This window comes from Juglans regia, chromosome 1 (genome assembly GCF_001411555.2).
Source record: "Juglans regia cultivar Chandler chromosome 1, Walnut 2.0, whole genome shotgun sequence".
Lineage (NCBI taxonomy): Eukaryota > Viridiplantae > Streptophyta > Magnoliopsida > Fagales > Juglandaceae > Juglans > Juglans regia.
This window is the reverse complement of record NC_049901.1, coordinates 33,545,075-33,617,163: the sequence shown is the minus strand read 5'-3', so window position 1 is coordinate 33,617,163 and position 72,089 is coordinate 33,545,075. Positions and strand designations below refer to the sequence as shown.

At 37.1% G+C, this 72,089-nt stretch overlaps 3 protein-coding genes and 1 non-coding gene across 4 annotated transcripts; 3 read left to right on the top strand and 1 right to left on the bottom strand.

Moving 5' to 3' along the window:
• Nucleotides 1-13,939: 13,939 nt before the first annotated feature.
• Nucleotides 13,940-14,078, top strand: LOC118344306. Its single transcript, XR_004798082.1, has one exon. It is a non-coding gene; the product is annotated as a small nucleolar RNA Z247 (small nucleolar RNA).
• A 30,073-nt stretch (nucleotides 14,079-44,151) lies between these two features.
• LOC108986546 (14.7 kDa ribonuclease H-like protein) lies at nucleotides 44,152-44,529 on the top strand. Its single transcript, XM_018959189.1, has 2 exons — nucleotides 44,152-44,355; nucleotides 44,461-44,529. Exons 1-2 carry the CDS (start codon nucleotides 44,152-44,154, stop codon nucleotides 44,527-44,529), a joined length of 273 nt encoding a protein of 90 aa, XP_018814734.1.
• Nucleotides 44,530-45,289: 760 nt separating this feature from the next.
• Nucleotides 45,290-45,911, top strand: LOC108986548. Its single transcript, XM_035683528.1, has one exon. The coding sequence runs from the start codon at nucleotides 45,383-45,385 to the stop codon at nucleotides 45,806-45,808; it is 426 nt and encodes a 141-aa protein (XP_035539421.1). The 5' UTR covers nucleotides 45,290-45,382; the 3' UTR covers nucleotides 45,809-45,911.
• Nucleotides 45,912-60,436: 14,525 nt separating this feature from the next.
• LOC109020467 (ethylene-responsive transcription factor ERF017-like) lies at nucleotides 60,437-61,569 on the bottom strand. The gene has a single exon (XM_019002927.2). It carries the CDS (start codon nucleotides 61,373-61,375, stop codon nucleotides 60,761-60,763), a length of 615 nt encoding a protein of 204 aa, XP_018858472.2. The 5' UTR covers nucleotides 61,376-61,569; the 3' UTR covers nucleotides 60,437-60,760.
• Nucleotides 61,570-72,089: the final 10,520 nt, after the last annotated feature.

Sequence of the window (72,089 nt, the reverse complement as noted above, 5' to 3'; positions counted from 1 at the left end):
TGAATAAAGGAGGTTCATTTTGAAGGATATGAACGTGAAGTAGAAGGCCTTGTGTTTGAAAGATGATCTCAAGTGGGTCCTAGCTATGGGTTGAGAATTTAAGAAACGTGATAAATGAAAGCATAGAAGATGGACTTGGATGATAGTGTGTCTAAGTGAAGGAAGTTCTAGTGAAGATAAGTTTAAGTATTTCTAAGTTTAGTTGCTTATGCACTTGAATAGGAAATGACGTTAAGGTTATGTATGCATGTAGGTTGCCATTTGACACGCACATGAATAGACTGCATGAAATGAGTATAGTATGGAGTCCAGGTAAGTATTATGTTCATACTCTTTTAGAGTTTTCCAAATGATATGAAATGAAAATGAAAAGTTTCTCTTTATAATGCTTTATGAAATGAAATGAAATGATGTTTATGAAAGTATGCTAAGTATAAGTGTTTAAAGGTATATGTATGTAAAGGCCTTCTTTGGCAACCCCTATTTATGCACCCAAAGTAATAGTTGTATGCATGTGAATGGATAGTATATGTAGTAACTACTGTCTTTATTTTAAATGATGAAATGAAATGTTAAGGTTTTTGCTCAATGCTTTTAAATGATATGAAAAGTGACGTGATGGAAGTGTATTTTTAACTGAGGCTATGAAAGGGATTTTAAACGAGGCTATGAAACGATTTTAAATGATGCCACGAACTTATGCTTACGATGATGATCATGTTTATGATTTTAAAGGATGTTTTAAATGTTGAGGTTCAAGCTTATGCTTTTAAACGATCTTTATGAAATGAATGGACTGATCAAAGGAATGAAAAGGAAAGGACTGAATGAATGAAATGAAAGGAAAGGAAATAAATGAATGTTTTAATGTATAAAAATACGTAACGGCCATGATTGAATGAATGAGTACCAAATGATTGGGCATATTGCAATGACGAGTAAGTAGTACTGGCCGTGCACCTAGTGCTACCCCCTGACTGAAAGAGATTCCCAACTTGTGGCCATAGGCAGAATCCAGGTCCAAAAGACCTCTAACCCCAACACATGTGGTATAATAGTGTGTATCGGCGAGAGGAAAAGTGAAAAGAATGAATGAATGAATGTATGCTTTATTTTGTTTATGAATGAAAATACGAGGTGTGAGAAATGTTTTATAAAATGAAAATATTTTTAAAGAAAAGCCTCACCTTGTAATGTTTTAAATAAAATGAATGCTTATGTAAAGTATGTAGATAAATGTGAATGCATGATTGAAAACCTATGTTAGCATATTTTGACTATATGAAGTAATACTTATTGAGTATTCGACTCACTTTAGTTTTTATTTATGTCCCTCCCCCTCCTAGGGACAAAGTAAGGAAAAAGCATCAGGACAGCCATGGCCCAAGGGAATAGTGACTGAAGCCTATGCGGGTTTTATGTAACTTATGAAACGGTAATTTTGTAAAAGAACTTTTATTTTAATTTAAAGATTTCCGCTGCAAACTCTCATTTAACTTATAGAGTAGGTTTTTATCTTACACTTATAACCTTTCATATCTTGGGAAGGAAATGGAAATTTTTTAAAAAAAAAAATCAGTAATTCCCATCTCATTTTCTAAAGTCCCACTACAAGGACGAGTGTTACATTGTGGGCTACACACTCTTTCCTCCGCATCCCTCTTAACACTAGATGATCGACTTTTTCCAACTCCTTTAACTCTAAAATAGGAAGTTTCACATGCATTCTGGAGGTGGTGTATTATAGATGAAGTGTCATTCCTGTAATAGTAATTGTATAGCTTAGTGCAATAATTGCACTGAATTTTTGGGTTATCGTGGTCAATATGTTGCATTTTAGTAAAGTATTCCCAAACTACCGGTTGGTGACTAGGTATTTTTTTGGATTTTTTGGGTAAATGTGAGATGGAATGGGTAGGGTGTTGTGCATATATGGATGAAGGGTTTGGAAAACTCTCATGCTCCTCCACATCCACTGGAATAGAAGAGGAATCACCACCAACCTCTTGGATTGTACTGACATTAAAACTCAAAAAATCTTATTCCATATGTTATTGAGTAATAAAGACGACCAAACACAATATAGTAAATAATCAAACACAACAAATACATAACCAAACACACATACTGCCTAAATTAAAGCAGCGGTGAGAAGTAACTGGAGGCAATGTGTTTAGTTTTAATGCAATCTTGGTTAGGGGAACTAAATAACAACTTAATTCCTCGTTAATTAACAAAGTACGAACAAGACATAATACATGGTAGACCAAGTACTCATATATATATATATATATATATATATCACATTTAAAACATTTTATGCATTTTACTTCCCCTTTCCCGTGATCAATTCTTTTTTTTATATTCATCAATAAAAAAACCTCCGTCAGATTTGGACTAAATAATTTAACAGAGGTCTAACATCCATGTGACACTGTGGCATGCCACTTTTTTCTCATTTTTCTTGGGTTTTAATTTTTAGTTATTTATTTTCAGGTTTTGATTGTTTTTTTGTTTTTCCTCATTTCATATGATTTCATCTTTTTTAGGTCATTCTTATTTTCTGCACCTAACCCAAAATGATAAGAAGTAGTAACAGGGGAAATTCTCACCCATGAAATAAACGTTTTCAGCTCTAAGTGCAAACCGGTCAAGTTTAGAATCCATGCAGGAAAATGGACCCTCTCTCTCTCTCTCTCTCTCTCTCTCTACACATATATATATATATATATCTTTGTGGTGGTGGAGTCTTTTAATAAAATTAATGAATAATATTAAAAATTCATGAATTGATGAATCACTAAAATATTAAAAATGATACCAAAGGGTTCAACGTAATTAGGTTATAAAGATATTATTTTAACTATATATTAAATATAAAAGAAGAAGAAGAAGGGGCCTTTATGTTTTTTCATTGAACTAAAATGCTGCTAGTATTACTTCTATCAACTGCAATTAATTCTTATACCGACTGTCCGTTAGATATATATAGAAAGTCAAATCCCTCGAAGAAGCTAAGTTGTTTTCACCCTCATAAGCAATGCCATGCCACCACAGGTGATGGGAAAAAAAAATATTTATCGACGGAAGGAGAGGTTTAGGACTCAAAAAGAAGTCTCTGTTATTATTACTGGATGGCAATATTGTTGGGTAGACAGGTTGGGATTCAATTTTCAGGGACAAAACTTGCTATAGAGCACCTAGTAATGCCATATAATAGAAAAGAGAAGGGTTTGTAATTACACCAAACAAAACATGGTACAACCCCCCCAATCCAAAGGCAGGGCTCTTAACACCCCCATCCCCCAAAATCCATGATTTTTCAATGAATCCCTTGCAACTTATTTTTCCAAATACAAAATGACTCCTATAATCCACCACCAAAAGAACAAAAGCTTTAGAGCATCGTTCACTTTCCTGCAAAGCAAGACACTTATTACCTCTAAACCAAACCCAAAAAAACCCTATTCTTCCTGTTCTTCATCATCACCATTTCTTGCCCTTTCTTCTTTCTGGAACTGTATCTTAATGTGACTATCCCTATAGCAAAAAAATACTAAAAGGCTTCCACTTTCTTAATGTAATTATATTCCTTTGCTATAATCACCATTCATGACATTTGGGCCGAATTTTTGAGTATAGATTTACCATGCATTATATAAACAATCAAACAAATAAATAATCATTTTCATTCATCACTACAGTAGAATCAGATTCCCAAACACATTCAGTTATACATAGCACATCACCATAGCAGCACAATAAAGAAGAGAACCCATTTCAAACACAATGTTTTCTCACAACCCAAATCGAGATAATAGCACCAATACAAAGAGAGAGTGTGTGTGAAATGGAGAAAAACTAACTTTGGGTTGTAGAAGTCGACGATAGAGTGAAAAAGTGGAAGACGAAGGCCACAAGGAACTGAGCTTCGATCAGCAGAGGTATAGTGTTTCTAAGGATGACAGGGATGACGGCGTCACAGAGGGAGGGAGGCTAGGGTTTCTGCAATCTGCGTAACGATAGAGAAAGAGAGAGAGAGAGAGAGAGAGAGTGTGTGTGTGTGTGTGTTTTTCTACAATTTGCGTAATGGGGAATGGCAATGCCAAAACGACTTCGTTTTGGAAACCAAAATGGTGTCATTTTGGCACTAGGGTGGTTATCCGAATTTCGAACTGGGCTGGAAAAAAATTTGGCCTGGATGAACAATCCTGCTCTCATCCAATTTTTATTTGAAGTGGACCCAAGTTAAATCGAGTATCTGTAGTGAGTTCAAGTACGACATTTTTAAGGTACTGGCTTTCACTAGACATATCTTTTGGTGACGGATTATTAGTGACACAAAAGTATTTCATTTTTTGGTCTTTTGAGTTCGTTTTGATAAGTTGATATCTTTTCAGATTATTGACTTTTGTATATTTGCATCTTTAGCATTTTTTGAATTAAAAAGAGTTTTGTCAGGCTTTGTACCAATGCATGAATATTTAAGTTTGCTTTTACGTAAATATCCTATATATTAGAGCTAAGGGTTGACTTCCTTATCCAAAGAAACCTAATGTTAGGACTTTCAAGACATAGGATCTTGCAAACTGTGAAATATGGTAGACAATCAAAGTGGATTGGTTCATTGTGAAGATTTGATGCTACTATGCGAAGTATATTTGTATTATAGTTCATGAACCTAGAGCTATGACAAAACTCCTAATAAGATGACAATGTATGTGATGATGTATTTTCATGTAAAAGATCTATGAACACATATTTGTGCGTGACGAGAAATCACCCTCTGAGCAAAACACGTGCATTTATAGTTATGAAAATCACCATCTGACTAAAACACAAGTATATAAGCATGGCGTGGAATCATCCTTTGTGCAAAACTCGAGTGTACACACACACACACACACACACACACACACATATCACAGAGGCAAGGAATCACCATCTTCTCAAGTTTGTAAAACTCATTGTATCACATGATATAGAGTCTCATCACATAAAAATCTCATCATATAAATCTCATCACATAAAACGACAAGTAGAGGAAATCACTTCACCTTTCGGCTTGGGAAATCACTCTCACCCTACCAACATCCAAGTTGATTTGCCTGTTTCAAATCATTCATTCACATACTGAAGGATATACATGTTGCACCAGGGAATACATTAATACGACCAACCAACTCGAAGACACCACATATGATATGCCTGGGGTATTCTCCTTCCCGTATGACATTAGTGGCAATAAGTCGCAGGAATGGCCCAGAGAATCCTTAATGAATAACACATGATAAGACACACACTCGGAATCACCATATCACCAACCCAAATCATTCACATATCTAATCAAGATCTCAAAGTCTCGAAGTAAAGATATTTATAAACATAATGAAGGAAAATATTTATTATGTCATGAATAAAAAGGGAAAGTTTATAGAATATGCAATGCAAATTTCACGACATACCCATAACATTTACTCCACATTTCTCAACACTGTCTTAGAAGCTAACCTACTTGGAAATACTACGGAAGTGCTGGCGTTGCTCTGCCTCTTCTCTCCGTCGCTCTCTTGAAGTAACTTTCTTTCTTTAAAGGTTCCAACTTTGAAAAAGATCCAACATTTTACGATCTCAAAAGTAAGATTTTGACTTTTACCTTAAGTCATTTATAGGGTGGTATCGTTAGGTCTCCTTTTGACGCCATTCTGACTTCTTATGTGCTTGAATAGGAGCCCTTTAGCCTCATCCATCCCTCTACACGATGACAGAGATAGGCTGACGGGACAAGGCACACATGTTTCTGCGGCTTGCTTTACGTCCAATCTACAATCCTTTCCCAAGTATGAGCCTTCCACGTAGAGCTAGACCATACCTTTAGGTTCAGAAGGTATAACTTGCAGAGTCGTAGCCTTTTCCATACAGACCCACTCCAGACATGACATTTCAAATGGAGTGTGAGCTTCGATGTAGGGCAATTCTACCCTTTGAGTGTTTTCGTGTTATCCTGAAAAGCTGATACATCTGCATGGCTCTTGTCCTTTACCGTTGCTCTCCTTAGGCTCGTACCTGGCCGTTCATCTGAGCTATCAACCTTTCTTGCCCACATCTTTGCTCGCCCGACACAGGATGAAAAGTCATTTGTTACACCTTATGCTAAGATGTATTTGCCAGGCTTTTTATATGGTGCCGCTCTTCTTCCGTTTGGGCTAGTTGCACTCTGCAGACCTCTCCCCCTCATTTTTCACACAACCAATGATGGAAGATCATCTTTGCCTTTCACTTGCTAAGGAAAGCCTCTATTCTTTGCCTTCCCTTTGCCCGCAGAAGGTGGTTTGTCCTCAATCGCCGACAAAATCCTCACATTAACTATGATGATACATCTTGATTATCGAAGTAGAGACTTTGAGTTAATATGTTGATAGATATGATGTATTGAACTGAACTGCAATGATTATAAGTTTTTTTTACTGTCAAATGAATTTGTCACTGATATTCACTTATAGAAATGACTTTTGTTCTTATTGATTCAATGACGTCAAATATCAAGTATAGGTTCTATAACGACCTGAAAGAAATTTGATAGATGAATTTTTTTAGACCTTTGAAATATAGTGAGATCCCGAAAGGATTTAAAAAATTGAGTAATTGATTAGGTTTTAGTCCGTTTGCGTAGTCAGATCTCGATCCAATATGGTGTCCTTTCTATTTAACTAAGGCACTTAGGAGTATAAGTTTACGAAATGAATTACACCATTAGAGTCATGAATATTTAGGATTTTATGGTGCAATAAAAAATCTCTAGTTTTTTGGGTGAATAGTAACCCTTTGGAAGAGCGCCGCATGGCAACTGGTTCAAACAGTTGTCAAATTGCCATGTAGGATGTCTAAATACGCTTAGGATCACTAGAAAAATTTTTAGTTGGACACATGACACAATCCTTGCCATTTACTTGAAACCCTAGGACTCTTGTCAAAGGGAGGACAAATTGTGCAAGAGATAGACTGTTAAACAAGCTTATCATCATGCTCTCTTACACCAATCACTATTCCATCTAACCAAACCGTATTTGGTCAACCAAAAGAGGGTCTCAAACCTAATGAAACTCCAAACCATTGGAAGAAAGCCTAAACCCTAAACCCTTTGAGGAAGCCAAAACCCTAAATGGTCTCTAAACCCTAAACAGGGCCGATTGTGACTAAGTGTTTTCTCACTTGGTTAAATCACTTCGACATGCAACCAACAACTCAATTACACAATTTTACACCCTCACCCACTCCCTTACATCTTGGTACTTATATTTGACAAAGAAAAGATGCATTTGAACAAAATTATGACTAAAACCCTAACTAAACCCTAAACTAGATGCATTTCAGTTAGCCCATTTTAGTCCCACCAAAACCATCTCTTTACCCAAGCTTCTTGAACAAGTTTCTCCATCCTTATAAGACCATACCATGGCTGCCATTCCACCTCACAATCAGCCCCAAATAGTGCTCTTGATGGCAATCAAACTCGACAACACAAGCCTCACCCACTCGGCTAGCTGCAGCAGCAGAAAAGTTAGCCTTTCTTTCCCTTCAGCCTTCTCCTTTCTTTTCAGACGTCAAATTTACCTCAAATGTCACTCACTCACCCACCAATGGTAGCCCCTTCCTATTACCCCATGCGTTCCTCCATTTGCCTGGCACACTTGCACATTTTTCATCCTTCTTCCAAGAGAAAACCAAGAGAGCTTGAGAGGAACTTTTCTAGGCAATTTTGCTTCTTCATTCTAGCCCCTCATGAGTATTTTCTTTGGCTCTAATCTCTTCTTATCTAATTTTGAGTCTAGTTTACTTGGGTGTGTGTTGAAATTTTTTCTTGAAGGTTTGATGGATGAAAGCTATTGTTTTTGGTTGAAAGGTTTGGTGTTGAGAGTTTTGGTAGGTAGTTTTATGAAGTTTTTTGCTGAAATGTTGGGTATAACGCGATAGGATGAAGTGTTAACATGTTTTTATGCACGTTTATAGTATGCTTCAAGCATGTTAGGATTTTATAAAAGAGTTTTGCATGATTTCAAAGTGTTAGAAACCAATTGGTTCAAAATAGTTTTGGTTTGATTTTGGTTGTGATTTTAACTTTAGGTTTTTTACTCAATGGCTATGATATTTGAAAATCTTATTTTTAAAGCTTAGATATATATATATATATATTTAGAATAAGTTTTTGAAGATTTATAATTTAGATCTTTGCTGGAATGATGATGAGCATGCAAGAATTTATTTTAAACTCAATCTAAAGGCTCTCTCGAGTTTGATAAATTGTTTGGATGAAACTTTTGCTATGACATGCTACATTTAATGCATAGATATAGTTAGTGCTTGAATGTTTGGTATACGGTTGTAATCTTTCAAGAGTTATTATATGAAAATCAAGGATCTAGTTACTTTGTTTTAAGTCCAAAAGCATGCATATCGATTTCTAAGTTTTCATGCAAACTGATTATTTTATGTAGTATTTTGTGATTTTTAGTGGTTTAGTCAAGCATAGTAGCACTTTGGACTCTCTCTACCCATATGAAGCTCTTAGCGATGTCTCATAAGAATGATTTTTGGGAATAGATATAGATACTCATATAGCGATTCCACGAAAACAATCATTCAAACCTAAGGAAACACGAAGTGAAAATATTTGTAAACATAATGGCAAAACATTTATTATTTCATGATTAGAAAATGAAAGATTATAGAGTATGCATGAACCAAAATTCCACAATATCCTCACACAACATTTGCCCCCATTCCTTGGTACTATCTTAGAAGCTAAACTACCTCACAAATTTAGAGTTACAACGGCATTTAGCTGCTCCTTTCTTTTTCTCTTTGGAAGTCGCTGGCTCTCTCTAAAGAGTCTGACTCCAAGGGCTTTTAGGTATTTATGATCTCAAAAGTGAGTTTAGCTTTTTCCTTAACCCTTTTATAGCACAGTTGTGTTGAGCGTCCTTTTAAGTCCAAATGTGACTAAATATGAGCCATTTAGCCTTAATCGTCTCACTGTAGAATGACAAAGACAAACTAGCAGGACGTTGTCCATATGTCCTCATGGTCGGCCTTATTTCTAGTTGTTAGTCTCTCTCCGGCTGAAGGTCTCCCATGTGGCATTAGACCATACCTCTGGCTTCATACAGAGTGATTTGCAGAGTCTAAATCCTTTCTGCAGATCCACTTTAGATATGACTCTTCATATAGAGTGTGGGCTTTTGTGTACAACTTTGTCAGCTCCAGATCATTTTCATGCAGTCTTGAAAAGCTTGTGCATGTCAGCAAGGGTCTTGTCCTCAACCGTTGCTCACCTTTAGCTCATTCTTCACCTTTGCAAGCTAGGCGACTTTTCCACTACTAGGAGCCTCTTTAGCTCCTCATTCTTGCCCAAGTGCTCGCCCTCCCAATCGACTAGTTGTATCTACAGACCATCGCTGCCTCGTTTTCCACCCGAAATGAGGAAGGATAATCTTTGCCTTCCACTCAGCAAGGATAGGCTCTCTCCTTTGCCTTCCTTCTGCTCCTGGATGGTGGTTTGCCATCTTTCACTGATGCGGTCCACACACCTTCATCCAGTTGTAAACGATGTCCAAGTAGGACAGCTCCTCCCTGGTCGGGATCAATATGAAAAGGTATCATTCAGGGATTGGACTCCGTGGGGCCTGAACCGGTTAAGGGCAACAAAGTCCCAGCTTTCACCTAAAACAGAAAAGAACTTACCATCCCAATTTTGGACATGAGAAAATCGAGATTTCAAGTTCACAACATGGTTTCTGAAGGGAGACCGAAAGTTGCATTGCTTACCATTTCGTCTCTGCACGCTATGTACATGAAGGAACTTGCCTGCACTCAAACTAGAATTCATGACCCCAGCGGCCTCAAGGGCTTTCCGCCATACAAGATTGCAAGCTAGTGATACCCTCCACATGTTTGGTTGTAACTACGCTGGAGCCAAACACAAGTAGTCTAAGACGTCTCGAATCGGATGGCAAAAGGGAAGCCTCAATCCCAGTGGAAACATCCCAATGTAAAGGTCGGCGTGACTTGAGATTTGATCCAATTTAATTATTGTGTGGACTGCGACGAAGCAAGGAAAGAGACCCATTCCCACAGGCAAGAAAGTGAGAGCAAAGCGACACTTTGAAGAAAGCCTGGCTGATACGGTCCTGCACTGGGTGATAAAAGACTTTTCACCTGTATCGATTGAGTAAGACTGGTGTTGACGGTACTAGGGTGAGAACGAAGAGCTGAAAAGCCCTGTAGTCTTAAAAAAGGACGACCCATAACAAAGGGTGAACTATGGGCAAGGGAGAGTTATGTGTAAGGGCAAGCTACTAGCAAAGGGCGAGCAATGATCAAGGACACGACCGATATGGCTGTAAGAGCTATCTGGGGTAATATGAGTGCTCAGAAGGTGGTAGTGTCATACACAGAGACCCATAGTCCCCAAGAGATGTCACATCTGAAATGAGTATGCGACAAAAGAATTATAGATATGCAGGCCATATTGGCTAATATTAGAGGTATGGTCTAGCGCCATGTGGGAGACCCTTATTAGGGGCAGGACTGTGAGATTGGACCCAAGGCAAGCTGCAAGAACGTGCGTGCTTTGTCTGATTAGTCACTCGGTCTCTGTAACTCTTCACGTCTAGAGGACAAATGGACGGCCAAGATCGAAGGTCTCTTATTCAAGCATGTCAGAAGTTTGAAGGACATCAGAAGGAAGCCTGACGGTCTTGCCCTATAAAAGGCATTGGACAAAATCTCACTTTTGAAACCTAAAGTATTTGATCTTCATTTGAGTCGTAGTTTTAGTAAGCAAGTGACTTCAAAGTGTGTGACGGAGGGATTGATGCCAACGTAACCGTAACGGTAGAAATACTGTTGAGGTATGTTAGCTCGTATAACCATATTGAGAATGTGGGGTAAATGTTTGTGAGTATGTTTTAAGATTAGGCTTTGCATATTCTCTAACTCACCCTTTTTCTACATGAAAAATATTATAAGTTCTTCATTATGTTCATGAATTATCTTTATACTGTGATTTTGAGATGATGAGTATGAATGATGTGATATGGTGAAAATCATGAGTTTTGAGTTGAGTGATTCTCCGTGTCGGATAATTTGAAATTGGTGAATCAACTTGCACATTGTCTGGGTAGAGTAATTCCCCATATCGAATGGTGGAGTGATCTCCCGATTGTTACTTATATGATGAGATATGCTGGCTTTTATGTACTTTGATAAGAGGGTGGTTCCTCGCCTGCATATATACTTGTGTTTTATTCAGAGGGTGGTTCATTGCCATAACTTTGATTGCATATGTGTCTGCCGAATGGTGATTCCTCACCATGCATGAATATATATTTTCACAAATTAATTTACATGAAACAATTCATACATATTTATCACCATTGTCTCTCATTAGTAGTATTGTTATAGATGTTTAACCTATTGAGATTTCTTAGAAGTCTCATTGTGGTGGTCGCACCTGCGGTTTTGTTTAGAGATACTGTAGACCATGATGCATATATAGCCCAAGAGGAGTTTTCATAGGAAGAAAGATCAAGTTCGATTGAATCATAGAAATGGAGACCTATCTCCGTTATTAGTTAATTGTATTTTGTTAAGATGTACTTTTTAGTTAGGAAACCTTGTTTGGTTCGTCATACCTTAATGTAAGTGATGAAGAGTTGGTGATATATAATATTATTTGGAAAATAATAATGACATATGTCATAGATATTTAACCTACTGGGATTTCTTAGAAGTCTCACTGTGGTGGTCGCACTTGCAGTTTCGTTTATAGGAATCGTAGACCATAATGCAGATGTAGCTCAAGAGAAGTTTCCATAGGAAAAAGGATCGAGTCTGCTTGAATCATAAAAATGGAGGCCTGTCTCCACTATTAGTTACTTGTATTTTGTTAAGATGTACTTTTTAGTCAAGTGACAAACCTTGTTTGGTTCGTCATACCTTGATGTAAGTGATGAAGAGTTGGTGATATATAACACTATTTGGAAAATAACAATGACATGGTTATTATTATTGTTATTAATGGTTGAACCTCATACTGGTTTAGACCTTTGGTACAATTAGCATTTAGTCTTTGACTAAGCCTTTACTTATTCTGCTACAACTTATCTTACTTACTGCTTAATCCATGATGACGTGCCTAGGCCGATAGTAACAACTAGGTGTTGTTGACTGTTGGCATCCCTGACACTATGGATTCTTGCTAGGATCTTTACTAAAGAACAAGGCAGTTATTCCGCCGTGAAGGCCGGGGAGTATAGCTGAACATAGCCTGGAATGCCATATGACTCCCTCAAGATATATATCAAGGAAATCAAGATATATCAAGAAGCGCAACAAGAAACAAGTATTGGAAAGAGTAATGAAGGAGGAAATGAAAGAAAAAGAAAAAGGAACAGAACGGTTATGGGGAAGGAAAATCGATACTCTGAACAAAGGGAAACTTAAGCATGAAAGGACCCCATCCACTGAATGGGTGCCATCCATAAAATTGCCAACAAAATGTTGATTAATGGGATCCCAGAATATGCATTATACGGATGGAAAAATCTATCAGAATATGAAGCGACGTACGCTCTAAGGACACGTGCCCTAGAAAGTGTAGGGTAGTGGCACTTTTAAAAAAGTGAAATTCCTGGTGAGGTGATGAAAGGAGACTGCCTGGAAACTCATGTGTAAACGAGGACCTTTAGATAAAGGGGTGGAGAGATACTATCTAGAAGTGAGGGTTACACTTTGGGCAATGAACAAACATGTCATTTAGTGGGCTAGATATGTGCTTGGTAAGGAGGCATTCCTGGCCAGGAAGTGTGATTTGGCATGACACCTACTGCCCATGAGAAACATACTTCGAAGAGATAATTTCTCCAAGATATGTTATTCATCCTATATAAATACTCCTCCCGTGAAACTCAAAAGGATTTAGATTACGGATTCTTTATTTTTTTATAAACCTTAAAATCATTTCTAACTTAGACATCTTTCATTGAATTCCCTCAGTGTCTTATCTCGATTTTGCAAGTGGTGTGCGGTAGACTCTGTGGTAGCACCAAATTGGTAAAAAGTTGTCTCAACAATTTATATCAATTTGTGATAGTCTTGAGCGGTGTTAGCAAGAAATCTGATGATCGAATCAAGCTTGACAATCAAACAGAGCAAATCAAGAATGACCGACAATCAAGCTGATCCTCTTCACAAGTGAAGGATACTTGCCTTACATGTAGCAAGTTGTATCTATCATAGTTATTGCATTTGTCCATAATTTAAGGCTTACACGTGTATATAAGACAATCCATGTACATGTAATTTGTGTGTTGAGAAATACAAATCAATTTTGAATCTTTTATGGTGTCAGAGCTTTTTTGACTCACGTTTATTTCTTTTTCGTTATTTTTTTCCAGTACCCATGGCATCTTCATCCTTGAACACCACTGTTATTTCGACTACCATCACACCTTATTACTATTAAACTCAACCGTGAGAATTATCTGCTTTGGAGAGCACAATTGATACCCTATCTCAAAGGCCACCATCTCTTCGATTGTGCTGATGGTTCTTTACAACCACCACCTTCCATGCTAATAGATAGTAGCACCTTTGTACCCATTTCCAATCCAGACTATTTGCGCTGGCAACAGGAAAACCAACTCTTGCTTTTGGCCATCATCTCATCTTTGACTGATGATGTCCTTGCCCAGATCGTTGGGCTGCATACCTCTAGAGAGGTTTGGCAAGCTTTGGAGAGCATGTTCTCTCTCACATCTCAAGCATGCATTACAAATCGGCGTCTAAGTCTTGCCTCCTTGAAGAAAGGAACTCAAACCAGTTTTGAATATTTCAAAAAATGAAAACCTTTGCCGATACACTTGCTACCATTCGTAAACCTCTCTTGGATTGTGAGTTCATCAGCTACATCATGGCTGGTCTTGGGTTAGAATATGATCCTCTAACAACCTCTCTCACTACACAACTTGATCCACTGTCTATCCAAGAGGTTTATGGTCATCTCTTTCAATATGAGATTCCACTTCAACAGCTTCAAATTTCTTATGTTATCACAAATCCAACGATAAATACAGTCTCTCGAGACTCAACTCATTGAGGCCATTCTCAGTAGCCCAACAATTTTCTCTCCAACAATCCCAGCAATTACCGTTCACGAGGAAGGGGGCGTGGAGGTGGTCAAACATATAATCAAAGATCCAACTCAAATGGCTCGACTGGTATGTCAGGCTTGCAATAAGCCTGGTCACATTGCCATAAAGTGTTATCACAAATTTGATTTTGCCTATCAAGCGACTCAACCAACAATCATCAAGCCCATGTATCCACGGCTAATAATCAAGCATATCCTAGTTGGTGTCCAAATATGCTGTGGCCCACCATCTCACTTCAGATGTGAATAATTTGACTTTACATGCATATGAATACACTGGTATTGATCAGATTAGTGTTAGTACTGGTGCAGGTTTTCCAATTCATCATATTGGTGCTTCAAAATTTCATTCTCCTTCTAAATCCCTACTCTTGAATTAACTCTTGCAAGTTCCCTTCATTGAGAAAAATTTAGTCTCTGTTCATAAATTTACTCAAGAAAACAATGCCTTTTTTGAATTTCACCCCACTTTTTTCTGTGTGAAGGATCTCAGTACGGGAAAATTCTAAGCCAAGGACCTAGGGTCAGAGACCCGACCCAACCTGACCCAAAGGAAAGACGGTTTCAGCTCGACTTGACCCGACCCGTAAATGTCGGATCGGGTCGAACCCGTTCGTCTTGCTTTTTATCATTTTCGATCTTTCACCCGTTCACCTTCATTTGCAGACCCACGCCCCTTTCTTCCTCCTCTGCAAGCGTCTCCCACATCGTCCCTTTCTTCCTCCTCTGCAAACTCAGCCTCTCCCACATCGTCTGTTCCTCCTCTTCCTCTTCCTGTCCTCTGTAGCTCAGCCTTTCCCCTCCAAAACCCACCCTCCCTCTGCAGGTACACCTTGAGGGCTCCGCGTAGTCCTCGAAGCCGAGGGTGATTAGGGCCCACCGCAGATCATCGCCGTTGATCATCGGTTCTACCTCTGGAACTTGTCGGATGCCTCACCGGTGATGAAGCTTATGATATATTTCATTTTCTTTGAGATCTATTTCAAGATCTATTTAATTTTCTTTGAAATCATCGACAACCTTCACCTCGGGAGGAAGTAGAGGCTTTGGGTGGAACCTCATACCAGTCTTTGAGACCTTAAAGGATATATTCAATAGAGTAAGAAAATTAAATATAAAACAATAGCTTGCTTGATTTATTCTTAGAGAAAAATGTAAAAGTTTGTTGATTTCTTGGTGGGTCTGATTAGCAGTGGGGAATCCATTGAAGATCGACTGGTTTTTGCCAGTAGCTTGTTCAAAATCTGCTGAAGATCGACGCAAGATCGAATCCGTCGGTGATCGGTTTCAACCAACATGAGAATTATCGAACCCGTTAGATGATCTGGACCTGATAAACCCGACAATTTTCGGGTGAATCCAATCGGGTCATGAGGGTTGATCGGCCCATCGGGCTTCTTGCACAGGCCTAAAAATGGTCTTTATGCTTGCCCTTCATCTTCAACAATAGCTTTTCCTCCAACTGCCTTTGTGGGTGAACATGCCTCCATTGATACTTGGCACAATCGATTTGGTCATCCATCCATGTGTCTAGTTAAAAGCAATATCTTTCCCAATAAACTTCCATCTACAAAAAATAAGACCTTCAGTGTTTGCAACTCATTTATCTTCGTCTCGATCTTGTACTCCTTTAGATTTAATATTTTTTGATGTATGGGGACCCTCACCTGTCTCCTCTATTGAAGGACTTCGTTACTACCTAACCTTTTTGGATGATTTTAGTAAATTTACTTGGTTTTATCCTTTATCCAAGAAATCTGATGTTGATTTTATTTATTTTTAACAATTCCAATTTCTTGTTGAATGACAATTTGGTCGCAAGATCAAAGCTGTCCAGACTGATTAGGGAGGAGAATTTAGGCGTCTAAACACCTATTTTCGCTCCTAAGGCTTTATTCATAGTTTGACTTGCCCCCACACCCATGAACAAAAGGACTCTATTGAAAGAAGACATCGGCATATTGTTGAAACCAGTCTCTCTCTCTTGGCTCATGCTCATGTACCAAACAAATATTGGAGCCATGCTTTCCAAAGTGCATGCTATCTTATTAATCTTCTCCCTTCTCCAGTGATTCAACACCAATCCCCTTTAGAGTACCTTTTCCATCAAAGACCTAACTATCAATTTTTTAAGACATTCGAATCTGCTTGTTGGCCTATTTAAGACCACACAACACTCACTAAATTGATTTTCGGTCTACTCTGTGTGTCTACATAGGTTATAGCCCATCTCATAAAGGCTAAAAATGATTGGATCTCAAGACTAGGCGATCTGCATATCACGGCATGTGATTTTTTATGAAACCCGTTTTCCCTTCTTAGATGAGAAAAGTCACTTGGTCTCACCTCCAGTTGTGGCCCACAGCCCTGCCCTTTTGCCCTTGTGCTTGCAGGTACCAGCTCCTGGCCTGTGTCCGACTTTGGCCCAAATTAATTCACTATCATCTTCAACCTCTGTCTAGCCAACAATTGACCCACCCCTGCCACCTACAACAAAAAATTCTAAAACTGCTTCCGCTAGCTTTGGTTCCTCCACTCTTGCTCCAAAAGTCCCTGCTGCTCGCACTCGCCTACAAAACAACATCTGTCTCCCCAAGGTTCACACCAATGGCATTGTTCCATATCCCACACGTGCTCTCGTCACCACCACTTCTGAGCTTGAACCAACCTATTTTACCACAGCTTCCAAGATTCAGGCATGGCACCGTGCCATGAATGAAAAATTTGATGCCCTTCTACGGAACAATACAAGGTTTTTGGTTCCTATAACTTCAGTTATGTATACAATTAGTTGTAAGTGGGTTTTCCATCTGAAACGCAATGCTAGCGTCAATATTGAGCGCCATAAGGCACATCTCATTGCCAAAGGATTTCACCTGCAACCGAGTATTGACTATAATGAGACATACAACCCAATTATCAAGCCACAAACCATCTGTGTCCTACTCTCAGTTGTTGTTACTCAAAATGACCAATCAAATAGCTTGATGTTCACAACGCCTTTTTACACGGTGATCTCATTGAAGTTGTGTACATGACTCAACCACCTAGGTTTGTTCACCCTTATAGCCAAATCATATATGCAAACTTCGCAAGGCGATCTACGGGCTAAAACAAGCACCTCACTCTTGGTTTTCCAAACTCAGCTCTCGGCTACTTGAATTTGGTTTTTCAGCTTCAAAAGCAGATCCCTCACTCTTCATTCTTCGAACTAATAATGTTGAACTTTTTTTCTTGGTGTACGTTGATGATATCTTACTCACCGGATCCTCTTCTGCTGCTATGGATGAATTAGTATAGATTCTGAGAGTTGGCTTACCAATTAAAGATTTAAGCCCTCTTCATTATTTCTTGGGGATTGAGACTAATTTTCAATAAGATGGGCTTTTGCTCTCTCAACAAAATTACATTATGGATCTCCTCTTTCGAACTAACATGTCCAATGCGAAATTTGTTGCCACTCAAATGTCCTCGGCTCATTCTTTACAATTATTTGATAGTGATCCGTTCCATGATCCCACTTGTATCGGAGTACGGCCGACGCCCTTCAATATATATTATTGACATGACCAGATTTGTTGTTTGTAGTCAATTATGTCTACCAATACATGCATTGCCTACAATAAACCATTGGACTGTCATCAAATGGATTCTCCGCTATCTCAAAGCCACTACACAGCATGGGTTGCTCCTCACTCCCGCTTCTTCCTTTGCTTGACAAGCCTACTTTGATGCCGATTGGGCAGGATGTATTGAAGATTGTCGCTCCACTAGTGGTTACTTAATTTTCTGTGGCCGCAATGTCATCTCTTGGAGCTCTTGTAAGCAACACACTATAGCTCGTTCAAGTACCAAGGCAAAATATCGTGCTCTTGCAAACACCACTGTGAAACTGATTTGGTTTCAAGATCTTCTCAAAGAAATTGGTATTTTTCTACATCAACCTCTAACTTTATGGTGTGACAATATTGGAGCTACATACCTTTCAGCTAATCCAATTTTTCACTCTCAAACCAAACATGTTGCAATTGATTTTTATTTAATTTTTTCGAGAACGTATTACCTGTAAAACTATGTAAAATGGTATTGGCCTCAATGCCAAAAACTGTGTGACTATTCTCATTTATATACAATTATAGAAGAAGTTTGAAATACAAAGATACATAATAACATAAATTTAAATACAGTCAAGAGTTATCTTCTAAAGTAGATAAGTGTTTATCTGTATCATTCAATCATAACTGATCAGGTGGATAATATAAGTGAGAAGCCAAAGAAATCTCGGTGGTTTGAATTTTGTGGTTATCATCCCCAATCACGAAGTTGACAAAATCGAGCTGCACTTAGTCCCTTTGTAAAGATATCAGCAGTCTGATCATAAGAATCAATAAACTGAAGGGAAATCTCTCGATTAGCAACTTTCTTGCAGATGAAGTGAAAATCAACTTCAATATGTTTAGTGCCAACATGAAACACAGGATTAGAAGCAAGAGCACCACTGTTATCACACCAAATAGTAGGAGTTGTAGGCAAACAAATATGAAGTTCTTTGAGGAGCATATGAATAGAATACAACTCAGTAGTAGTAATAGCTAATGCCCTATATTCTGCTTCAGTGCTAGAAAGAGCTACCACAGATTGTTTCTTGGCAGTCCATGAGATTAAGCAAGAGCCAAAGAAAACACCATACCCGGTAGTTGATCGTCGATCATCATGATTACTAGCCCAATCTGAATCACAAAAGGCCTGAAGAGTTTGCTCACCTTAGTGTACCACAATCCCAGATCAATGGTGCCTTTTAAGTATCATAAGACACATTTTGCTGCTGTTCAATGAACAGAATTAGGACAATGCATATGTTGACATAATTGGTTGACAGAAAATGCTATATCAGGTCTAGTCAAAGTGCAATATTGGAGAGCTCCCACAGTTTGTCGATATTCTGTAATTTGAGAAGCTATGAGTGGCTCACCAACATGAGTGGATAATTTAAGGCCTGTGGTTCAAGGAGATGAAGCAGGTTTGGCCCCAGCCATCTTGGTATGATGAAGAAAATCCCTAATGTATTTGGGCTGTCGAAGATGTAGTCCAGAAGAGTGACGACTTGCTTGGATGCCGAGAAAATAGCCTAAAGGACCAAGCTCTTTCATCTTGAACTCGCTCTGCAGCTTCTTGATTAGAGACTGAATGAGAGAAGGATCTGTACCTGTAACAAGAATATCATTTACATAGATGAGGATAAATAGGTAAATATTGCCCTTATGATAGACAAATAAGGAGGTATCCACTGGTGAGGATAGGAAACCGAATTCAAGTAGAGTTTGAGATAGATGCATAAACCAAGCACGAGGTGCTTGTTTGAGGCCATAAAGTGACTTGGTCAGTTTGTAAAAATAATATGGAAAATCTGAATTAACAAACCCCTTAGGTTGCTCCATATATACATCCTCTAGCAAGATCCCATGAAGAAAAACGTTATATACATCAAGCTGTCTGATTTCCCAATCAAAGTGGACAGAAAGTGTAAGAATCACCCGTACAGTAGAAGGCTTAATTACTGGACTAAAAGTCTCAGTAAAGTCAATACCTTCTTCTTGAGCAAACCCCAGAGCCGCTAATCTTTCTTTGAATTTGTCAACCTCACCTGTGGGTGTTTGTTTGACTTTATACACCCACTTATTTCCCACCACATTATGATCAGCAGGTCTGGGACATAGCTTCCATGTCTCATTAGCCAATCAAGCATCATATTCCTCTCTCATAGTAGTACACCATTCAGGTAATAAAGTAGCTTGTCGGTAAGAGTTTGGTTCAAGTGGAGTCACATTACTAGATAATGCTTGGAGAGGATATTTGGTGGAATATTGTTTAAAATCTGAAAATGTGCAAGGTTTGAGGTTGCCCGTTTGGGAGCGAGTTTTCATGGGGTGATGAGATTGATTGGAAGAAGAGGAAACTTTAGGTATAGAGAGGATATGAGCTGACCAGGTATGGGAGAAGGTAGAGTGGAAATATTAGGAGTAGTGGGGGCACGTAAGGATTCTAGAGGAGAATCAAGTGAATATGAAATAATTGGAGATGAATGTGGTAAATTAGAAGTAGATAAAGAAAAAGAAGGAGAAGATAAAGATGTACCTTGAAAGGAGACCACTAGAAGAGGTTCAGAGGATTGCAATCCATCCTTAGCAGGAAATGTATTCACATTAAACACAACATGCCATGAGATTAACACTTTTTGAGTGACAGGATCCAAGCATCTATATCCATTTTGATGGGAACTATAGCCTAGAAATATGAAATATTTGGATCTGAACATTAATTTGTGAGTTGCATATGGTCACAATAATGGGAAACAAGCACAACCAAAGGTGCGCAGGGAGGTATAATTAAGGTGCTTGCTAAATAATTTAAGATATGGTGTTTGGTTATCAAGAGTAGCTGTTGGCAGTCTATTAATGAGAAAGATGGATGTTAAAAAGCCATCAACCCAGAAGTTAGTGGGCAAAAGTGACTGAGCTAACAGAGACAGTCCCATTTCCACTACATGACAATGTTTGCGCTCAGCAACCCCATTTTGTTGGGGTGTATGAGGACAAGTGTGGCGATGTTGGATTCCATTAGAGGAAAGAAACAATTGAAATTGGTTGGACATGTTTTCTCCACCTCCATCCGATTGTAATTGCTTAATTTTGCAGGAAAATTGGTTTTCAACTAGTGTTTTGAATTTAACAAAACAAGCATATACATCAGATTTATTTTGGAAAGGATAAAGCCATGAGAATCGTGAAAAGTCATCAATGAATATAACATAATACTTGCAGCCACTGAGAGTTTTAGTAGAACAAGACCATACATCGGTATGAATTAACTGCAAAGGAAAGGAAGAAACACGAGTAGAAGGTTTGAAAGGAAGTTGTTTACCTTTGCCAAGTTGGCAAGGTTCACAAAAATGCATTTTATTCACTGATCCTTCAATAGGTAAGGAATGTTTATTTAATAACTGAGATACAATGGGAAGAGATGCATGTCCTAATCTAGAATGCCAAACAGAAACTGGTGCTTTTATTCCTACCATGGTAGCCAAAGCATGTGATTTATTGATAGACATTGATTGCAAGTGGATTGGATAGAGACCACCTTCACTCCTGCCTTCCAGTAGTGTCGCCCCCATTTGTATGTCCTTGACAAAATAATGAGTACCAGTTAGAATAAAGAAGCAATTATTATCAAGACATAATTGATTGATGGAAAGCAAATTGGCAGAAGCTTGAGGACAATGGAGGACACGTTTGAGGTTTAATTTAGCTTCAAGGGTATGAAAAATAGCAGTACTAGTATGTGCAATACTCAAACCTTGGCCATTACCAACAGCTACATTTTCTTGTCTTGTGTATGGTTGTTGCAGAGTGAGATGCTCCAGATTGGCAGTAATGTGCTGGTTAGCTCCACTGTCAGCAAACCATGTCTCTTCCTCTTGCTCAACATTGGTATGTGGCAAAATAGTAGCTAATTGAGTTGGTGGATGACGACCCTGATATGCATACTCCATTATGTGAAAGCAATCTAATGCCTTATGACTTAACTTTCCATAGATTTGACAAGGTGAGGGAGTGGAAAATGAGTGCTGCATCTGATTTGGCTGAGGTGAGGAAGGTAACCAGAGGGTTTTGGTGAATATTGAGGACGAGGATTATGTGAATATGGTTTACTTGGGTTTTTGGGTCTACGATTGTACTGCTATTGGTTGGATTTGGGAGTGAAGAATGCAAAATTTTTGGTCTCAGTTGGTATAGAAGTATTCTGGTTTTCCAATAACAGTTCATAGGACAAGTGCTCAGCTTGAAAATCTTCAAAAGAAACATTCTTGTCTCTAGTAGCAAAGGACAGAGAGGTTATAAAAGGATTAAAGGAGGGGTTGAGACCACTCACGATATAAGACATTAAGTCATCGTCCTCAAGTGGGTTACCAACTGCAGCTAATTCATCTGACACCAACTTCGCCTTTTCAAGAAAATCAGTGCACTTCATTGATCCTTGATGAAGAGTCTGCAGCTTTCGCTTTAGGTGGTGCACACAGTATCTGGATTGAGAGGCAAACTTGTTTGCTAGAGAACTCCATACCTCTCGAGCAGATGTGATGCCATAGACAAAAGCTAGCACCTTGTCAGACAAAGTGGGATTGATCCAACTTATAACACTCTGATCTTTCTTATTCCAGAGAATATAATCTGGATTAAGAGAACCATCAAGGGACTTTGATGGACACGGCTTAGAACCATCCACGAAGCCCATCAAGTCATGACTTTTCAGCACTGGCACAATCTAAGATGACCATATGAGATAGTTTAAGCACTCAGCTTGATCGACACAAGATGACCAATGTTTGGAGGAGCAAAGGTAACAATGGAGGAAGCGGAAGAAGAGGAAGCCATAGGTGAGAATGAAAGGATCGATTGAAATTAGGCGTATGCCAATGGCTGTGATATCATGTAAAACTCTGTAAAATGGTATTGGCCTCAATGCCAAAAACCGTGTGACTATTCTCATTTATATACAATTACAGAAGAAATTTGAAATACAAAGATATATAATAACAGAAATTTAAATACAGTCAATCTGTATCATTCAATCATAACTGATCAAGTGGATAAGATAAGTGAGAAGCCAAGGAAATCTCGGTGGTTTGAATTTTGTGGTTATCATTACCCGTGGTCAGCTTCAAGTTCGATTCATTTCTGCTAAGGACCAACCTGTAAATGTCGTAACTAAACCCTTGGTGGCCTCCAAATTTAGTCTACTTTATAACAAGCTTATGGTTCGTACCTCCCCATTAAGATTGGGGGGGCGTGTTAAGGAGAAATGTGATGATTGAATCAAGCTTGACAATCAAACAATGCAAATCAAGGATCACCGGCAATCAAGCTGATCCTCTCCACAAGTCAAGGATACTTGCCTTACATGCAACAAGCTGTATCTATCATAGTTATTGCGTTTGTCCATAACCTTAGGCTTGCACGTGTATATAAGACAATCCATGTACATGTAACTTGTGTGTTGAGAATTACAAATCAATTTTGAATCTTTTAAGCGGCCTTGTCCTAGAGAATTAGAAAGAATTTCTCTTGGCTATTATAGCAGGTCTACATCTCCCTGGTGGTAACTCTAGTTTGATTTTAAGATTAGGGTATAAATCTTTTTAGATGTGTTTTTATTAACTTTGTACAGAGAACCAACAATATCAAGACTTAAAGATTGAAATTCTTTTAAGAAATTTTAATTTTTAGACCTTTATACTCTTTAATTTCCTTTAAATCCTTCCCGCAATCTTCGCGTTATCTATTTTCCTATTTAAATCCTTCCCGCAATCTTAGTTCCAGAACGTGAGCTAGGAAGATTGGACAAAGCACATTGTTTCAGGGGCTCTACCTATTTCAACCACCCGACTCGGCATTGAATGTCAACAATATGTTGGTCAACCAAGACAAAATACCCGTGTCACCCTTTTGATCGTAGCCTGTCCCATCTTTTTCCTTCTGTACCCATCCACTCTAGTAATAGTTGTGAGCTTTGCCAATTTTCTAAGCAAACTCATCTTTTGAGTTAATCCAATTCAGATGTTCTGGGTGTTAATTGCACCTATGGATTCTTATGATGGCTAATATAATTACGTTCTTCCCTTTATTGATGATTAGTTTCGTGCTGCTTGGATATATTTTCTGGAATTTAGAGCAAATTTTGTTTTAGGTCATATTTAGATGTTGAGAATATGAGATAGATAAGAAATTATTAATAAACAATGTTACAGTCATCGAGAAAGGTGATCCATGCATTATACCGATAGTGAAAATTACACTCTTAATTTTTTTTTAATTCTTTTAAAATATTTTTAAAACGCCTTCAAAAAGTCTGAAAAAAAAAAGAAAAGAAAAACCCACAAACTCATTACAAAACACTTTCATATCCATTAAGTAAAAAAAAATAAAAATAGAGGATCGGTAGGTTCTCTCGGTGTGAGAAGCATTTTTCTTTGTGAATAATTGTGAAATAGTTTGTGAATAGTAGTGAAATGGTTTGAGTTAAGATATTTTATGGAGTTTTGGAAAAAAAAAAAAGAGAAAAAATTAAATAAAAATATTATATAAAGTTTAAAATATTATTGTTAGAATATAAATTTTTAATATTATTTTTATTTTAGGAAAAGTTGAAATATTTTTTATATATTTTTTTTAAATTTTGAGAAAGTTGTAATGATTAGATAATTATTACATAAAAAAGTTGAATATTTTAAATTAAAAACTGCTTGTATTTGTGATGTTTGGATGTTGAAATGAGACGAAATGAGATGAGATGTGACAAGACCATTTTGCAATCCAAATGCGGCCTTAGTATTTAAATTTTTCCCAATTTAGTTGTACATCTACTAATTTGGTGCTAATTATACGTCATTATCCATCAAAGAGAATCACTTTTAAAGTACATATGCAAGTTTCGTGCAATTATTTTAAAAAATATTAGTATGAACCTTTAAAATAATTGATTATAGATTCTATATTTGCCACCTTTTTAAAAAAGAATGCGCATAACTTATACACTCTACAACTATGCAAATCATTTTCCAATTCCCATCCCCTAAAACTAGACACATGATCACAAGAAAGTGATGTTGCCGAGTGAAGAAATAATAAACAAATCGGAAAAGTCACCACGAATCTTAGATTTTGACGGAATCTTCTTCCAAATGAAGTTTTTTCCTTCGAGTTTTGTCTTGACATTCCAAAAATCATACAATCTTGTGTCTGCCATAATTTCATGTTTGCAGGGTTAACCGCGACAAACTTCACTCACAAACTAAATTTGTGTTTTTAATATTCAAATTGGTTTAATCTTGAGACACAGAAGTAATTCTGCCACTTAAAAATCGATCGCTTGCAGGGGGAGTGCATAGAGAAGGATGTTCATTTTACCTGTCCCTTCATTTGATCACGACTTCATTAGCAAAGTCAATCCCCTCTACGAATATCTCAAGAAATTGAGTCCCAAGATGACATTAACGGTGATGTCATTTCTCAGGTATATGTCTCTTCTCGTATTGAATGTGATGCCAACCCTCAGCCAGCTACCTTCAAGACTTCTATGCCCATCATGTGAACTCATTTCCTATGAATACCGCACCTAACCTATAAGGATTTCATTTATATTCATCAAGCCATCCTTAAGTTCCCTATCTAGTGAACACATGACCACTTTCCCGAAAGCTTTAAATCAAGCCGTTGGGAAAGTTTAAGCTAGGCGAGAACAACTTCTTGCACTTGACAACAATCTCACATGGCGGTACCATTGATGCTAATGGATAGAGAAGATCAAGTGTAGTAGTGATGGAACCATATTTGGATCTCACCTGAATTACCTCATCTATCCTAGAAGAAGTTTGGCTTCAATGCTGGTTCAAACAAAAGTAGTACGTCACGCTAATGTGGATCCCCAGCCATGTTGAATCTCTGGTTGTTTGATGCTAATTGATATATATTGGGATGTGTCTAGGGGTGGGCAGTGGGTGCCTACCACCCACTGCACCGCCCCATTCACCCTGCCCCAACCTGGGTGGGGCAGGGGATCCGCTTCGCATAGATGGGGGGCGTTGCAGAGGAGGGAGAAAGCCAACCATGTAGATGGGGGGATCCCCTGCCCCCGCTCCCGCATGTAGAAGGCCAACCAAACCCCCCCCCCCCCCCCCCACCCAAAGTCTCTCGATCTCTCTTGTCCCAAACTCTCTCGAACTCTCTCAATCTCTCTTGTCTCAATCTCTCTCATCCTGAACTCTCTCGGTCTCATTTGCCATGAAAGTAACAGACGCCGGCAAAGAGGACTCGATTGGGTTTGTTGTAATAGACGCCGCTGAGAGGAATCGATTTCGTTTGCCATGAAAGTAATAGACGCTGAGGTAGATGAATCTCTCTTGATCTGGGTTTGTTTATTGTTGTAAGAGACATCGAGATAGATAAATCTCTCTTGCTCTGAGTTTGTAACTTGTTTTGGTGTTTGGGTTTGTTGTAATCAATTGGGGGAGCCGGCGAGAGGAGGAGGGGGCGGATAGACGGATGTCCATCCCTGCACCCCGTGCAAAGGACGAGTTACCCCGCCCCTACATGGACGGAGGCCGATTACGTGGAAAAAATCCCCACCCCTGCCCATACGAGGGCGGGAGGCAGAGGGCGAGGAAGGGTTTGCCTCGCCTCGTAAGGGGCAGGTGGCACCCTAGATGTGTCAACAATATCCGCTCCTTGCGATCGTTCTATAAACAAGCCTCCAACACTCTAACAGAAATGAGTTTTTCTGACGGTTTGGAAATTGTGACAGTGCCAAAACCATCATAAAAAAGAATTTTCTGTGACGGTTTGTAGAAACTGTCACTAAAGGCAGCCAATAAATTTCATTACATTTGAACGTATACATATTCACATTAGAACATGCCTTGGGCATTCTAACGTGGAGACTATTTACGTGCAAAGATGGAAATTTTTGGCACCAACTTTCAAACTTTAATTGATTTAATATTAAATTTGGATATTTCAATTTAAAAAAGATTGATAATTGAAATTCAAAAATAAGAGATATATTAAATAATATTGTTCGTTACATATGATAAAAATAAGGTACAAAATATGATAAAATTTTGTAAAAAACACGTTAAAAGTGAAAAATACTCAGTACGAGTTGGTTACATATTTATTAAAATCGTTAGTCAATGTGTTGACCTTTGCATTTAGGATATCTATCCAATGGACAACATCGGTGACAAAATCAGTGACACTCTATTCAATTGACGCGATCTTTTCTTCAATGTTCGAAGTAATATTTGTGACCATCGCATCAACCCAAGCAGGCTGCGTATCTCCCATAGATGTACTTGTCGGCAATTGACTAGTACTCCCAATATGGGGAGCAACACTAGGCCCAGACTGGGTTGGAGGAACAAGATCTGGTACATGGCTAGGTTGACGTCTAGCATGCCCCCTCCCATGTCCAATGCTCCAACGGTGTGTGGTCATGTCGATAGGGCTCATCTGCTCCGTCATCCACTCCTTCACTTAGGGTTGCACCCTCTGGGCCAGTAATAGCTTGGTAATGAGGACTCCATATAGGAGGTTTTCCATGGACATGACGGTCACCTCGTAATGAATCCTCTCAAAAATACGAAGTGGCAAGTCGATAGGCTCTCCACGTGCCACTCATATTAGGAACTATGCGCGAGTCCGACTAAATGTGGCCTTATGTGCCACGTGATGCACATTTGTTGCAATAATAAGATGCAACATGCGGAAAAAGGGAGGAGTTGTACCTGGCTAAAGGAGTTCTTCCATTGATCTGCTCTCGGTCTCTCCCAGTGATGTTGTAGAAATCCTCATCTCAGTTGTCATCCTCCTCATCAATATCCTCAGCCTCCAACCGGTTAGCTGGGCCAGTAGATGATGCAAAAGTGCCTACATGTGCATCTACTCGGGATTCCTCCCTAGGCTGAGCATCTCCTACAGTTGATATCTCAGCTATGTGACGGATCCCTAGAAGCTCAAAAATGACATCCACCGAGACCACGAATTGAACACCGCGTATTATCATGGTGTGAAAGGATGCATCCTGAGGCATGAAATACATCCCCATATAAAACTCTTGAACCATTGAGGGGTATATGCTACCCTTCAATGTGCAAATACTCATCTAGCCTCTCATAACAAACACGTCTCGAACGCCCTTTTGCTCCCATATGAGTTCGTGGAACTAATTGAGCATGACTTTTCATTCGAACATCACTGTTTGAGCCCCGATTCGAGATGTGTTCTGACTTATTCATTCCCTCCCCCTTTTCGTAGTCGTCAAAAGATGAGCCATATCTTGAAAGAAAGAAAAAAATCTGAGCAATACTAGTACTATGATGCATATTATGTACTGTAATCCAAATTCCAACGTAAGTTGAGTTACATTTAAACGTGATGGCTAAAACATACGTTTGAATTAAACCAAATATACGTTCGCACGGTATTAATAAAATAAAAAGAAAATTATTACATTTGAACAAACAAAACAAATACGTTCGTACGTGAGGAAGCTCTTGAACGTATTTATTAATACGTTCGAATGTACATAAATATTACTTCGAACATTTCTAACCTTTCTGGCAACTGAAAGGTTTTACATTCTAACGAATTCCAAAAAACGTTCGCACGTATGTGCCGCTAAAAAATATGAACAATCATACGTGTGAAAGCTAGAAACGTGCAAATGTTTATTTTGTCTTCCTCATTTGAAAGGTATAATGTTCGAACGTGAGAAAGTAATGTTCAAACTTTACGAGACAGAAATGTCTGAGTCGCCTTAGCCATTCCCTAACACCTTAAATATAATGAAAGTGACCAAAAGCACCGTAGAAATGAAGTATACACTTCAAGAAAGCTTTCTACGGTGGTCGTTTGGCCATTGATAACTTGTGGTGGCCGAAAAATCAAGATGAAAGTCCGCCACCAATGGGTTTGAAAAACCCCTGAAACTTCCATTAAACATAAAAAAATAAAAAAAAATCTACCCAAAAGTTAAGAGGATGCCTACCTCTTTTGTGACGTTTGTGGTGGAGTTTGACGTCAGCGATATGCGTGGAGGCGTCGAGAGGAAAATGAGAGGATTCATTTGAAATGTCGTTTCAAGTTCGGACGGAAGCCTTTATACACATAACTTTTGAATATTGAAGTGTTCACATGCGAACGTCACGAGATGAGCGAGAAAGTCATTCGAATGTTTCTATTTTAACGTTCGAACATCAAAATAATTAATTCTGATGACATGCAAACGTTAGGTTGTTACGTGTGCACGTTTGTCATTTAATGCCTGAGACATGCGAACATTATATTGGTACATTCGAACGTCTCTAGAATAAGTTTTTTATAATTTATACTAAATAATATATTATTTATAATATAATATATAATAGTTGTTATATATTACATAATCTAATAATATTATTATTGATAATATAGTTGTTATATAGTGTGAATATGTGATTATTGATCAAGAATATTATTATTATACTATATGTAATATGCTTATATACTATACTTATACACTAGGTGGCCTGGTCCTGTTCCGTTGGATATATTCAGTTGAAAAATATTTGGGTATATTGAAGCACACTGTTGGGAATAAAGCCCGAGCTGAGAGTTCAATAGTAGAGGCTTATATACACGATGAATGGTTGACAGTTTGCTCTCTATATCTTCGTGGTGTTAAGACACGATCTAATCGTGAAGAGCAAAATGCTGATCTTGCTGCTCTTCCCCTTCATGAACTATTAGTGTTTTCCTAAAATGTATGACCCATGGGTGCACAAACGGGATACGACTTAATTGGTAGAGACTTAGGAAAAGCTTGGTGGTACGTGTTGAATAATTGTCAGGAGATTGAGGACTATCTCAGGTATGTTGTTGCAGAATAATTCTAATAAAAAAATTATTATATAACTTCTGTGTTCAAATATTTTATTCTTTTGTACTTCTATACAGTGAGCATATGGATAAACATAGGACAGAAGGCGAAGATAATATAGAGGCGAGACACGAAAAAGAATTTTAGAACAACGCATATGCATTTTAAATGTCCAATGAATTAAAAATATTTTTGAACCATTTTAATTCTTGTTTACTTTTAATAATTTTGTTTATATTTCATTTGTTAGATTTTGAAACAACGTACTAATGATCCCGTAGTAGTTTCTTTTAAGTTGCATGCACTGGCCCGTGGTCCCTCACACAGAGCACTTCGATACACTGCATGCATGATTCGAGGTTATAGATTCCATACTATGGACGGTGAACGTAATCAAAAGACGCAAAACTGTGGTGTGTTGGTCGAAGGATGTCATGGAATATACGATATTGACTACTATGGTGTCGTACATGACATTATCGAATTAAAACACCTAGGTGGGAATGTGACATATGTTTTTAAATTAGATTGGTGGGATATAGGTTGTGGTCGGGTTTCGATACATAGGGGTAGTCACTTTACGAGTGTCAATACTGCATGTAAATGGTAAAAAGATGATCCATTCGTATTGGCTTGTCAAGCTGCCCAAATCTATTACTTGGTTGATCCAATGAAAGTGGTCGATGAAGGTAGTGGGGAGATAACTTAGTGAGTCGTACAAAAATTTGTGCCTCGAAATATTTATGATGCAGGAATGGTAGCGGATCACGATCATAGTGGAAAGGAAAATGACATTCCGATTATAGAGACCTACCAGGAAGATGGAGAGGGTATTAATTTATTTGTTGACCTCAGTGCACTTGAACTAATCCCCTTATGTAGAGATTACGTTCCACCCGTACATCTCGACCCATCTTTTTTAAATGATCATTCAGTTCATGAAGCAAGTGAAGAAGAAGAAGAATTTGAAGAAGAAGAAGAAGAAGTAGAGTCCGAAGAGGAAGTCGATGAAGAAGATGACGATGACGAAGCTGTTATTGAAGTCGATTTTAAAACAAGCAAGTAAAATACATCTGGAGATGAAGAATAAAAATATTAAATATTTTATTTACATAGGTGACAGTACAATACATTTTTTATAAATGCATTTTTTACATAGGTGACGGCACAATACAAGCAAGAAAACCAACGCACGCACGCAACGGAGCGAGACGCTGGGGCATTTTGAAAAAAATGCAATAATCCTTTTTGCTAGGTGATGGACGACGCGAATGAGAGAGGAAGTTTATTCTTTCTTTTTTGTTTTGAACAGCTTGCTAGAAACAGACGCATAGAGAAAAAACATATTTTGGAAAGCGCTGCACGCATTTGAAGAGCTCCTCCAAGGGTCCAAAGTTTATAATGTATATTTGAGATATTTGACTTAGACCTTTTGGCATTTTATTTGCTGTTTATTTACTTGGTGTTATTTATTTTTCTCACTTCTTTAAACTTCCATTAAATATACATTACAATTGTTATGGATTGATTTTAAGAATTTTTTATTTAAATGCAAAGATGAACCCTAGAATTTTAATTTTGGGGCTTTTCAATTTTCAGCTCATACTGCATTAATTATTTTCTAATCTACCTTAGTTCTCAGTTTAATTTTGTTAATCTTGTAGTTCCATTGCATATTAGGTTAATTGGGACTTAATTAATTTCGGTTTTATTAATTAATTTTCTTATTATTTGAGATTGTTTAGCTTAGTTGATTCCTTGATTATGAATTTCAATTTGTTAGTCTCTTACATTTCATTTTGACACTAAAAAAAATATAAAAATATGAATCTAGTCCATGGCTAGTGCTCTTTTCATTCCCGTTGCACTCTTCCATTCATTGCACATACCACCATTTTTATTTTTTCTTTGTGAATATCTTCACTATTTTAAACAAGTTTGATTTTAAGTAACTTTCCCTGAAGAGACGATATAGGAATTTGTTTCTAATTATTACACGACATCTTCCTGTACTTGGGACAGCCTTTGTGTTGCTCATTTTTTAGTGTGTCAAGTTTTTGGTGCCGTTGCTGGGGAATAGTTGCTTGACGTAAATTTAGACTCATTATTTTTATTTTTATTTGTATCACAAATGTTTCTTTCACTATCTTATCTCTGATTACACATTTCACTTGTCACCTATTACTCAGTCCCTTGAACCTTACTCATGTTATTTGGGCTGATGTTTCATGTCATGGGTGAGAGACAATTCAAATAGGTTGGTTAGAGTTACATCGAGCACTGAGACTAGTATACACATCCCAGAGATAGATAGCTCTCCTGTTTTTTCTACAGATGAAGACATTGAGATTGAGCAAACCATGGCTGCTCCTGCACCATGCACTCGTAGGGATTATTTGCGGCACACTCGCACCACTACACCATCTTGCATTATTTTACCTGATGATGCACCTAATTTTTCTATTAAGCATGGCATGATGTTAGTGATACCTCAGTTCCACGGGATGGATTCTGAGAGTCATTATCAGCACTTGATAGATTATGAGTTGTCCTGCACTACTTTTATCAATAGAGCCACTACTGATGAATTTATTAGACTTTGTTTATTTCCTTTCTCTTTAAAGGATAAAGCAAAAATTTGGTTTAATTCTTTGAGGCCTAATTCTATCTCTAGTTGGTCTGATATGCAGAGTGAGTTGTCCACATCACGGTTTTGAATCTTGGAGGTTGGTGAATTATTTTTATACTGGTCTCACTCTAGAATGCAAACAGTTTATTCAGACTATGTGCAATGGAGAATTCTTTAGCATGGAACCTGATGAAGCATTGCCATTTTTTGACTATCTTGCTGAGAGAGCACAATAATGGAACACTCAAACTAATCGAGTTTCTTTGACAGCACTGCCACTGAGGACTATTTCTGGTGGAGGCAGATATGAGCTTAAGGACGACATTAACGTTCAAGCCCAATAGTTGCATTGACTAGAAGACTGGAGGTTATGGAGATGGAAAAGATGAAGGTTGTGAAAGCAGTAGAGGTATGCTCTATATGCATTGATTTGAACCACAAGACCCAAGATTGCCCGATTATGCCAGTATTTCAGAAGAGTGGCTCTGAGCAGATGCAATTAACAAACTGGGTTAACAGAGCACAAAATCAGCCTTTCTCCAATACATATAATCCAGGGTGGAGGAATCACCCAAATTTCTCCTAGAAGAATCATCAGCCTGGCTGGTCTCCGCCACCTTCTCAGCAGTCATTTCATTAGATTGCTCCTCAGCACTAGTATAAGCCATATCAGAGTTCTCAGAGCTATCATTTTATAGCACTACCAGGATTTTAGCCTTAAGTAGCTGCACAAAATTCTCAGCCTCAATCATCTATGAAGAAGTCTCTAGATTACCAATACACTTAAGCAATTCATACAGATTCAGGCCATCACAAACAAATGACTTGCGGGGCACCATCAATAAGATGAGCATGACATTGAGCACTCTAGAGAGATGAAAATTTCCAGTACAGCCTCAGCCTAATCTTCAAGTATACTAGCAACAACCACAATAGGTACATAATGTCTCAGGGGATGTTATTGAGACAACAATGGTTGTTCTTTCTTTGAGAAATGTAAATGAAGTTCTCCAACCAGAGATGACCATTAACAGACAGGTAGTCGCTCCTACACCTGAAGATGTAACAGAGACTGATGAAGCTGAAAAAGAACCAGAGGTAGTGAGACCAGAGCCGAAGAATCTTATGAGTGCAGATGTTGAAACTAGTAGGGTTACCAACTTGTGGTTCCCTATCCTCAAAGATTGGCAGCTGGCCAAAAGAACAAATACCACACTGAGATTCAGGAGATCTTTAAGCAAGTAAAGATTAATATTCCACTCTTGGATGTCATACAACAAGTTTCTTCATATGCAAAATTTTTGAAGGACTTGTGCACAGTGAAGATGAATCTGAATGTAAAGAAGAAAGCTTTCCTAACGGAGCAAGTCTATGCATTGATATTGAGCGAGACTCCTCAGAAGTTCGGAGATCCCAACTCTCCCAACATTTCCATTATGATCGTTGAGTCACGCATTGGGAGAGCTTTACTTGATTTGGGGAGTAGTGTGAACTTGCTACCGTTCTCAGTGTATAAGCAGTTGGGATTGGGTGAGTTGGAAAAGACCTTCATCATGCTACAGTTGGCTGACAGATCAGTTAAGGTGCCGAGGGATATTGTAAAGGATGTATTGGTCCAGGTGAACAAATTTTATTACTTAGTAGATTTTGTAGATCTTGATATGCAGCAATCAACCTTCACTATTTACCAAGCTCCTGTCATCCTTAGAAGACCATTTATAGCTACATCAAATACTTTGATTAATTGCAGAAGTGGTGAAGGTTACTTTTGGAAACATGGCACTTAAGTTGAACGTTTTCAATGCTTGCATGATGCTAGCACATTTTGATGACACAAGTGATTTGAATGATGTAGAGAGTTTGACACCAACATAATTTATTTGCTCAACTTTTCCTTTCTCTGATGATGATTCCATTTTTCAGACACTTGAAATTTTACTTGATGAAAGAACTGACCATGTTGATGAAAATGTCCTTGAATTTTTGGACTGTTTTGCAGATTCTTCTTTACCGCTTGAAGTACAATTTGTTGGCACAAGATGAGTTTGAAACTCCTCCACCACCAGACATACTTAAATCTTTAGAGGAAGAAGTTCTCCAGTTGGAACTGAAACCACTTCCTCGAGATTTAAGGTATGTGTTTCTTGGTCCTGAAGATGACACTTTTCCTGTGGTAATTTCCTCAAAGTTAAATTAGAAGGATGAAACTAAGTTGATTGAAGTCTTAAGAAAGTATCGAGGTGCAATTGGTTGGACAATAGCCGACATTGAAGGTATTAATGCTGCTATTTGTACCCACAGAATCCATATTGAAGACGATGCTAGATCGGTTCGGAATACTCAACATTGGCTCAATCCTACCATGAAGGAAGTTGTCAAAGAGGAAGTGCTTAAGCTGCTCACAGTGGGTATCATTTATCCCATCTCAGACAGTAAGTGGGTAAGCCCAACTGAAGTGGTACCAAAAAAATCTAGTTTAACTGTTATTCAAAATGATAAAAATGAGTTGATTCCAACTAGAATGGTTACTGGCTGCAGAATGTGCATTGATTATCGAAAACGTAATTCAGCCAGTAGGAATGATTATTTTCCTTTACCATTCTTGGATCAAATTTAAGAAAGAGTGGCTGGTAACGCATTTTATTGCTTCTTGGATGGATACTCTGGTTATTATCAAATTGTTGTAGCGCCTGAGGACCAGGAGAAATCCACTTTCACCTGTCCTTTTGGCACATTGCTTTTACCCAAATTTCTTTTGTTTATGTAATGTCCAGCCACCTTTCAGAGATGCATGTGAGTAATTTTTCTGACATGATTGATGATATTTGTGAAATATTCATGGATGACTTCTCTACTTTTGGGAAATCTTTTGATAGTTGTTTGCATAATTTGACACGTATTCTCTAGAGAGGTGAGGAAAAAAATCTTTCACTTAATTGGGAGAAATGCCAATTTATGGTTACTCTGGGCATTATTGTCTTGGGACATATTGGTTTTCTTTTGAAGGTATAAAAGTCGACAAGGCAAAAATTGAATTAATATCTAAATTTCCTGTCCCTAGGATGGTTAAGGATATTCGTTCTTTTCTTGGCCATGCTGGCTTTTATAGGTGGTTTATTCAAGGGTTCAGTTTTATTGCAAAACCTTTGTGCACTATTTTACAAAATGATATTGAATTTGTTTGGACTAATGAGTGCCAAAAAACTTTTGATACTTTAAAAGAATCGCTTACGACCACCCCCATTATGCAACCCCTATAGTGGGACATTCCCTTTGAAATTACGACTGATACAAGTGATTATGTGTTGGTGTTGTTTTGGGGTAGCGTGTCGATAATAAAACTTTTCACTTGCATACCCAGGGTGCGAGACTGCACGTTTATAAATAGAATGTGCTTTGATAATAAAAGAGGGTTACAACGGAAAATATAAATCTTATAATAAAAAGACCTCTTGTACGTTTAAAACTCGTGCCTAGACTTCCGTGCTGTTCCCCTTGGGCCGTGTCCGTCTTGATCATGCAGTTCTTGTGGGGGGAGGGACATGCATAAAAACTAAAATGAGTCGAAGACTCGTAAGCACTACTTCATACAGTTAAAATATAACAACATAAGTTTTAATTCATGCATTCATCACTCGTACATACTATTACGTGCATGCATACGTGCTTACGTGCGTTTGTTTGAAAACTTCACTGGACGGGATTTCTCTCTCTTAAAACAAGGGCATCCTTTTCGTGAAACGTTTCTCCCGCCAGTGCCTTCATTTCTTCAAGAGTGAGTGCATGTCTACGTGCATACGTGCGTTCTTTTGAAAACTTCACTGACGAGGCTTTTCTTTTTAAAAAGGCTTTCCTTTCTTTAAAAACGTGTCCCCCGTCAGTGTCTTCATTTCTTAAAGGTTCATGCGTTCGTGCGTTCGTACATGCATGCATACATCCATTTGTTCCTATCGCTTTCATAGGCCAGTACACACAATTACGCCCTGTGTGTTTGGGGTTAGCGGTCTTCCTTTGGACCTGGATTCCGCCCGTGGCCACGGGTTGGGAACCCCTTTTCATAGGGGGTAGCACTGGGTGCACTTCCAGTATTACTTACCCGACATTGCAATCTGCCCATTCATCGGTACCCTTTCATTCATGTCATGTGGTCGTTACGTGTCTTCAAACATTCATGCTTTCATTTCTTTCTTTCTTGCTTTTCATTCATTCGTTCATGTCAGCTTGAAAGAGCTGGAGCTTTCATTCAGTTCGTTCTTTCATTAAACAGTCATTTCTTTTCATGAGAAAACATTTCCTTTCGTGAGAAAATATCGTTTGGGGCGTAAGCCCGAAAATGGTCATTTTGTCTTTCAGTTCTATCCTTTCTTTAACGGTTTGTTCATGGAAAAATTCGTTCAAGAACATACATGGGCGTCAGCTTTCATGGCATCCATAAGCGTCACCTTGAACGTTGTCAATCATGGCATCCACGAGCGTTACCTCGTGGCGCACATGAGAGCGTCGGTTCGTAGGATTCATGAAAGCATCCGCTCTCATGCCTTTCATGCATCTTCATCAGTTTATAGATTTTCTTAGAAAATTCATACAATATATACAGCGTATAGTCATCCATTCATATGCGTACAATTAATACTTTGGTTGCATAAACAGGGCTGCCAAGAAGGGGCCGTACATACTTATACCTTTGAACACTTAGCATTTTCTTTTCTTAAAACGTCTTTAGTCTTTTCTTAAAGCGTCAATAAGGAAAAGCTTTTGTTTTCATTTTCTTTTATCTTATAAAGACTCTAGAAGAGTATGAATGTAACACTTACCTGGACTCCATGCTACTTGCATGTCATTTAGTCCATTCATGTGCTTGTCAGATGACAACCTACATGCATACACATAACCTTAGTATCATTCTCTATCTAATGCATAAGTAACTTAAACTATAAATAGAACTACGCTATACTTAGAACACTCTCCTTCTATCTCGTGCACTTACGTGCCCTTCACTATGTTAAACCCTTCGGGGACCACTTACGGTCACCACAGCTTCCAACTCAAAGTCTTGTCTCGAGTGCTCATTCACTAAAGTGAACCCATTATTCACCTTAGGATTAAGACACTAAGACATTCGTCTTACTCTTCTTACAACCACATTCGACGCATGATTCCGACCGATGGAATCACACATCTCAATCCTAACGATGCATCCGTCACTACCTTTATGCATCTTAGCCCATACTAAATCCTTGTTCCCATCCATACAAGCACACGGCTCTAAGCCAACTCTGAGGCTCAAGCACCGTGTAACTATACTTAGGACAGATTACCTATTACATATGGTGAATCCATTACGCCATTCCTACACTTTAACACTTCGCCCATCATAAGCATGACTTCCAATAACCACGTCACTTAGTGACGTTGCCCAATCATGCTTCTGCTGCATACTCTTACACTTGTTCCACTACTTCGCCCATCACAAGCACGACTGTCAGTATTCATATCACTTCGTGACATTCCTCGGTCATGCTTTCGCTGCGCACTTTTATACTTGTTCTGATACTTCATGCATACTCCTAGCCATAAGTCCATCACAGTGACACTTGTCACCTCAGACTACAGTCTATGCCATAACTATTTCGGGACACCATTCCACAGTTCCCGACACTATCCATCACGTTCCACGCCCATCGATCACATAACCATCCTTATCTCTACGACACGCCATACGGAGTGTCGCTGCCATGTGGAGTACATTCCACATATACTCCCCTCATACATACCACATCACTACTATGGCATACATGCCATATGGAGTACTTTCCACTCGTACTCCCTTTACATACGCTCCATCACCACTATGGCATACCCGCCATATGGTGCATCACCATATCACATGGAGTACACTCCTCGTATACTCCCTTCATACACACTACGACACATTACCACTATGGCATACTCGCTATATGGTACATCACTCCATCACATGGAGTACACTCCCTGTGTACTCCATCCACATGCATTACGCCACATCACCAATATGGCATATCCGCCACATGGTGCATCACCCATCAAATGGAGTACATTCCACATGTACTCCATTCATACACATCCCGCTACATCACCATTATGGCATATCCGCCATATGATGCGTCACTCCACTACATGGGATACATTCTGCATATACTCCATGCATGTTACGCCATATCACCACTATGGCATACACGCGATATGGTGCATCGTCCACCACATAGAGTACATTCCACATGTACACCCCATATACGCCATACCCCACACAGAGTGCACTAATCGTGTACTCCCTTCATACACACTATGGCACATCACCATTATGGCATATCCGCCATATGGTGCATCACTCCACCACATAGAGTACACTCCACGTGTACTCCTCACATATACCATACCCCACACAGAGTACACCCATCGTGTACTCCCTTCATACACACTACGACACATCACCATTATGGCGTACCCGCCATATGGTGCACCTCACCATCACATGGAGTACATTCCACTTGTACTCCCTACGTATACAACACGCCACATACACACAGAGTACACTCAGTGTGCACTGTATCCATTCCACATACACCACGCCACCATTACAGCACATATTCCCCAATCACACTACACAACATACTTCCTAATTACGCCCAACACTTCATAGTACATTACACGGCACAATGCACCTCCATACAACACAGATAAGCCCAACACTTCACTACACAGAATGTCCAAAACTTCATCACATAACACCACATCACGATATCACAACTCCATTAATACTAACAGCACAGTCCACAACCTAGTCAACTAATCAATATCCAACATAACTACAAGGGATAGAGAGTTATACCATCGATGGGATAACTCGTGCATTGCTCGTTGACAGTCATAGCTGATGATGTCGGAAGAGTCGTACGTGGTGGCTAACTCACATACGGTGACTGTTTAGGCGTTTGGATAGCTAGGTGTGGTCTTAGAAGGGCTCATGATGGCCTTGTGATGATGGCAAAGGGCATAACACGGTGGATCTAGCCGTGTACTGTGGTGGTCAACCATGCGCAGTGGCTGTCCATCATGTGCAATGATTACCCACCACATAAAGTGATGGTTTGGACCTAGGGCTTGGCTAAGGGAGGTGCAGTTGATCTCGTGGTGGCGTCAAGGTGGTGCCACGGTGGCTCACGATGGCGGATCTGGCCATATGGTGGAGGAGAAGCCGTGGGAGAGTGAGAGAGAGTGTGCTCTCGTGGGTGGCAGATCGAGGCCAAGGGAGGTTGGGTTGGCTTGGTGGCGGCCTGAGGAGGCTGATGGGGGTGGCTACCAGCCGTGGGTGGCGGTGCACGGCGTGCAACCCGTGCGTGAGAAGGGGAGAAGCTGTGAGGTAGAGGAGGGTGTTTCTGGCCATGGGTCACGTGGAGGAGCTCGGGGAGGAGCCATGGTGTCACTAAGTGGCCATGGGTGCTGCGCACGGTGGCGCTAGGGGCCGCGCACGGCGGTGCTAGGGGCCGCGCACGGTGAAGCCGTGCGTGGGTCTCCTTGTGCGTGCGTGCGAGGGAAGGTGGCTGCATGGGAGAGGCCAAGCTCGCTGGGGAGTGGTGGCCGGTGGTAGAGGAAGCTGCCGAGGGAGTGGTGGCATTGGAGGGCGGCGCTACGCGCAGCAAGCCCATTCGGGCTGTGCAGTTCCGAAATGGAGAAAGGGAGAGCGTGAGAGGGAGAGGTTGGCATGGATGGACTCGCCGGAGGGAGAGCAAGCCATTGGTGCTGGCGGTGAGGAAAGGCGACGCACGGAGGCGTCGGGCTGAGGCCTTAAGCCGTTCGGCGTGGAGGGAAGCTGCGTACGTTGTACGCTGGGGAGAGGGAGGAGAGAGAGGGTTACGGGAAAATGAGGGAGAAAGAGAGGGGCTCTGGGTTTATAATCCAGTCCCTTCGTCTTGGGGTCTACGCAACGATCAAACGATGAGGAATTAAAATACTGATTTGAAAATGCGTAAACGTTAACTTAATTAAAAGCACTTAGAGGAATTAAGGTATATATTATTTTAAATTTACTTTAGTTTATAAAATAATATTCTTCATCATTAATAAAATGATGAAATCTCATTTAACATATTTAAAAGGGTTAAACTACTTAATTAATAAAAGTTCTCAACATAATTTAGATCTCATAATATCTTAAATAATTGAAATCATTTTAATAATAATATTAAAATGATTTCCGGCAATTATAATATTTTTGGAGCTCTTCAATAATATTATGATTGTCGTATTTAAGATCAAATCTTAATTCAATAATGATGGAAATACTCCTTATAAATATTTTCAACGTATTTAAAACACTGGGTGTGCCCTAGAAGTCACACGATATCTTTCGTGACACGCCATCATGGTTCGGCACGCATAACGTGGCTCGCAGTCGCTAGTGAGAAAGGCAGATGATCACATAATCTCTACATTCGGGATTTGCTTACGTCATAAAAATGAAACAAACCTCAGAAAGGAGAAGCGTACGTAAGAAGAAGGAGCTGGGTATTACAGTTGGTTCCTTGATTGTTAATTTCAATTTGTTAGTCTCTTACATTTCATTTTGACACTAAAAAAAAAATCTAAAAATACGAATATAGTCCATGACTAGTACCATTTTCATTACCGTTGAACTCTTTCGGTCATTACACTTACCACCATTTTTATTTTCTCTTTGTGAATATTTTCACCATTTTAAACGAGTTTGATTTTAAATAACTTTCCCTGAGGAGACGATCTAGGAATTTATTCCTAATTATTACGCGACATCCTCATGCACTTGGGACAGCCTTTGTGCTACTCATTTTTGAGTGAGTCACGTTCCTGAACAAGTTGATACACAGGAGACAGACAGCCAGTCAACACCTACCAGTAAAAAAAATTTGTTGATATTTTAATAATTTAAAAACTATTAGCTGATGCCTTATCACGCTGCGGATGTGCTTAAGATGTAGCCTTGCTCTGGAAAGAATTATAAGGTATAAAAAAATCAAGATCAACATTCCTGATAAACTTCTCCGGAGGAGTGGATCATAGTGCAATACCGCTTTCCTCCTATGTCGACACACTGGTCCGAGCTTATACCCCCATTTTACGTGCGATCATGGAGAGATGTTCCAAATGAGGTGAATGATCACATTCGGAGTTGTGTACTGGTGAGTTTATATACGAACGTAAATATTTTTAAATATGTTTTGATTTCATATCTTTTATGCAATTCACTTCTTAGGATGAATTCGACCTCAATTTTGGTCATAACGAGGATGTGCGAACTGTGAATGAGTTGATGGCTATATTATTTCGGCGTCACAAGGGACGATGTCATGACTACTTCAAGAAATTTGAGACATTGGAAGAGGCTGCTCAGCCCCCTTTTCAAAAAATGAAGTTAGACGATTGGAGGAAGTGTTATGATCTTTTCACAAATCTAGATTATCAGGTATTCTAGATTTATTCCCTATAAGTTATTTACATCTATATTGCTTTCATATATTATATTTAACATTGTTAATTTCTCCTGCAACACTTAACTTCTATCAATGTACAGAATAGAACGGCTTTGAAAATCCACCATCGCATTGGTTCAAGGTCATTCTTCCTAAATTTTTCACGGCCTCATATTTGGTTCTTATACCAAAGATGGAGTCACCCACAGGTTTTGATAAGTTTTGTCCTATCAGTCTTTGTTCTGTGTTTTATAAAATTTGCTCCAAGATTATTGTCTCTCGATTAACTGGTATATTACCTCGTTAGATTTCTTCCGAGCAAGGAGCCTTTATTCCTGGAAGGAGTATTTTTTAGAACATTAGCCTCACTCAGGAGTTGGTGCAGCCTATTAATAAAAGAATACATGGGGGTAATATTCTGTTAAAAGTGGATATGGCGAAAGCTTATGATCGGGTGGATTGGGAGTTCTTGATAACAATCTTGTGAAGTTTGGCTTCTCCTCTCAATTTTGTGATTTGATTTATTCATGTATCTCTAGCCCTTGGTATTCAGTCATGATGAATGGCATTGTGAAGGGTTTCTTTCCGAGTGGTCGAGGTCTCCGTCAAGGCGATCCTCTATCTCCTTATTTGTTTATCATTCAACAAGAGGTCCTTTCCCATTTGATCCATAGGAGTGAGCAAGAGAATCAGTTTGGTCTTTTCTCTCAGGCCCGAGGTACGCCTATTATCTCTCACTTGATGTATGTTGATGATGTCATGGTTTTTTCTAATGGAAGTCAAAGATCAGTGCGAGTTCTTCAACAAATTTTGATTCAATATGAGAGGTGGTCAGGAAAAACTATTAATGTTCTGAAATCTGCGTTGTATTGTTCTAATAAAATTCCAAATCGGCATAACAGTGGATTTTACGTCAGACGGGCTTTATGGAAGGGTCTTTCCCTTTCAAATATCTTGGTGTGCCAATAATTCGAGGGCGGTTGAAACAGGCTCATTTAGAAGACATGGTGAATAAAGTGAGGAAAAAGATCAATGGATGGAAGATGAGGCTTCTTTCTTCCGGAGGAAAACTTGTTCTTTTGAGACATGTTATTTCTAGTATGAGTATACATCTACTTGCTATTTTACAGGTACCTCAAGTTACTATTGCCAAGATTCATAGATTGATGAGTTCTTTTTTTTGGGGAGAAGCGGATGGGCAGGACAAAAAGAAATGGTTAGCTTGGAATAAGATTTGTAAGCCTGTGGAAGAAGGAGGTCTTGGTTTGCGAAGCCTTGAGGACGTTCAGAAAGCCTTGCATATGCACTTTGCTTGGAACCTTATTCAAGGTAAGTCTTTATGGGCTAATTTTTTCAAAGCCAAATATGTTGGAACGCGGCCGTGGTCTCTTATAGAAAATAATAAAGGATCTCAATTTTGGAGAATGGTTACTAATTGTATTCCATTATTGTTAAATAATTCTAAATAGAAGATTAGAGAGGGTGATCTTTTTTTCTGGTATGACAAATGGAGGGATAATGGTCCATTGATTAATGAGTTGACGGTTATGGGTTCTCCTCTTTTGAAAGTTAAAAATTGTAGGTTGTCGGATAGTTGGGATGTGGAGTTATTGGAGGAGTTAGTAGGGCAAGATAAGGTGGATGAGAATGTAATTGCTTTAGTTGGGCCGAAGAATGGGAAGGATGTTCTAATTTGGACTCCTACGGATACAAGTATTTTCTCTACAAAATCTGCATGGAATTGTATTCATATTAGAGGTAATTCTATGGACTGTCATGCATGGATTTGGCATAAGAATCTTCCATTAAAAATGTCTATCCATTTTTGGAGGTCATGGTTTTTGGCCTTGAGTGTGGATGATAGATTACACCGTATTGGTATTCCTCTTGTATCCAAATGTGATTGTTGTAATCGTGGTCATATTGAAGATATTAATCATGTGCTTTTTGAGGGTGAATTTCCACAAAGAGTGTGGTCTTTTTTTAGAAATCTTATTGGCATACCTCTTGGTAGAAATTGGAAATAGAATGTTGAGATTTGGTTTAGGCGTGCTAGCTCTTCTTCACAGGTGGGCTTTATTGTTGGCATCATTCCCATTATTGTTACTTGGCGTCTATGGAAGAGGAGATGTCTTGCTAGGATGGAAGGTATATTGGAATCGCATAATTCTGTTGTTCATTCTATTTGTATGTGGTTAGGGTCTCTTTCACAGGTGGCTAAGCAAAATAAGAGTCTGTCTCGTTGAGATGGCATGATCCTTGAGACCTTGCGGATAATTTCGGTGGTTCCGAAAGCTCCATGTTGTAAAGTGGTGAGGTGGGATAAACCGCCGCTGGGATGGTTTAAATTGAATATGGATGGTAGTAGTATGGGTAATCCTGGTTATTGTGGCATTGGCGGGGTTATTCGGGATGCTTCCAGTGGGATGGTCCAGGCTTATGCTTCTCATATTGGCTTTGGTTCTAATAATAAAGCGGAGCTTATGGCTCTCCTTCATGGGTTGAGAAGTTGCAAATCGTTGAATATCTCAAATGTGATAGTTGAAATGGATTCTATGGTAATTCTCTTTTGGTGGCTCAGAGGGAGATGTGGTGTGTGGTACCTTGAGGATTTTTGGGAGGAAATTGTTGATTTAGCTTGCTTGGTTCAATGTCGTTTTTAGCATGTCTTTCGTGAAGGTAATAGGGTGGCGGATTGGTTATCTAAGGTAGGGGCTTCAGGTTCTGATTGAGATTTTTTTAGTAGTTATAATTTGCCTCGGGTTCTTAGAGGCCTGATTCGTTTGGATTCTTTGGGTTTTCCATCTTTGAGATGTTAGTTTGTGAATTTTTGGGGTTATCTGTAAACCTTGTTTTTGTTATGGGTTTTTGGTGGGTATTGTTTAAATAGTGATCTAATATTTTTGTTCTAGATTTTTTTCTTGGTTGTGGGCCTGTTTCCATGGTCCTTTCTTGTCACCACGGTTAGGGGTGAACAAAAAGACCAAATACCCGACCCGACCGAATTTTCTGACCCGACCCGACCCGACCTGAATTACCCGACCCGCTATTGTTTTAAATCGGAAACGGAATACCCGTTACCCGATTCATTTTTAAACGGGTAATACCCGTATACCCGTTGCGTCTAATATCACCGAAAACCCGCTCGACATTTTCTCCCTCGCAGCCGCTCTCGTCCTCGCAGCCGCTCCGCTCTCCTCCTCGCAAGCCCACTCTCTCCATCGCAACTCTCTCTATCGCAACTCTCACTCTCTCCATCGCAACTCAGAATCAAGGTTAGTGGGTTTGTGGTTTGGTTTATGGGTGTTTGGATGGTTGGAAAACAGACTCAAGTTGTGGGTTTATGGGTTTTAGTGGGTTTGTCGTTTGATCACTTTTATTCATAGCATAATCTGCATGCCTTGAGTCAAGGAATTTTCTTAGTTTGGAATAGAGGAAAATGGTGGGTTGGAGAGAAAATAAACGGAATAGAGGAAAAAACTAGGTATTGTTGGTTGTGTCACATTGTTTTTTGTTCTACTTGATGTTGTATGCAGTGCATTTGCTGTAATTGGGTTTTCACCGGATTTGATTGTCTATGCTGCTATGATGGCTGGGCTTGTTTTCTCTGTTATTTTTGCCAATGCAATCATTATTTGCAACATTGCTATTGTGATCTCAGTGTTGGAGGATGTTTCGGGACCGCAGGCAATGCTGCGGTCCAGTGTGTTGATTAAGGGCCAGACTCAAGTGGGTCTTTTGATATTTCTTGGATCCACAATTGGGATGGCCTTTATTGAGGGGTTGTTTGAGCACAGAGTGAAGACCCTGAGCTATGGGGATGGGTCTTCGAGGATATGGGAAGGGCCTCTTTTAGTGATCATGTATTCCTTTATGGTGCTCATTGATTCTATGATGAGTGCAGTTTTCTACTTCAGTTGTAGATCTTCCAACGTGGAAGCTTTGGACGGTGAAGGGCACTCAATACTAGAAACAATGGCTGTTTCTGCTGAAAGGATGGTCATTCACTGATGTTTACAAATCTCAGTAGAATACTTTTGATTGAATAACATGATGATGGGAGCACCAAGAAACAATTAGGATTTGCATGATCTCACCAGTGATGAGGAACAATATATTGACTTCAAATGTATAATGGATATACTTCTGTCATTGTTGATGATACATAATTGTCTTCAAAATCATTTCAACTTCATTTGTAGAGACTACATATTCTTTTAGTATTCATTTGTAGAGTCTGCACACTGAAATTCTATAAACCAAATAGATTGTATTAGATTAATATCATCAAAGAATTAGGGAGGATGGGCATTAATGATTAAACAAAGCTCACTTCTTTATACCCTATTAGATTAACATTTTCTGTTTTATGCTTATTGGGCTTTATATAATCTTCTTCTATCTATAACTCCTAAAGATTGAATTAACCCTACCCCGAGTGGGGAATGGATAAATCTCTTTAGTGCAATGGGGAATTCTTTTTCATGAATGGATACTGGAAAGTTTTTTTTTTTTTTTTTTTGGGTATGATCCATAGCTTTTGTATTGTGGTTGGAAGTCTTCTTCAAAACACCCTTTTAAATGGCAACAACTCTTACCTCTTTGGGCATTTGACTTATCTACCGGTTACCCTTCTTTGTTATTCCCTCAAGTGAGAAATTTCTCTACTAACAGTAAATTTCTCAGCAAAACCAACTCTCAACTCCTCATCTAAAATCTATATGCACTTCATTTTTGCTACATTAAACGATAAGCACTACTAACAGTCAAGTTCTTGATTATTATTATTAAATAATAATTGTTCTATAAACAAAGATTTTAAGGCTCACAGATTTGTAAATTATATTTTGAGGTCTGAGACTCTGAGGTTAGGCCCATCAGTAGCCCAACAAGAAGATATCGTATTCTAAATTCCTAATTTCAGACTCAGACATGATCAGTACCTAAGCCCAAAGCGCATGCATAATCATATTCTAAATTAGTAATTTTACTCTTTGCCTTTTATCTTGTTTGAACTACATGAGCTACATTGTTTAGCTAATAATTTAGTTTAAATTATTCCTCAATTTAATGTAGGATTTCATTCCTCAATTTCATTCCTCAATTTGTTGACTAATGGATGAATCTATTAATAGTTTAGTTTAAATTTAACAATTTTCTTTTTATTCAAAACACATACAGCTTAAGTCTCTCTTTGCATCCTTTTAAGGGAATATGTTTTATTTAATTTGCAGGTATCTTACTCTATTTTTTTTTTAATTTGCAGGGAATATGCCTTCATCTGGGTCTGAATCAATGCCCAATGTGATTCATTTGGATAGTACTCACCCTCCAACTTTGGATAGCTCTCTCCCAACAACTAGTCCTCAAGTTCGCCCTCCTATCACAAGAAAACGGGGAAGATCAGATGTATGGCAACACTTTACGAGGATTGAGAATGTCGAGGATCCCAATGAGCCCAAAGCCACGTGCGATTATTGTGGTAAGGTTTTGTTATGTCATCCTAAAAAACAAGGTACTTCATCTTTGAAGTACCATCATCAAACATGTAAAGTCTTTAATGCTAGTGGATTTGGAAGGGATAACCCCCAATCAAAAATGACCGGGACTAGGAAGACGGGGGTGGATGGTACAACTAGCAGTCCTAGTGTTGGACTTGCTAAGTACAATGAACAAAAAATACGATCGGCGGTAGCTAAAATGATAATCATGGATGAGCTACCGTTTAGATTTGTAGAATATTTTAAATGAGATCGATTGAAGATTACTTGAAGTACTTTTGGACCAAAACTAGCTAATCCAAGAGTAAGACCATTTTTTCTTTTTCTTTTGTTTTGTTTTTTTGTTTTTTGTTTTTTTTTTTGTGGGCATGTTCTTCAATCTTCACTTTCTTTCTTAGCAATAGAGGATGTCCAATTTTAGTATCATTATCCAATTTTTTGTGGGCATGCAGATTAGCTAGTTTTGAAGACATGAGGAAGATTCATGAACACGCATGGATATGATTCATGTGGACATCAATTTTTTGTGGGCATGCAGATTACTTGAAGTACTTTTTTGTGGGTCCGGTTTAATTGATATGTATGCCAAGTGTGTTTGTATTAGAAGTGCTCGCTAAGTGTTTAATAGGATTAAAGTAAGAGATGTTGTGTTATGGAAGTACTTTTTTGTGGGTCCGGTTTAATTTTTTTAGTTTTTTTTTTATGTGGATATTTACAAACATATTTTTTGTAATTCTTGGAGTCAGAAGATTAAGAGACTAACATATACCTATTTTCCAAAAAAAAAAAAAAAAATCGGGTAATCGGGTATTCCTTAAACACTGTGCGGGTCGGGCAATCGGGTATCGGGTAATTCGGGTAATCGGGTAACGGAATGGGCTTGGGTTCGGGTCGGGTCGGAACAATGAATTTCGGGTCGGGTCGGGTGAACAGTACTAACCACGGTATGCTTCCGCCATAAGTGAGGGTATTATTAATAAATTTGGGAGGGATCACTATTGGACATGTGACTTTCTGCTCTTTTTTTAAAAAAATAAATAAATAAAAAAAAGGTCATTCCAACGTCTTGCTGATAAAATGGTAATTAATACCTTAATAGTTCTCACTCATTTTTATCATATTCTTTTATTTAAGTACTAACATTATTTTTTTAAATTACTAATGTGGCTTTGTTAGAAACGTGATAATTCTAAAAATTTCTCTTTCATTCATGTTTATGCTGCTGCTCACACTAATGAGCACAGTGAGTGAGTTGATCCTGTCACTAAAGATAATTATGTAAGTGAGATTATTTTCTTTGAATAAATTATGTAACATGTGAATTCATATTATGTTTGATTCCTCATTTCTTTTAATACGTTATTTGTTGTGTGTTTTTATTGTAATTGTAGGAAAAAATGATTGAGATCTAATCAACTTCTGAGGAATCATCTCCTAGTGATATAGACATATTCACGCATGTGCTTAGGACCAAATCTGGTTTGGATAGAGGTTTTGGGACGTTCTTTCAAGCGTGTCAGTTCATCCTCCATGACCTCGACTTTTGAAGTTAACAATCTTACTAAAGATTTAGATGCAGCATGCCAAGAAATTGAACAGATGAAATCGAGACAGTAGGAGTTAGAGTCTCTTTTATCGCGACAATATGATTTAGATACGCGTTTGCAGGAGCAACAAAGAGACTGCGATGGGAGAATACCTATTGAAGTCCAAGAGCAAATATAAAGGGAGATGATGGTCCAGATAAAAAGTGTTATGTCACTTCAGTAGGATCGCAGTGGGCGAGGAAAGAAGAATAAATGATAAATATATCATTATCATTATCATTATTAGAAACTTTTATTGTCTATTTTAGCAACTCTACAAGACATTATTAGTTGTTATATTTATGGTGTAATATGAAACAATTTGTATGCTTTTTAATATTATGAAATTATTTTTTCTGATCATAACGTTTGCATGTAAAGAACAAACGTTCGAACATGGCTTCACGTTCGAATTAATGTTCAAACAAAATACTAGTGAATTCCAACAAAATGTTTGAACGTAAGACATTACGCTCGCACGTTTCAACGCACAAACAATCTAAACATTCGAATGATTAGAATATATACAAATAATAAATCAACATCCGAAAGTTAAAGATTTTACATTTGAACGCTTCTCCTTTAACATATGAATGCTACATTCAAACGTCTCCAAGATAACAACAAACGTAAATATCATTCGTGCGAAGCAAAAACAATGAACATCTAATTTTTTACATTCAAATGTCAATCGGTCGAGTTAACGTTCGAACGTTACTTTCTATGACGAATTTTAATTGTCACAAAAAAAATCACGTCAAACGTTTCATCTCACAGAAGACTTCCAACCGTTACAAAAAAACAAAAACAAAAACAAAAAAAAACAAAATTTGTGATGCTTGAATAGTAAACCATCACAAAAAATATTTTTTGACGCCTTTTTGGTGACGGTCTCAAATCATGACAAAACTTTTTTGTGATAGTTTGCTTATTTTTGTGACGATTTCGTCCATCACAAAAGCCAAAATGTGTTGTAGTGCAAGGTGCTATGTCGAATGCCATAAAAGACTTGAGTATTTCTTCTTTAGAACCAATTGATTGTTTATGGAATTGCAGCTCAATGGTTTGACAATATGATCAAGTGTAACATTAGTAATGAAACCATAGAAAGACACAATACAAGACTAGAAGTTGCTCGAGAATTCCCTCAAACTTAGAATTTTTTAGGTGTTACTCTCGGTTGTGTTCAAACATGGTTGTCATTTCAAATTGATGTTAAGAATGTTTTCTTGTATGCATGGTAACTTACATCAAGAAACTCACATGTATTAGAATTCCATTATTGAGCCATCTGCAAGAATATAAAAAATTAAGGTCTGGTTTGCCAACTAAAGAAGGCTCTATACACTCTTATTTAATCTCCTCGTGTATGGAAACATATGCTAATTTAACCTCTGCTCGCTTGGAACTCAAAATCAAAAGAAGTGTTATCGCTTCCTATCTGCTTAAGAACCAATAGATAGGAACAAGACGACACTCACACATTCTACAGTCTAAATGTCCGAACTAGAGAGAACCAACACACTCAAGAAAGAGATTTTCATTTTGTACAAGAACCAACAGTTACCCAAAGGGTTGAGGAGATATATATGTGTGTATATATATATATATATATGTATATAGGGGTGTAATTGGCTTGGTTCGGTCCGGTCCGGTTTAGGACATTTTATAGAACCAAATTGGTATATATCGATTATGAAAATTTAAGAACCAGTACCGGACAAATTCACCTCCGAAACTGGAACTTCTGGATAAACAAAATCATACTCTAACAAAACTTTAGCAAGTGATTGACCCATATCCATCCCTCATTTTATGTTATATTAAAGTTATATTCTTTTTATGTTATAAAATTAAAATTAATATGTTATATCAAAATTCAAATGTTATATTAAAAATTATACGATTAGTTTATGTTATATCAATATTAAATGTTATATTAAGATTTATAAGATTAATTTTATGTTATATTAAAGATTATATTAATTTTATATTATAAGATTAATAAGCCTGAATAATAAGATTTTAAAATTTCACGTTATATTAATTAGCAATTTAACATATAATATAATATAAAAAATTATACAAAAAATAATTTATATATAATAAAAACATATATATATATGTATCAGTCCTATTCACTTTGAAGCAGTGTTCTAAAATTCAAACCTGGAACTGGACTGGTTTGGTTTGATTCACCGATTTCCTTATTTTTTTATAGCCTCTCTAATTATAAAATGGCTATCCTTAAAACCTAGCCTTCAAAGCACTTGAAGTTGGTTAATGATTGCTTCATATGTGGGCATACGATGAGGAACAAGTGCCCACAATAGGTGCCCATTTATTATCTCTCACACTCGTACATAGTGCGTAAAGCTCCAGGCCAGACAGACCTACATCTCTCAATATATTCTCAATGTTGTTTATACTAACAGATAGGATGTGTGATCACCGAGTACAATTGTAAAATAAAAACAGGAGCATTATACCAAATGTTTTCGAGAGAAAACCAATATAGCAACATCGCAAAATGTGTCTCATTACGCCCTAACTTATTTGTCACATGATATAAGGTATCTGTAATCCGTCTCTAGTTCAAATGACTCTAGGCAATGATTAATTTGTACTAAACATTATGCACTCACAAATTTGTTGCAACATCCAAGAAGCAACACAACTTGCTGGCAGTGAGTACAAGTACAACAAAAATGTGTTACAAAATGGTATTCCATTCTCCCTTATGTCATTCAATCTTAGTCAAATCACTTTCCAGACATTGTCTCTTTAGACCGCATCATACATGATATTAGACAACATGCTAAAGTAGAAGATACTAAACCTTAACCTCGTGACATGGTCAAAGGTCACCGAAGGGCATAAAGAAATTGAGGTCATGATACCTCACAATGAGAAAGTAGGGATCCATTCACTCACCTCACCCCTACTGTTAGTCATAAAAGCACATGTAGTGTGAAATACATATCACGGTGGAGTTCTCTTTCTAAAAGAGTGTATATCTAATTTCAATACACCGTACATATCTTAGTCTAGTCATTATCTTCATGCCTAACTCAAGTCACTCCATTTGCTCACCATCCAATACACCAAAGAGAATCTAGCAATTGATTAACCACAGGCTACATGGATTATGGGCTATCAATGCATAGTCTTAGCAAACTGCAAAGAGCTCATCCTAGCTTAGTTAAGGCTACATATATATTTGTCTCAACCATTTTTATATGCTACATAAGCATCAATGGACACAATGTCTATCTTTGCTAGTTACCTAAGCGTCAAAGGCAATTGCTTGTGTGAGTAAACTGATCTAAACCTGTTGACATACATTTTCACATGATTCAAAAAATAAACATGGTGAATGTGTGTGCTCACTATCATGTGCACTACAAGCAATTATATGAAGGAGAGAAATCAAATGATGAACTACAAATAATTAAACTATAAGTCTCAAATAGAATTTTAGGACCATTTATCTCTATGCACAATCTCATATATAGTAATTTTTCAAAATAGAACAACAACAATATGTGCCTCTTAAGAGATTAATTTTTTATACATAAGAAGCCTTTACACAAGTATGAAGTTAGCAACTCACCGCGAATTTATTTAGAATCAAACTCATAATATGAATTTTAAATTCTAGTCAGCAAGTCCAATTGCAACTTTTAAGAATCCACAAGATAGCCGTAAATATCATTCATCAAATTCAATATCTGACTTCAAGGTTTCAAATTGATCTCTTGTACTTAACAACAACATATGAGATAACCAATCCTTATTTTCATTAATGGTAAAGCAATTAGAAACTTTGTCCCTAAGAAAATTCAGTTTAGTCACCTTTAATGTTGTTCAAATCGCATCACAAACTCACCCTACCAAAACAAAGATTTGCTTTGAATGAAATTCTAACCTTTAACTCTCATGTTGTGCTAACAACAATGAAAACACCAAAGAATATGAGCATCTCAATTCTATAATATAGATTATTTGCTATTTTCTAATTCATTAATTGTCTATGGGTTTTGAAAAGAAAGTGGCTAGAATCCATTTTTCTTGCAAACAGTTTCATAAGACATCTAGTTTAAGCTACCTTGTAGTTGGACAACCTGCTCTTAGGTGACAAAAAAATCCAAGATAACCAAACCATTAGCAACATTAACTCACTTTTCCTTTGTCGGTTAGATCAACAACCCTACGTTGAATTATACAAGTGAAGTAAATCTTATATTCTATGTTTATGCATTCATATTATGTGAATTCAATACCTCTAGTGGAGCGCATATAATAAATATTCTCTTTTAGTTTCTAAATGACGAGAGAATAGTATTAAATTGCTACCATGTTGTTTATGAGTATATTTTATTCTATTAAATTTTTGGAAGTCACTCTCGCTAGTGGTACTCCTTCATTCAAATGTATACTCCCACTAAATAGTGAACTACACTCACAATTTTAAGCAATCTTCTATAAACATTTTTTAAAATATTAATATTAAGATGATGTAGGATAAAACAATGTTTCCAGAACAAATATCAATAAAATAAAATAAATGTAAATAAAATCTACAATACCCGACCCTCGTCGAAAAGATGAGTAATATACTTGACTCAAATAAAAAAAATCAAACTTAGATTCTCCATGTGAGAGCCCTGTCGAAACTTTGGAAAGAACCCTCCGCGCATTAGCAGCGTGACTATGTTGACTAGTGTAGCCTTCGACGTAAGGGAAGTCTTACTAGGCAAGCAAGCAGGAAAAATTCAGGTAAGGAAAGGCTTAAGCAAACGGAAATAAGCAAACGCATCATCTGGGCGAGTAAAGGTTTAGGCAAGCAAAGGTATGTGAGCAACATATGGAGAGGTAACGTAAGAAGTATGGCGTTTTGGGTGAGCAATGGTGAAGATGAGCAAAGAATGGACGAGTATAATGTGTTAAATGCAAAAAGAATGTAACAAGGGAGTAACGTGCAACGCAAACATATAACAAGTCGAGCAACAAACTGGGAGGCAACTTGGTGTGCTTAGAGGCAACTTGGGAGTGCGCGGAAACAATGTCTCTACTTGATGCCCTCACAAGCTTTTTATGTCCACCAAAATGACATGTAGACAACATTCATCCGCAGCAAACTGGGAGACCAACCACGTTAGAAGAACCCGTCGCTCATTGGCTGAGCTTCTGAACTCTGACAGAGCAAATCATTACGAATTGTGCCACCATCCCAACATGGCGTACACTTAGACAATTGAGAGCTCATTGACTAACAGACCAATCCTTCTACAAACTATAGGGAACCTGTGATGAATTCCCTTTTCCTTTTTATTATCCTCATCGTTCATCACTTTCACACTCAGAACTCTCTCTCTTATCATTCTCTCTCGTGTAAACTCTCTTTCATGTACCCTAACTTCCTAGAGTTAAAGCTAAAGCACGCACTTGGGTGCTCGTAGGTCATCACTGGACCGCAGACAACCCAACAACAATCCAACTTAGGAAAGATCTTCATTGAAACAAGTATTTAACTAGACAATGCTTACAATATGTGGGGGCAATTGTAAAGTATGCGTGTCCATGAAAGATGGACCTCATTATTTAGTACCCCCTCGTGTCTCATCTATTCTACATGATATCTTGAACTCACTATACCCATGCAAAGGTAGTTCGAACAATTTTAAGATCTTACCTACTTATGATATAGAAAAAGTTTTTTTTTTTTTTTTTTCCTTACTAGAGTTTTGCAAAACATTTGATATTATATCGCAATTTTTGAGTTGGCATGTGTATATGTGTCTCATGACCTCAAATCGAGATGGAGCATTATCTCGCATTATCTCGATGGAGCTCTCCTGGTTACTTAGAAGCAGGTAATGATGGACTGACGTCGCTTGGGTTGATGCCAAGCATCAAGCATCTCGAATGAGACAATAACACTCTTGTACCATAGACGTTGCCTCTCTACTAGTAGAGGCTAGAGAATTTGTGGTCAAGGATAGGTACTCAAAGCCAAGCATTACTTGTAACAAAGTCTTACACACAGTCGTTACCTACGGTGTGACAATGGGAGTCAGGCTGGATATATGGTCATTATAGGAAAGGCCCGAGTCCATGAAGGGCCCGGGGTCCTATGATGTTTGATCTAAGATAGGGCCTGGGGTCCTCAATTGAAACAGTTAAAGAGATCACAATTCAATAAAACTAAAAGGATGAGAATTTTATTTTAAAAAAAATCTATAATCTAATTTCTCTATTAGCCAAAATGAAATATTCTACCTCGATGGTCTATGCTATTTGAATGGAGCTTTTTATTTATTTATTTTTGTTTCTTTAAATTTCTTATTTGAAAAGTGTTATAGTCACAAAGATATCTCACAAAAGTAAATTCACAAACTAACGCGGTTTCATATGATATGTTAGATCTACTTTACAATAAAAGTAGTGTTACAATCTAACGTACCACATCAACCTACGTCAATTTGTGAGTCTGCCTTTTGTGAGATCTCTTTATGGCTAAAACATTTATCTTCTTATTTTTACCAACGGCCATATATTAAGTATTGGTACTGTTCAATGTGGGCACTAACATCCTAGATAAATCTATTGAATTATTGGATTATTCCAACAAGTGAAGGCCAACAATGATTTAGAAAGGCTAGTACTCTTCAATCAGACGTGTTAACAATATTTAGAGTTCATTGAAGCATTGATTGAAGGCATGAAAGAAGAGTGGGTTGAATATGAGGTTGAGGGAGAGAGAAATGCTATCGACATCAAAGAGAGCACCAAACTCGATCGCTCTGGAATACAAGATCAATTAATTAAGCTGAGTGGCCTAGAATGTACCAGAAAATCTCATACCCTTGGATCGATCTTTTTCCAGCCGGCCGAAGGTTTACTATTAATAGACACCAAGTTACTCGGTTACTCCCGTGAAATCACTTGTTATCGAAAAGCTAAAAAGTTAGATTTTATTATTTATATTTATCTCTAACTTTGAGATCTAACGCTTAGAATTAATATTATTAACAATTAGATTTGGATCCGAAATTGGGATTTTATAATAATAATAATAATAATATTATTATTATTATTATTATTTAGCTTAGTCGATATGTACCCTCCATCCTAAGAATATATAGTGTTACAAAGAAAGAAAGTTGTAATTAAAATTATAGCATAAATTATTAGTCATATATATTGACCAACCATTTTACATCTTTGTGCATTATTTAATTTACATCGAATAAGATCATTACATCTCAAAATTCTCATTTCAAAATTCTCATCTTATCTTATCTTATCTCATTTCCAAATATAATTTAAATACAAACATTTTCAAACTAATCATTACAACTTTTCTAAATTTTCAAACAAAAATTAAAAAACAATTCAAATTTTTCAAATCCGTAAACAAAAATAATATCATAAAATTATATTCTAACAATATTTTAACATTATAATATTTTTTATTTAACTTTTTTTCTCTCATTTACCAAAATTCAAAAATTACTCGACTTAAACTATCTCATTACTATTCACAAACTATCTTACTATTATTTACAAAATTTTCATTTCATCTCACTCTCCAAACGAAACTTAATTAATTATATCATTATTCAATTATTAACTTACAAAAAACCTCCTTAATTAATGGTAAAAAGTCCACGCATATGTATGTATATTACTACAACAAAAAGTTTTATTTATGGTTAGTTATTTGTTGATCGTTTCTTATCAAAATGAACATATTCTCGTTACAAATAAGTTGTCATAATTACTTATTTTTTTATACTATTTTAGTACGTAATGACTAATTTTCTGGTGCGCAACTTCGGTAGACTTCCTTCAACTTCCTTCCCGCTCATGCTCTCCCGCGGCCGGCAAGTATCACTAATCTTCAGTCTTCAGACAAGAACCCCTCCAAACCAAACCAAAACAAAACAAGAATCGTGCTTGGCTTATAAGATCGTAGAGTAATCCTTCGTTAAAGCCAAGTACGGCATCCATTATCCATACTAACCTCATCCGCAGACCTGACTGACTAGAGCCCTACCTCATTCTCCTCCCAGCAGCCTGCAGAACTGATCTGCGAGCGTGTAGAAAATACATCCTCCTGAATCTGCGACGCCAAAAGATCACTGGCCGGCGGATGGAAGTTCCGGGAGGTTTTCTGCGGCACTTGCCCTACTTTCTCATCCTCAAGCCCTCGTAACGGCCGTTCCTATTATCGCAGTAGTGTCTTCTCTAGCTAATTTCTTCTCCCACTGATCTGACTCCTGAACACCATCGATCTTCTGTACGTCAATCTGGTTTTCTTTGTTTCAAATCGTTTATGCACCATTAGGTCTCGTGTAGATCAGAACAAAGTAGAGGACACATCGATCGGGAAGCATGAGGTCAGAAGAACTCGGGTACTGTATGCCACGTGGCGGGAAAATTTCAGGAAAACCCATGATGATGGGGATGTTTGGTTGGATTGAGAATAGTATTCCAGGTAGAGTCAACACACGTGGTTGTCATGGAGAGTCCTGGCATGGGTACTGTAGCTAGTAGTACGCGTGATCGAGCTGGACGACGTTGCTGTCCTTTTACTGCATTCTTAGAGAATAATAGTTGACTCATCATTCCTACAAGAGCACTGCTACTAGCCCGAAAGTGTCCCGAATAGGTAAAATTTTTTTTTTATTTTTTATTTCATATAATTTTTTAATCATCATAAATATTTTTAAAAAAATTAAAAAATTCATAATATTATTAAAAATATTTTTTTAATCATTCTAAAAAAAAAAAAAAAAGAAAAGAAAGAAGTCCCATTCGGGACATGTTTTGGGTCCCGAATTCGGGACCCAAAGCATTTCTCTTCCTACAATTCTACTCTTCTAGAACGTCAACTACTACTGATCGAGTTTGTTTGCTGCAGTGGTACTCCCTGCATGTTGAACTCGATCGGTCAAACGCTGTATCCAAAATGAAGTGATCTTCTTATATAAATAACTCCTTTGTTACAGCTTTTACACGTTTAATAATTTTGACAAACAATAGTTAGTGAAATTCACAATAATATAATAAAAATTATAATCAAATAAAGAAATATTATTAAAAAAAATACCAACACATAGATCTATATTTTTCATAATTTTTTTAAACACTACTAAATTTCATCTCGATCGGAGTACGTGGAATTAATATTGCTAAATAATTTTGTCAATACATGACCTATTAATATTGTTGCATGCATGTCATGCCCAAGCTGGTTCCTTGATCTCGTACTAGCTAGTTTGTCCTTTGTAATTACAATATATCCTAGCTCTCAATATTGGATTGACCCATGGGTACTACGCGTACTGTCTTCGAGGATGGTTTCCTTTTGGTCCTTGCTCATGTATATATGATTTTCCTTGATTTGTTTCTTTCATCTGTTTGATTTTCTTTGTACTCATTGTCTGTGCACAGACAATGATCATGAGTACAAAAACTTAGTAGATATTCTTATATATATATATATATAATAACTTGATTTTGAGTTGAAAAAACTATCTACAAATTTACGCATTGAAACATATATTAAACTTACCACGAATGTTGAGAATTTACCTTATCAATTAGTATATATGAAAGAGTATTCCTGTTATAAATTTGGGTTAAATACACAAATAGTTTCTGTGTTGGTAGATTAGTCCCTAATTAAACTCTATTTTTTATTTATTTTTTATACTTTTAGGTCTCGTTTGGTTATGCAGTTCAGATGAGACAAGATAAGATATTTTGTTGAAAATTGAATAAAATATTGTTATAATATAATTTTTATTTTAGAATTTGAAAAAATTAATTTTTTTTTTTTTTTGTGAGAGTTTAAAAAAATTATAATGATTATATGAAATAAAATGAGATGAGATAATTTTATTTTATTTAATCAAATCAATCCTTAATTGTGATCAAATTAGTCATTTCGTTAGTATTGTTTAATAATCATTTCAGTTGCCAAGTCAACACCAAAAATTAAGTGTAACACGTAAGTCATTTAAAATAATAAAGAAAGAAAATTATTTAAAGAAAAGACAAACATATTAATGCTTAAATGACCCACATAACAGTACTTGGGGAGCTAAGTGCAACCTAAGCGCTCCTTAGGTGCCAGGCTTGGCAGCCCGAAACACCGTCCCATGCATGGTGTAGGTTGCACAACCCAGGCCGATGCCTGGGTCACCCAATGCCTCACACTAAGTACAGTACTATTTTTCATAGCTAGATAGTAGGGTTGATATCTGCATACTATTTTTCATAGCTAGATAGTAGGGTTGATATCTGCATGGTGCGGCATGGGGTACCCTTCTCCGCACTCTGCTCTGTATCATGCGGGCCGGGGTGGAGTTTTTTCCTCCGCCTCGATGCCAGGGGTAGGAAGAAAAAACCTCATCTGCCCTACTTTCCACTTAGGCCAATACATTGAGTTTAAAAAAAAAAAAATTGGTCTAAAAATATTTTTTTAGACTCAAATTATAATATAATTTAAATTTATAAATATAAAAAGAACTTACTCATTAGAGTTAGATTTTGAATTGTCTTGACATCCTAAACCAACATTTATATAAGAGGTCAAAGTAATATAATAGTCATTTTTAAATAATATGAGACTTAGTAATATGTGTTACATTGCTTAAATATGAATATTGTATTACCTTGGCTCCCTATATAAAAGTTGGCCTAGTAGGTCAAGGCAATCTAATGACTTAAATACAAATTTAAATTTTTAATAAATTATATATATCTATATATAATAGGTACGGGCCCTACCGCCCACCCCTACTAAATAGTATTTGGAGACAGTAGTTTTCATAGGTAGACAGATTAATCTATAATGATAAATATATTATACTTCGTAATAATATTTTAAAATAAAATATATTTTTAAAAATAAGAATTAATATAATTTTGTATTATAAAATGTGTCCTTACTCTTTCAATTACCGTCCATGCAATCCAAGCATTATATTTGAAATGATTAATATGATTGGTATTGATATGACATTTTAAATTATAAAATTTATTATTGATGTAAAATTTTGATAGAAGATGATGATGGTGAAGAAAAAAACAACTAGCTAAATGATTGATGAAATCCAATCCAAATAAAAAATAAAGTTGTAAGAAAGGATAAATTGGGAGAATTATTTGACGAGTAATATTATATATAAGTTTTAAATAGATAAATTTTATATAATTTTTTTATAAAATAGTAGATTTTATTAATAAATAATAATTTTTTTTAATATTTTTTTAAAGTAAAATCTATTTTTTTATAAGAATTTACATAAAAATTATTTATTTAAAATTTATACGAATAATTTCTCGTACCTAATATTTAGTAAGAAAAATCTATTGAATACCAAGATTTCTGTGCCATATTGGCCTGTGATGGGGTAGCTTTAATTAAAGAAGAGGACATGGGCAGAGACACCATAAACGTGCAAACAAAAGGTCCAGTCTTGGTGTGCGCTACAGGTGGTACCCATAGAAAAGCAAAAACGTGCTTGAAAGATCAATTTACTTTAATAATTCTGCATATTATTCAAATGTGTGGGAAATATCCATTCATTGCAACCATACAAGATGAGTGATCCAAATTACATCATCATCCACGTCATCTCTTACTTCTTTACAACTTAAAACTAAATTTTAGTTTTAATTTTATTAATTGCAAAGATGTCCCTACAAAAATTTGGTCCATCTATATTCGGATTCAAGAACACGGTCAGCAGCTCCGGATGAAAAATTTGGCCCTTCCGTGTTAAAAAAATTTGGTCATTAGCTCCGAAAACTAAAACTGTCCGGACCTCTGACCCATCTTATCCTGTCGGGTCGTCTCCCTAGAAATTCCATAGGAATGACGACGACGATGACTCAGGTACAATGCCATCAAAATTTTCCTCTCCATAATCAAAGCTAGGCAACGGCTGTGCATACAATTCATTCGTGAAATCATCAAAACCCGGAAATATTCCGTAATCCGATGCGTAATTGCCTGACCCGATTGTCCTAAACAAGTCCAAGTCCAAGAACGACCCGTCCAAGGCGGCGTCGCTACCCATTTGCACAGTCCCCTCCGACACTGAGGGCGACGGCGACTCATTTAACAAGTCGGTACCCGTCGGATCCGAGTGGCTGGTTTTCGGAGGCTCCATCGAGTTCGCGAACCTAGACGCGGCAGCCTGGATCTCCGTTGGAGTGAGAGAACGCCCACCGGCGATTTCCGGAGGGTTCTCAGGAAAATTGAACTTCGCTGTGCGGCCACGCAGGCAAAAAAGTGCAGCGTCGAAAGCACGCGCTGCCTTCTCGGCAGAGTCGTAGGATCCCAACCAAATTCTTTCCCGGCTGTTTGGTAGCCGGATTTCGGACACCCACTTTCCCCACTTCCGCTTCCGAACACCTTTGTATTTGGAATCGCTTCGCTCCGCTGGTTTCTCAGTGGTCTGCTTCACCATCTGCCAACAATCTAACCCCAAAAGACCAAACAACAAACAAGAAAGAAGAAATCTGTTTGTTCTTTAAGGAGGTTACTTAAGTGTTCAGTTTTAACAAACTACACTACAAGATAACCTTTGAATCTTTGTTTATTCTCTTCGATCTGCTGAGGATGTTTTGTGCTTTACTGTCTGAGCATGGCATTTGCGGCTGGAGATTTATATGAATGAGTGTTGTTGGGACTCATGAGAAGAGGGTCAACGACTAAACACTGGGAGGCGCGTTTTCGGTCTAGGAAGCCGCAAAGCGCAAACGAGTGTACACGTGGCCGGGTGAGGGAACCTCAGGGAAGATGTATTGAAGCAGCTTATAACGCGGGGAGAGAGACTGTGGAACCACCTGGTTTGACGCATGTGTGTCTTATATTCCACGTGCCCCTTTTTATTTCTTTTCTGAAAAAAGGTCCTGCAAATAAAAAACTACATAAATAATTAATTAAGAAATCCTCTTTTAGGTTTCTTTTGTAGCTTAAGCCACCCATAATGACTAATTAATTATAATTAAAACAAAACAAAACAAGTACACACACTTTATATATAATAAATATAGATTTGGGTGTGTGCAATTAACGTCAAGCAATGCGTCAGCATCGACGTCCAGCTTGTTAAGAATGTACATATTATTGAGAAAGAACCAATTGACTAGGCTTATACTATGACCAAGACGATTTATTAATCTGGGACTTTAATTTAAAAATGGTATTACTATTTAAAAGGAAAAGCTTCTATGCTCTCCGCGTTTGACCATTCTAGTTAACCGTTGGTTAAATTTTATTTTATTTTTTATTTAATAATTAAAAAAATAATTTTAATTGTAATGGCATATTTTTTTTTATTTTTTAAAAATATGAAAAAAAAAATACCTGGGTGACATAGTAGTCACTACAACACAATTGCTTTTTAGTGACAGTTGGGAAATTGTGACAGTCCCTAGACCGTCACTAAAAGGTATTTTCTGTGACAGTTTTTGGAAACCGTCACTAAAGATAGAATGAGATTTTTTTACATTCGAACGTATGGGAAATATGCGTTCGAACGTCACATATACGTTCGAACGTTATGTCTGTTTACGTTGGAACGTAAAATGTTTTGGCGCAACCGTTCGAATGTTATTAATTTTACGTTCGAACGTAAAATGTTTGCACCAATGTTCGAACGTTAAGTAATAACATTCGAACGTTCATTGTAAATTTAAATTAAATGACTTTAATTTAAAAATTATGTGATTTTTATTGTGCATAATTTGTGAACAAGTCTAAAAAATTGAATTGTATATATTTATATATACACACTTTGTAATATATAAATATATATTATTGATTTATATATATTTGAAATGCAGTGATTTAGTATTAAAGTTGAAAATTATAACATCAAAGAAGATTAAAAATTGAAATGAAAAAACGATAAAAATATTCCATAATATTTTTCGTTACAAATATTAAAAATAAAATACAAAAATTGATAGAACGTAGTAAACAACAGTCAGATGATAACGTTATCCGCAAAAGTCGAACTCCGTACTTCCTCAGTCAAGGTATCAACCTTGTCGTTGAGGATAGTTACACGATGGGTGAGTTCGGCAACAGACGCCGATATAGCCTCGAGCGATCGATCGATCTTATGATCAATATGCGCAGTCAGCTGTGAGATGACCGCATCAACCCAAGCAGGCCGCACATCTCCTGCAGATGTACTCGGCGTATGCTGACTACTACTCCCGACATGACCTGGCTCAGGCTGCGTCGGAGGAACTAGATCCTCTACAGGGGGTGGCTGACGTCCCCTCGCCTGTCCAATGCTACGCCGATGCGTGGTCATGTCGAGGGGGCTCATCTGATCTTTGACCCGCTCCTCTGGCTGGGTCGGCACTCCCCGTGCAAGTAATAGTCGGCTGATGAGGACACCATATGAGAGATTATCCGTGGAGACGATGCTCGCCTCGTAACGGATCCTCTCAAAAATGTGCAGTGGCAAATCTATAGGATCTCCACGTGCCACTCGTATAAAAAATTGTGCCCGAAGCCGACTAAATGTGGTTTTATGAGCCACAGGATCGACATTTGTTGCAACAATAAGGTGCAACATGCGGAAGAAATGCAGCAGATGGTTCTGGTTGAAGGCGTTCTTCCGCTCGATCTGCATGCGATCCCTCCCGGTGAGGATGTAGAAATCCTCGTCTCGGTCATCATCCCGAGCCTCGACGCCAGTATCCTCAGCCTCTGACTGGCCTGCATCATCGGCTGATGCTGGCTCACATCCCCGGCCAGTAGATGATGCAGAAGTGCCTACATCCTCACGGGGTGTTGAGTGTGTAAATGTCTGAGCACCTCGATGAATCCCGAGGTGCTCGCCGATGACATCTGCCGATACCTCAATGGAAACACCGCGTACAGTCACGGTGTGAGAGGATGCATCCGGAGGCATGTCACACATCCCCATATAGAATTCTTGAACCATTGAGGGGTATACCTTCCCCCTCAATGTGCAGATATTTCCCCAGCCTCTACTGAGGAAAACATCTCTTAGGTTCGTCTGCTGCCAACAGAGTTCGTCGAACTCATTAATTAAGACCTCTCTCTCTACCATAACAGTACGAGCTCCGATACGGGCAGTGTCCGACGTGGCTCCTTCCCTCCCTCGTTTTCGTGTATGCAGTGGAAGAGCCATATCCTGAAAATAGAAAAGGAAAAAAAAATTATTTACAATAATGCATTTTTTTGTATTAATTTTAAGATGCTCTGAATTAACGTTCGAACGTTTTATCTTTAACGTTCGAACGTTAAAGATAAAAACGTTCGGACGTTAATTTATACGTTCGCACGTAAAATAATGTAAATAAATTTACGTTCAAACGTAAAACAAATACGTTCGAATGTACAGATGTACGTTCGAACATAAGCAGTAAACAAATACGTTCGAATTTAAGTTCGAACGTATTTGTTTTACGTGTGAACGTAAATATGAACGTCCGAACGTCGAAGCATGAATAATGTAGAAAATCACTACGTTCGGATGTTATAATTAAACGTCCGACCGTATGTGATTTACGTGCGAAAGTAAATATTCACGTTCGAACGTATGTCGTTTAATAATATTCACGTCCGAATGTAAGACGATTAACGTTCGAACGTGGAAGCCGTAACGGCTCGGTAATTTAAACGTCGTACGTTCGAATGTCTTGGTGAAACGTTCGAACGTTTCGACGCAGAATGGCTGAGTCGACTCAGCCATTATTGAAATCTCGAAAATTTCTCTACAAGGGTCTAAATGCCGAAATGTCACCATGTAAATGAAGTATACACTTCAAGAAACATTTCTACGGTGACTATTCGGCCAATGACTGGTCGTGGTGGCCGGAAAATGAAGTTGAAAATCCGGTAATATTTATCCGGTTTTAAACCAAACTCAATCCAAATGTCAATCTAAATCTCAATAAAATACATGTTATTTGCATAAAAGATGAATGCCTACCTTTTAGTGACGGTTGTGGCGGAGTTGACGGCGGCGGTGACGGCGGCGTGGCGGCAAATAACGGAGAAGACGATGGATACGGGCAGGGAAATGCGTTTCGACGTTCGGTTTTGGCCTTATATACATAGAACGTTCGAACGTACTTATTATTACGTTCGAACGTTTGTCAATATAATATATTATATTATAAATGTTTAAGTTATATATTAGGATGTTATATAATATTATTGACAATTAGATTATTGGTTTTTTTGTGAGTGCTTCTTATATTTATAAAGTTTAGCAATATGTTTATACATGTTGTTAGGGCTGAGCACCGACACTTTCGGAGTCGGAGGGCCCAACCTCCGACTCCGACTCCGACTCCGAAACATATAAAATCCGCTCCGACTCCGACTCCAACTTGTCGGAGCGGAGTCGGATTTTTTTATTATCTTTTTTTATCTTTTTTAACTTCATATTTGACCCACTTTTTTTTTTTAAAAAAAAAATTGTGAGCTTTTAAATTTCAATTTTCTCAACATTACAATCTAAATTAATTAAACTTTTGATTATAACAAAAAATACAACTAAATAAAACAAGTAACATAATAACATGCATTCAAAAATTAAAAAGAAAGTCCTATTGCAATAGAAACGACGCCGTATTGTATAGTAGTATACTAACTAATATAAATCTATTTTATATATTATATATATATGAAAATTTATAAAAAAAAATATATGATATATATTATTATATATGAATATTAAAAAAAAAGCACCGAAATATTAATAATAAACTAATATACTTGATATATATATATATATTAAATCTCTAATCTCTTATACTTGATATATATATTAATATATATAAATATTAGTTATACTAATAATTATATTAGTATTAGTTATTATTAATACTATATATTATAGTATTATACTAATAGTGATATTAATACTATATCACTATTATAGTGATTAGTATAACTATATTAGTATTAGTTATAGTGATTTAGTATAACTATATAATATATTAGTATAAGTTATAATACTATAAGTTATAACTATAGTCTATATTAGTATTAGTATTAGTTATAGCGATTAGCATAACTATATATTAATATTTGCTATAGTGATTTTAATTTAGTATAACTATATAATAGTATTAGTTATTATTAATACTATATATTATAGTATTATACTAATAGTGATATTAATACTATATCACTATTATAGTGATTAGTATAACTATATTAGTATTAGTTATAGTGATTTAGTATAACTATATAATATATTAGTATAAGTTATAATACTATAAGTTATAACTATAGTCTATATTAGTATTAGTATTAGTTATAGCGATTAGCATAACTATATATTAATATTTGCTATAGTGATTTTAATTTAGTATAACTATATAATAGTATTAGTATAAATATTATTATATTACACTAGCTATATCACTGATAGTATTAGTATACTAATGTCTAATACTAATATATCACTATAGTTAATAGTATCACATAGTAATATAGTATTAGTAATTAATACTATAGTGCTTTATATAGTAATTTATATATAGGCTTAAAGTGGTTTACTAATAGTATTAGTATTAGGCCATAAATCTAATTATTATACTAATGTATATTAGAATTACTAATATATTTATCAAAATGAATATGTTGAGAAAAATATATTAATACAAGATATTGTTATATAAAATTGATATGAATAATACTTTAGTTGTTATACATTAGTATTATATGTTATTATAAATTTATAGATTAGTGTTTATCCATTAGTATATGTATTACAATATTACATGTTGATGTTATTATGCATCTTAGTGTTTATAGTATATTATATATACATTAGTATTACATGCTATTATATTTATACATTAGTAATTTAGAACAACATGGTAGTAATATTGTAAATTTTTAGTAGTATGATATTTACATATAGTCATATACTAAACTATTATTAGTAAATTTAGTCTATATATTATAGTATAAATATATTATTTAACTAGTATATTATTGAGTTTAACTAATTATATAAGATATAGTTGTATAAAATTTAAATAATTAATATATAGAAAAACACATATATAGTAATTTAGAAAAACACATATTTTGTGCATAATATATAAATTATATTATGCACAAAATACTATACAATGTAGTATATATATTATACTATAAGTTAAGTATAGTAGGAATCTTACGTTCGAACGTTTGAAGTTAACGTTCGAACGTTAAACTAAGAGGCGGGAATTTTCCCGCTCGATGTTTAATATCTGTGTGATTATTCAGACGTAAGGACGTTTATACTATACGTTCGAACATCAAATCCGTCAACGTTCGAACGTTAGTTAAATTAGTGCGGGAGATTTCCCGCTCAAATATGGTAACACTTTCATGAAATGTACGTTCGGACGTTTAAGTAGTATGTTCGAACGTTTATCTATAAATCTACGAACGTTCGAACGAAAAATTGTGATACATTCGAACATATATGAGGAAAGTGCGGGAACTTTCCCGCTAGATTTCATGTTATATCATAAGAAGGGTACGTTCGAACGTGTATTTTAAACGTCCGAACGTTCTGGGCGGGAATAATTTTAGAATTAACGTTCGGACGTTTAAAGTTAACGTTCGAACGTTTAAACTAATAATTTTAGAACTTAATCAGTACGCGCACGGGAGGATGCCCATTATTTCTTCTTCTCCCGTGCGCGCAACAGAGAGAGAGAGAGATTTCGACGAGAGAGAGAGAGAGAGAGAGTTAGAGAGAGAGAGAGAGAGTTAGAGTGAGAGAGAGTTGAGTTAGAGAGTGAGAGAGAGTTGAGTTTTGGTAAGATAATATTTTTATTTCGTGTCTTTATTTAAATTTTATGATATATATAGAATGTGTTTTTGTTATAGAATATTTCTAATAAGTTTGTATTGTATTTTTTTGAAGGATTGCTTGTTTTGGGAAGTTTGAAGATTTTGATTTGTAAGAGGATATTGTGAGTGCTAGGTATATTTCTAAACTTTATCAATATGTTGTTGTGATTTGATGCTTACTCTTTATCATATTGTGATTATTGTTTGTATAGTTTGTAAATAGTTTGTGAGTTATTCTAAATATGTTGTGATATAAATTTGAAATATTGTGTTTATTATTAAAAATATATTGTCATTAGGCTTTGTTAATACATGTTTATTGCTTACTCAAGTTTAGAAATATATTAATACATGTGGCATGTTATTTTGTGAATATATTGTGAGTTATTGTGAATATGTTGTGATATGGATTTGAAAAATTGTGATAATAATATTTGAAATTAAGTAATAACAAGCATAAAAGTAACTCTTTAAGAATTATAATAATTAAAATTATTGTATAACCATTGAACCTTAAGTATGATAATTAAATATTTATAATAATATTTGAAATTAAGTAATAACAAGCATAAAAGTAACTCTTTAAGAATTATAATAATTAAAATTATTGTATAACCATTGAAATTTAAGTATGATAATTAAATATTTATAATAATATTTAATATATAAGTAATAACAAGCATAAAAGTAACTCTTTAAGAATTATAATAATTAAAATTATTGTATAACCATTGAAATTTAAGTATGATAATTAAATATTTATAATAATATTTAATTTTAAGTAATAACAAATAAAAGTAACTCTTTAAGAATTATAATAATTAAAATTATTGTATAACCATTGAAATTTAAGTATGATAATTAAATATTTATAATAATAATTAATATATAAGTAATAACAAGCATAAAAGTAACTATTTACGAATTATAATAATTAAAATTATAGTATAACAATTGAAATTAAGTATATCAATTAAAATTATACTTTAAGAATGATGATCTTGTACACAACGAGGAAATATTATCTTAAAGAAATGTTGAAATTTTAATTTAATTGCTTGACTGTCATAGTCTCTCCTGCCTTGAGAGTTGTCAAGGTCGGACAGTTTGTGACGGTTAAGTAATTAGACTAAAATTTAAACATTTCTTCAAGATAATTCTTCCTCGTTGTGTACAAGGCATGAAACTTAGGGTCACATAATTATCTTCCATCTCTCTTTAATTTAACAATATAACACTACTTGAAGGTGACATTGTTAATGTAAACAACATGGAGACATTGTTAGTATGATTTTTTGCTAGATGCGTGTGACATTGCATAAATACCCTTAGACCCGTTCGGGAATCAGTGTACATTTATGTGTCCACTGATTCCTGAATTGTCCAGTGTGGATAGTTTGAGATTATATTATCTGTAGTATACATTTTTGTTACTCGCTACTTTCCACGTTTAATATGAAGTTTCGGTATCTTCTTCTATTGTTCTTCGGGTATACTGTTCGTAGGGTCACAATCCCGATATTTGAACATGTATACTTGGAGAATTATGGGGAGGTGCTGCTGGAATTTCTACTAACGTGGAAATTAGTAGAGTGACGAGATTTGTGTAATATAGAGAATATAATCTCGAATGGGATAGGACCAACTACCTTATCAAAAAAGTAATGAGAATTGGACAAAAATTGGATGTTTCTGGACGATAGACTTGGAAAGGATTACGTACCCTATGCATGTGGAGTAAGAACTTTCATTGATTTTGCACGGGCCTCTGCTGATAGTCGTGGTTACATTAAGTGTCCATGTCGAGGGTGTAAAAATTTGTGTGCGATAGGATTGGATGAAGTAGAGCGTCATATATTTGTGAACGGTATGGATCTGGGGTATACGCGATGGGTACTGCATGGTGAGCCGTATGAAGGGTCAGCAGATGTATTGGTCGATCATCACAATTATTTACGGCACATGGATGATGATTATGAGCATGATGAGATGGAGGAGATGTTGGGTGACATTGGAGCTGGGATGTTTATGGATGAGGTTAACGACAATGCCTCAAGTGGTGGATCAGGGACTGATTGTGAAAATTTTCCTTCACTGTGGGAAGATGCAAAGCGCGAGCTTTACCCAGGTTGTACAAAACATTCCAAAATGTCGTTTATTGTGCGGTTGCTTCACATAAAATCATTGTGTGGGATGTCGACGAAAGCAATAAACATGGTATTGGACTTATTTAACGAGGTGCTTCCCGAAGGGTCTGCATTGCCTAAGAACTTTTATGAAGCGAAACAGTTGAGAAAGGGATTAGGATTTGAGTACAAGTCCATACATGCATGCAAGAATGATTGTGTATTGTTCTGGAAGGAGAACGAGGAGAAACAAGCATGTCCTGTATGTGGAGAGTCGAGGTGGAAAGGTAAGATAAACGTGCCGGTTAAGGTGTTGCGGTATTTTCCCTTGAAACCTAGGTTGCAAAGACTATATATGTGTAAGAAAATAGCTCATGATATGAGGTGGCACGAGGAGAAAAGAGTTAAGAATGACGGGTATATGAGGCATCCAGCTGATTCACTTGCGTGGCAGTCTTTCGATAATCAGTATCCAGAGTTCGGGTTAGAAGCTCGGAACGTGGGCCTGGGACTCACAACCGATAGATTCAACCCTTTTGGGAATATGAATACAAGTTATAGCACTTGGCCCGTTGTATTGATTCCGTACAATCTTCCACCATGGAGGTGCATGAAGGCGCCAAACTTTTTGTTAACTTTACTCATCCCTGGCCCTAGATCACCTGGGAATGATATTGACGTATTCATGCAGCCGTTGATTGAAGAGCTGAAAGAGTTATGGGAAACAGGGGTTAGAACTTATGATGCATCTAAGTCGACATCTTTTCAGATGCATGCTGCGGTAATGTGGACCATAAATGATTTTCCGGCGTATGGGAATCTTTCCGGCTGGAGTACGAAAGGGAAGTTAGCGTGTCCGACGTGTAATAAAGAAACTGCTAGTGAGTGGCTAAAATTTTCTCAGAAGTTGTGTTTCATGTGTCATCGACGTTATTTACCAGCAAATCATGCATGGAGAAGAGAATGTGCCAAGTTTGATGGGAGAGTAGAGGATAGGATTGCACCAAAAGAGTTGTCTGGAGAAGAGATAGTGGAACAACTGCAACATGTTAGAGCGAACAATTTTGGCAAAGGTCAGGGAAAGAACAAGAGAAAACGAGCCGTATCAGAATTGAATTGGACAAAACGTAGTATTTTTTTTGATTTGCCGTATTGGTCGTCATGCAAGTTGCGACATAGTTTGGATGTAATGCACATAGAGAAGAATATTTGTGATAATATATTGGGTACATTGATGAGTATTAATAAAAAGACGAAAGACACGATCAAGACGAGGAAAGATCTTGAGAGAATGAGAATTAAATATAATCTGCATTTGCGGGTGGAAGGCAACAGGGTGGTCATGCCGCATGCATGTTTTACGATGACGAGGGAGGAGAGGATTGATTTCTGTAAATGGTTGCAAGGTGTGAAGTTGCCAGATGGTTATGCTTCAAATATTGGTAGATGCGTGAGTCCTGATGATTGGAAAATCAATGGATTGAAAAGTCATGATTGTCACGTATTTTTGCAGAAGTTATTACCTGTGGGAATTCGTGGGAAGCTGACATCTAATGTACGTGTCGCCATATCTGAACTATGTATGTTTTTCAAGGATTTGTGCGCTCGGGTAGTAAATCGAGATGTGTTGTCGAAATTGGAAGAAGACATTGCTACTATACTATGTAAATTCGAGCAGATCTTTCCACCATCATTTTTTGATGTCATGGTCCATTTAGCAATACATTTACCGCGAGAGGTACTTCTGGGTGGACCGGTGCAGTTCCGTTGGATGTATCCAGTTGAAAGATATTTGGGTCGATTGAAGCGCACTGTTGGGAATAAAGCCAAAGCTGAGGGTTCAATAGCAGAGGCTTATATACACGATGAATGGTTAACATTTTGCTCTCTATATCTTCGTGGTGTTGAGACACGATTTAGTCGTCAAGAGCGAAATGCTGATCTTGCTACTCCGCCTCTCGTGAGCTATCAGTGTTTTCCCAGAATGTACGACCCTTGGGTGCACAAACAGGTTACGATTTAATTGATGGAGAGTTGGGTAAGGTTCGGTGGTATGTGCTAAATAACTGCCGAGAGATTGATGATTATCTTAGGTATGTCATTTAATTTATTTGAATAATTATAGTTTTCTTTAAATTAATTAGAATTGTTGTGCTCAAAATATACTTCTTTTGCAATATGTTATAACAGTGACCACATGGA

What these genes read in the sequence shown, in the direction of transcription:
- LOC108986546 (XM_018959189.1), top strand. Translation starts at nt 44,152, where the DNA reads ATGGATGGTAGTAGTATGGGTAATCCTGGTTATTGTGGCATTGGCGGG. An exon ending in TAGTTGAAATGGATTCTATG is followed by an intron (nt 44,356 to 44,460) that starts GTAATTCTCTTT and finishes TGTCGTTTTTAG; the next exon opens with CATGTCTTTCGTGAAGGTAA.
- LOC108986548 (XM_035683528.1), top strand. Translation starts at nt 45,383, where the DNA reads ATGATGGCTGGGCTTGTTTTCTCTGTTATTTTTGCCAATGCAATCATT.
- LOC109020467 (XM_019002927.2), bottom strand. Translation starts at nt 61,375, where the DNA reads ATGGTGAAGCAGACCACTGAGAAACCAGCGGAGCGAAGCGATTCCAAA.